The following is a 72,089-nucleotide window of genomic DNA, read 5'->3' on the forward strand; positions in this document are numbered from 1 at the left end:
TTGATGTTTGACAATAACTTTAAGTTAGGCTAATCTCATAGCCTCAACTTTCTTCATGTCAATATATGAATGATGGTTTCCTTCATTCTCCCCCTTTCCTACAGAGCAAACTCTCTCTTTAGGTAATAAAGGTCTAACTTAACCACACATTCTCCCCCTATTGGCATACATCAAAAACTCTCCCTTTGAAGAGTTACCCAACGTTGTTCACAACTTTACTCGTGGCTCACAACACGATAATGAAAGTCCCATACCATTCATTTTCCTTAATGCTCACCCTTGAGCATTACTACTTGAACAATGAAGATATCCACTCTCCATTGTATTCAAATGCTCAACCTTGAGCATTTTCACGAAAGAAGGTTAACCACCTTCCAAGGCGTATGAAAAATAAATTTTCATGTCCTTAAAGAGTAACTCCCCTAAAGACATGCACGTAACTTCTGTCATTGCACCAACAATGACTTGGAATACCTAAATATATAAAAAAATCCAAATTTAGAAGTTCTGAGGTTCAAAAATTCAATATTGAAACCAAACTTCAACCTAAACCTCTACTTAGTCTTCCTTAACCAATCCATCCTTGTTTTCATCATGAAAACTCCTCCTAAATATATATAAATATGTTTTGAGGGGTTAGAAGTGGTTTTATAGACTAAAAATGGTTTAGAATGCTGAAAACAAGCTTTCCCAGCCAAAATCAGCATCCCCAATCGATTAGAGTTGGGTCCCAATCGATTGAACCTGCTTGAATCGATCCACTGATCGATTCAGCTAGTGTGGATCGATCGGTGGATCGATCCAGCGAGCTTCTGCTCACGAGAAATGCATTCTCAATTGATCGCCCGATCGATTGAGGCACTCCAATCGATCGGGTGATCGATTGAAGCTCTGAAATTGCTGAAATTCCATTTCAGTCAACTTCAGAAACTCCCCAAAAATTCTATAAAATTCTAAAAATCGTGAAAATTTATGTAGACACTACTTAGGGGATATACTATCAAGGAAAAATAGTTTTCTATGAAAATACTTTTTATTTTCCAAGATTGACATAAACTTGAAAACTTGTAAAAACTTTAGTATTTTCTTCTAGTTTGTGTCTAACATTTCAATAATGATTACTATAAAAAAATAGTCTTCATCAAGGTTTTCTAAAAGCATTTTAAAATGATTTTCAAAACTAATATCCAACCATGTTCTTTGGGCTCAATGCACATGACTTGTACATTAGCTTTCCCAATGATTGGAAAACACATACCTATGTGTTTTGATGAACTTAAAACTCAAAAGAATGCACTAAATCAACATATTAGTTTTATTCATCATCCTAACATCTCACTGTTGGCTGCTACTCGGAAAACCTAATGGTTCCACTGTACAGAAATTTTATACAAAGGTCTGAACCTTTTCCTAACTATCATGTGTTCTTTTAAATTAAACTTGGATCGCCTGCGGAACTTAACACGTTTGATCCAAAATTTAATCTATTTGTTCTTTTAGGTTTAGACTTGGATCTCCTGCGGAACTTAACACGTTCGATCCAAATCACCTAGGTTATTAATTCCATTAAATATTAATTTCCAAAATTGACTTCCAGGATTGCATGGCGAGGCACATGACCTTCTTGGATATGGGTGTAGGACCGTTGGGCCAGCTAGAAGGGGGGGGGTTGAGTAGCCCTGCAAGAATCAAAATGCAAAACACCCTTCTCGAACTCTTAAACTAACACTTGCATAAAATAAGCGAAATAACTAAAAGCAGAAAAGTAAAAGCCACACCGAGATTTACTTAGTTACAACCGGGAAGGTTGTTAATCCAAGAAAGCGTAGCACTAGTATCTCCTTCAGGCGGAGAAGCCTTTTACAGCAATGAAGCGCACAACAGAAGCTTAAAACAGAAAAGCGTACAAGTGTAGAAAGAATGCTTGAGTTCTCAGTTGATTTGAAGCTTCTGGACTAAGGCTATATTTATAGCCTTGGTCGGGGCGCCTGGAAGGGTTCCGGGCGTCCTGGGGGGGATAAATTTTATCCCCCAACGTTCAGATCGAGTTTTGACTTGATCTGGTGAAAATACTGGGTCCGGGCGCCCGGAAGGGTTCCGGGCGCCCCGGGCTGCTCCGGGCGCCCCAGAGCCCAAAGTCAACCAACGTTGACTTTTTCATCCGGGGACCACTGCTCCGGTTTGGTTCGGCTCGGTCCGAGACTTCTACTCCGGATCCGCTTGCTTGGATGATTTCTTCTATCCGGAAAAGGGCTCACCCGAACCCAACTTCCGGTCTTCTCGAGCGTGCTTCCCTCCGGCTTCTCGTCCCTCGGAATTGCCGCGTGTTTCCTTCTCGTCCGCCAGCGTACTCATCGGTCGCCCCCGGTGCCGACCTTCTCGCTAGTTGTGTCTCTTGCTCCCCGAGCAATCTTCCGCTCCGGCTTTCGTCCCTCGGAACCACCGCGCGCTTCCTTCTCGTCCGCCGGTGTACTCTTCCGCAGTACCTCGTCCCTCGGACTGCCGTCCTTCTCGCTAGCTGCGTCTTCCGCTCGATTACCTGTGTTCCTAAGCTCCTGCACACTTAGACACAAGGTTAGATACACACAGGACCTAACTTAACTTGTTGTTCACACCAAAACAACCTTGGGGTGCCAACAATCTTGCTTAGGGTTCCTAAGCAAGATTTAGGAACCCAATAAAGGTTCTAGCTTACTGGATTGATTAAAAATTTCTTAGGGACATTTTCTAGAGATATTCTTAATTTGTCCCGGGTGATATCTATAATACCAATTTAAATTTTTAAACTTTCTAGAATTAGATGAGCATGCATGGTTTTTCAAATTATCTACTTGAATTTTCAAATCATTATTTTCAAGTTTCAATTTTTCATTTTCTAATTTTGATTTATCTAATTCTTCTAGAGGGCAAGACTTAGCTAAAATTATTTTTAAATTTTTTATTTCTTTTTCTAATTTACAGCATTCTTTAGTTAATAACTTAACAAATTGATAAAGTTTATCGGGAGGAAGAGAACGTACCTGACTTACCTTATCGAGTTCATTTTCCGTGTCTCCCCCTGAACTGCTGCTTTCTTCTGACGAAGCTCCCCCTTCATCGATGCTCTCGATGCTCATTTCGGAAGAGCTTGACTCGGAGTCGTCGTCTTGATGACTTGCCATTAGAGCAAGTCCGGAGAATGCCTCGACTTCCGACTCCGACGACGTATCGTCCCACGTCGCCTTTAGGAATTTTCGCTTTTGGATAGGTTTCTTACCCTTTTCCTTGTTCTTGTTCTTCAGCTTGGGGCAATTGTCATTGCCGTGCCCTTCTTCGTCGCAATGGTAGCAGCGGATCGTCCTTTTCTTCTTCTCCTGCGGATGGTTAGTAGATCTGGATTTACAAAGTTTCTTGAATCTTCTTACCGTCATTACTATTTCCTCGTCGTCGAGAGAAGATTCCGACTCAGGTTCGTCTCTCGAAGCTTTGAGGGCGACGTTGTTCTTGGGCTCCTTCATTCTTGCACATCTTGACTCATGCACTTCAAATGTTGAAAAAAATTCTTCTAATGAAATTTTTTCTAAGTCCTTAGAAATGTAAAAAGCATCTACTAGTGATGTCCATTTTGAATTTCTTGGAAATGAATTAAGGCGTACCTGAGCGAATCTCGGTTACTTACCTTTTCTCCGAGATTCGTGAGTCCGGTGATGATTTCTTTTATTCTGGAGTGTAGATGTGCGACTGTCTCATCTTCCCCAAGTCGCAGGCTGGTGAGCTAATTGCGAAGCAGATCTCGTCTAGCGAGTTTAGCTTCGGACGCGTGCAACCCGAGGAACTTCTCCCAAAGTTCCTTCATGGAGTTGTATTTACCGATCCTGCTGACTTCTTGAGGCGGAAAAACGCTTAGCGCTTTGCCCTTCGCCACGAAGTCACCTGCTCCTCTTTTGTCCATTTATCTATTTCCTTGTCCTCTCGAGCTTCAAAGCCAAATTTCATTGTTAAAAATAGTTCAATATCGTTGTAAGAAATAACAAGATCGCTTTTTTCCACGTGAGCGAAATCCCTTCAGATTTCGTGGTGGATGCTTGGTTCGCCATGACGCGTTGCTTCGGTTAGTCCTCCTGAAGCGCCTCGGCTCTGATACCACTTGTAGGACCGTTGGGCCGGCTAGAAGGGGGGGTTGAATAGCCCTGCAAGAATCAAAACGCAAAACACCCTTCTCGAACTCTTAAACTAACACTTGCATAAAATAAGAGAAATAACTAAAAGCAGAAAAGTAAAAGGCACACCGAGATTTACTTGGTTACAACCGGGAAGGTTGTTAATCCAAGAAAGCGTAGCACTAGTATCTCCTTCAGGCGGAGAAGCCTTTTACAGCAATGAAGCGCACAACAGAAGCTTAAAACAGAAAAGCGTACAAGTGTAGAAAGAATGCTTGAGTTCTCAGTTGATTTGAAGCTTCTGGACCAAGGCTATATTTATAGCCTTGGTAGGGGCGCCTGGAAGGGTTCCGGGCGCCCTGGGGGGAATAAATTTTATCCCCCAATGTTCAGATCTAGTTTTGACTCGATCTGGTGAAAATACTGGGTTCCGGGCGCCCTGGGCTGCTCCGGGCGCCCCGGGCTGCTCCGGGCGCCCCGGACTGTTCCGGGCGCCCCGGAGCCCAAAGTCAACCAACGTTGACTTTTTCATCCGGGGACCACTGCTCCGGTTTGGTTCGGCTCGGTCCGGGACTTCTACTCCGGATCCGCTTGCTTGGGTGATTTCTGCTATCCGGAAAAGGGCTCACCCGAACCCAACTTCCGGTCTTCTCGAGCGTGCTTCCCTCCGGCTTCTCGTCCCTCGGAATTGCCGCGTGTTTCCTTCTCGTCCGCCAGCGTACTCATCCGCAGTCTTTGTCCCTCGGTCGTCGACCTTCTCGCTAGCTGCGTCTCTTGCTCCCCGAGCAATCTTCCGCTCCAGCTTTCGTCCCTCGGAACCACCGCGCGCTTCCTACTCGTCCGCCGGTGTACTCTTCCGCAGCACCTCGTCCCTCGTACTACCGTCCTTCTCGCTAGCTGCGTCTTCCGCTCGATTACCTGTGTTCCTAAGCTCCTGCACACTTAGACACAAGGTTAGATACACACAGGACCTAACTTAACTTGTTGTTCACACCAAAACAACCTTGGGGTTCCAACAATGGGAACAACCACCACCGCCTAGACAAAGCCTTTTAAGAAAAAGCTAATATTTAATTTCCTTAAATAACTTTAGGTCAACCAAAAAGAACAATCAAATCACAAGGAAAAGAAAAACAAAAGAACACAACATCGAAAACAAATTCGAAATACTAGAATCGCATGCCTCTTGTATTTGGTATTTTTACAAAGGAATAAAACTAGTATGATGCGGAAATTAAATACTAATATATCTTTTCTTTTGCAAACAAAAACCTCTAGGTCTTCTACCGTATTCCTCTTCTAACCTCGTACGTTGTGTGGCCAACGATCTTCCGAGATGAGAAACCACCAAAGCACCTTCTTCTCCTCCTTGCAAGGTTCGACCAAAACAAGAGCACCTCCAAGGATGAAAAGAAAACACCACCAATGCTCCAAGGGATGCAAGCTTTCTCTCATTCTTCTCCAAGCTAGAATCCGGCCACCACTTGATCTCCAAGAGGGAAGAAGGTTTCGGCCACAAAGGATGGAGAGAAGAGAAAGGGAAGTGGTCGGCCACACCAAGGAAGAAAAGAGGGAGAAAATAATAGAGGTTGTTCACCTTGAAGGCCTCCAAAGCCCCCTCTTTTATAATCCTTTGCTTTGGCAAATAAGGAAATTTAATTACAATAAAATTTCCTTAACTTTCCTTGATATGAATTAATTAAGAAAAATTAAATAAAATTTCCTAATTAATTATATCATGGCCGGCCACCTCATGGAGAGCAAACAAGGTAATTTTCAATCAACAATTAAAAATTCCTTATTTGTCTTCGGAAATTCTAAAAAATAAAATTTCCTTTTAAAATCCCTTCATGGTTGATAAAAAGAAATTTCTATAATTTTAATTTTTCAACATGTGAATAATTTACAAAGGAGAAAAATAAAATATCTTTCCAATCTACAAATAAGGAAAGAGATTTAATCTCTTTCTTTAATCTTTTGTAGAACCTTATAAAAGAGATATTTTAATTTTTAATCTCTCCAATAAATTATATCTTTCACATAAGAAACATTTAAAATTAAAATTCTTTTTTAATTTAATAGGGCCAGCCACCTTAGCTTGGGTTCAAGCTAGGGCCGGCCACCCATGGACCAAGGCTTGGCCGACCCTAGCTTGATCCACAAGCTAGCTTGGTCGACTCCTACACCATGGGTATGAAGGTGGGTATAGTACTCTATAAATAAGAGGCTACGATAGGGACCGAGAGGAGAAATTGGTTTTGGTCTCCCGATAAAATTAAGCATCCCGTGTTCGCCCCGAATACACAACTTAATTTTATCAATAATAATTCATTCCACTAGAGAACTATTATTGAACTTACCGCACCAATCCCAAATTATATTTTTGGGCTCCTTCTTATTATGAGTATGTTAGTCTCCCTGTGTTTAAGATGTCGAATGTCCACTAATTAAGTGAGTTACTGACAACTTATTTAATTAATATCTTAATCCAAGAATAATACCACTCAACCTTATCGTCATGTCGGACTGAGTCCACCTGCAGGGTTTAACATGACAATCCTTATGAGCTCTTCTTGGGGACATTATCAACCTAGATCACTAGGACACAGTTTCCTTCTATAATCAACAATACACACTATAAGTGATATCATTTCCAAACTTATCGGGCTTATTGATTTATCGAACTAAATCTCACCCATTGATAAATTAAAGAAATAAATATCAAATATATGTGCTTGTTATTATATTAGGATTAAGAGCACACACTTCCATAATAACTGAGGTCTTTGTTCTTTTATAAAATTAGTATAAAAGAAACGACCTCTAATGGTCCTACTCAATATACTCTAAGTGTACTAGTGTAATTATATAGTTAAGATAAACTAATTCCTAATTACACTACGACCTTCCAATGGTTTGTTCCTTTCCATTTTGGTCGTGAGCTACTGTTTATAATTTATAAAGTACTGATAACATCATCTTCTATATGTGACACCACATACTATGTTATCTACAATATAAATTAATTGAACAACTACAAACAAATGTAGACAATTTGACCAAATGTGATTCTTTATTCAAAATAAATGTTTACAAAAGCTTAGACTTTCAGTATACACTCTAACAATCTCCCACTTATACTAATAACTAAGCTGCCATATCTTCTGTCATACATTTGATTCCCATTCTCTCCACATACCGATCGAAAGCTTTTGCCGGAAGGGCCTTAGTGAAAGGATCTACCAGGTTATCTGCTGATGCAATCTTGGCGATGACAACTTCTCCTCGCTTCACGATATCTCGTATCAGGTGGTACTTGCGCTCTATATGTTTACTTACCTTATGGGCTCGTGGTTCATTCGAGTTTGCAACTGCACCACTATTATCACAATAAATTGTGATGATTTTGGACAAACCAGGAATCACATCTAAGTCCATTAGAAAGTTCATGAGCCATACTGCTTCTTTAGCCGCCTCAGAGGCTGCTACATACTCAGCTTCCATAGTTGAGTCCGAAACGCATTTCTGCTTAACACTCCTCCATGCAATGGCTCCACCTCCTAAAGTAAACACATAGCCTGATGTAGACTTAATGTTGTCCCTATCTGATTGGAAATATGAATCCATGTAACCCACAGGGAGCAAATCGTCTGCTTGGTAAACTAGCATATAATCTCTAGTCCTTCTCAGGTACTTTAATATATGTTTTACCGCAGTCCAATGTCCTTGTCCAGGGTTACTCTGGTATCTGCTAACCATGCCCACGGTAAAACAGATATCAGGTCTCGTACATAGCATTGCATACATTAGGCTTCCTACAGCCGAAGCATAAGGAACTGCTTTCATGTCCTCTATCTCCTTTGATGTCTTCGGAGACATCTCTTTAGATAGAGCTACTCCATGCCTAAAAGGTAAGAAACCTTTCTTAAAATCTTGCATGCTAAAACGAGCAAGGATTGTATCTATATATGAAGCTTGGGACAGACATAACATTCTTTTCTTGCGATCCCTTATAACTTTGATCCCAATAATGTGTGCACAATCTCCTAAGTCCTTCATATCAAATTGTTTAGACAACCATACCCTTACGGCCGATAATACCTTGACATTGTTGCCAATTAACAAAATATCATCTACGTATAGTACAAGAAATACCACCACGTTTCCGTTACACTTCTTGTATACACAAGACTCATCCGGACACTGAATAAATCCATATGACTGGATTACTTCATTAAACCGGATGTTCCAAGACCTTGAAGCTTACTTCAGTCTATAAATGGACCGATTGAGCTTGCACACTAGATGCTCTTTGCCTTTTTCAATGAACCCTTCTGGTTGCTTCATATGGATGTTCTCTTCAAAACTTCCATTAAGGAAAGCTGTCTTGACATCCATTTGCCAAATCTCATAATCTATATGAGCAGCAATGGATAAGAGTATCCGGATAGACTTAAGCGTGGCTACCGGTGAAAAGGTCTCCTCATAATCGATTCCCTCTTTCTGAGTGTACCCTTTTGCAACAAGCCTAGCTTTGAAGGTTTCTGCCTTCCCGTCTGTCCCTCTTTTCCTTTTGTAGATCCACTTGCATCCAACGGCTTTTACACCATCGGGTGGTTCTACAAGCTCCCAGACCTTATTAGAGTACATAGACTCTATTTCAGAATTCATTACTTTTTGCCAAGATACTGCATCTATATCTTGGAGTGCTTCGTCATATGTACGGGGATCAGGTTCATGTTTACCCGGGATCAAGTCCGAAGACTCTCCTAAAAACATGAATCTCTCAGGTTCCCTCACCACTCTCCCACTACGATGAGGCACCGTCTGCGGTTGTGTATCATGTGTGACACGTGTTGCAGTCTCTTGTGGTACTTCATCTTGTACTGTTAGTACTAAAGTAGACGTGTCCTCTCTAAGTTCTTCTAGAACAACTTTGCAACTGGGCTTGTGATCCATTATATAGTCTTCTTTTAAAAACTGGGCATTGGTGCTAACAATGACCTTCTGGTCTTTAGGACTATAAAATAAACCACCTTTCGTTCCTCTGGGATAACCCACAAACACGCGAACTTCTGTACGAGATTCTAACTTATCAGCATCTGGTTTCAGCACATGTGCTGGACTACCCCAAATCTGAACATGTCTTAGACTGGGTTTTCGCTCATTCCACAATTCTGTGGGAGTAGAAGAAACTGATTTAGAAGGTACTAAGTTCAGAACGTACACTGCCGTTTCCAGAGCGTATCCCCAAAACGAATTTGGTAATTCTGAATAACTCATCATCGATCTAACCATCTCCATAAGAGTCATATTCCTTCGTTCTGCCACACCATTCTGTTGGGGTGTACCAGGTGTGGACAGTTGAGATTGAATTCCGACCTCTGATAAGTAATTCCTAAACTCTCCTAAGAGGTATTCGCCACCACGATCAGACCGTAGTGTCTTGATACTTTTACCTAGTCGTTTCTCTACATTAGCCTTGTACTCTTTGAACTTATCAAAGCACTCGGACTTGCGGCGCATTAGGTAAATGTATCCGTATCTTGAATAATCGTCTATAAAAGAGACAAAATATTCAAAATCACCTCTCGCCTGGATAGACATAGGACCACACAAATCAGAATGAACCAATTCTAACACTTCTTTGGCTCTATACCCCTTGGTCTTAAAAGGCCTCTTGGTCATTTTACCTTCCAAGCAAGATTCACAAGTTGAAAAATTTTCCAACTCTAATGAACCCAAAAGTCCATCGGCTACAAGCCTTTGAATCCTACTTAAGTTAATATGACCAAGCCTTAGATGCCAAAGATATGCTTGGTTCATTTCCGAAGGTTCTTTTCGCTTATTTGAGTTAGAAGATGTGTTATTGATTTCCATATTTTACTTTGTAGGAGAAATTGGATTTAAAGTATATAAATTACCAACCAATGCACCAGAACAGATAATCACTTTATTTCTCTTAATAACTATATCGTTACTAAAGGAAACTGAATATCCATCCAAAAATAGTTTAGAAACTGAAATTAAATTCTTTCTAAAACTGGGTACATAAAGATAATTTCTTAAAATCAAATTTCTATTCCTATTAAAATATAAGTAAACATCTCCCACTGCAACAGCCGCCACCTTAGTAGCATTGCCCATGTAGACAGTAATCTCTCCTTCAGATAGTCGTCGGGTTTCCTGGAACCCCTGCAAGGAATTGCATATATGATCAGTGGCTCCCGTATCTACACACCAGGTGCTGGTAGATAACACCGCTAAACATGTTTCAACAACTAGAGCATGAGATATACCTTTGTTGTTTTGATTCCTGCGAGGACAGCCGACCTTCCAATGCCCTTACTGTTTGCAGATGAAGCACTTGCCCTTCGGCTTCTTCATTCCAGCTTTAGGTCCTGTACTCTGAGATTTATTCATCTTCTTTGCTAAGCTAACTTGTTTCTTCTTCTTCTTTCCTTTCGATTTAGAAGTAGAACCATTTTCAGCATAGTGAATATGAGAATTATGACGGAACAAACCTTCTGCTGCCTGAAGTTCTGTCAGTAGTTCCGCCAATGAATATACCCTTTTATTCATATTGTAATTCAGGCGGAATTGCTCAAAACTTCTAGGTAGCGTTTGGAGGATCATATCGATCTGGGTTTCCCCATCAATTTCTCCTCCAAGGATTTGTATTTCATTCAGATAAGTCATCATCTTTAGAATATGATCTCATACGGGAGTACCCTCTTGCATGGTGATCGTCATTATCTTTCTCATGGCTTCTTGCCCAGAGGCCCGATCCTGGTGACCAAAGAGTTCCTTGAGATTGCTCATAATATCATAGGTTGTTGGTAAATCTTGATGCTGATGTTGCAATACATTTGACATTAAAGCCAAAATGTAACACCGCGCCATCTCATCTGTTTTTACCCATTTTCTATGATACTCAATCTCCTCTTGGGTAGATTCACCATTGGGTGTATCAGGGCAAGGTTCAGTCAGTACAAACTTATAGCTTTTAGCAGTAAGAACAATGTCCAGGTTCCTTTTCCAATCTATGTAATTAGGACCAGTAAGTCTGTTCTTTTTTAGTATGATGACCAGTGGGTTGAAAGTCATCCTAAGAATCACAAATAACTTTTGGTCAGAACTCTAAATTTAGAATAATATTGATTCCTCAAACAATACTATTTTAAATTAACTAATACCTCAAAACACCGTGAATTTTGTATGCCACGACAGTGTGGACGTATACAAATTCAACATTTGTAAAAGGAGGGTTTAACCCATTAATTTTATTATCTTGTCAACCTAACTTTTTGACAAGTAAAATTAATAGTTGGTTTCCTTTGGTCACACGAATAATAGCAGTGACTTCGATGGGGAGGATACTATTAGACGTGCCTAAGTGTGTACCATTACTTGACACTAAGTCCATTAATAAGATTGTGCCCCTTCCAATGGGGAAGATCACACGCTCTTAATTAATTTCCTATAGTCATCCAAAATGGAAGTTTGTTCTAGTGATCCACAAACAAGCTCATCCGATATGGAGGAAGGCACTCAGAGCCAACACACAAGTTTGTTTGCATCACTTACAAACCAATAATGAAGACCGTGGAATTTATTTAAAATCCCTCTCCCACTTAGTTATTTAAAGTGAGGAATTTTCACTATGCTAGTCTACTAAACATGTACACTAACATGCACACACAACACAATATAAAAGCAATAAATAGAAAATTTAATTTTCAACTATTATGACTTTTATCTATTGTTGTCCTCTGTGTGTCGTCATCCCTAGCTGCTGCCATCTTTGGCCACTGCCACCGGGTCTAGTTGTCGCATCCATCTTGCTCCTTATTCCGCTGCGCCTCTGGTCCTCAAAAGGTTCCACGCCTTGCAAGATTCGATCCGCGACATAAATAGAATTTTACATTTTGATTCTATATTCCTCGAAGGAATGTACATGTAAACTAGATCAAACATAAAATAAAATTTACATCCATCGATCCTATATTCCATAAAAGGAATGTACATGTAACTAGGTCAAAAATAAAATCCTAATAAAACTAAATACAGCTCCTGCTGTATTTTATAATACAATCATGCACACACAATAAATGCCCTTGACATGTCCAAGGGTCCAATCACACACATAATAACTATAAGTCATAATAGTTGGATCCTGCATCCACAAAGTTAGCACATCCTACTATTAATCTGCCTAAATTATGTATGACATGTGCATAATTAAACTAATACCAAATACACAGAGGCAAAACCCTAGCTCTGATACCAATTGTTGATTGTTACTCGGAAAACCTAATGGTTCCACTGTACAAAAATTTTGTACAAAGGTCTGAACCTTTTCCTAGCTACCATGTGTTCTTTTAAATTAATCTTGGATCGCCTGCGGAACTTAACACGTTTGATCCAAAGTTTAATCTATTTGTTCTTTTAGGTTTAGACTTGGATCTCCTGCGGAACTTAACTTGTTCGATCCAAATCACCTAGGTTATTAATTCCATTAAATACTAATTTCCAAAATTGGCTTCCAGGACTGCATGGCGAGGCACATGGCCTTCTTGGATATGGGAACAACCACCACCGCCTAGACAAAGCCTTTTAAGGAAAGCTAATATTTAATTTCCTTAAATAACTTTAGGTCAATCAAAAAGAACAATCAAATCACAAGGAAAAGAAAAACAAAAAAACACAACATCGAAAACAAATTCGAAATACTAGAATCGCATGCCTCTTGTATTTGGTATTTTTACAAAGGAATAAAACTAGTATGATGCGGAAATTAAATACTAGTATACCTTTTCTTTTGCAAACAAAAACCTCTAGGTCTTCTACCGTATTCCTCTTCTAATCTCGGACGTTGTGTGGCCAACGATCGTCCGAGATGAGAAACCACCAAAGCACCTTCTTCTCCTCCTTGCAAGGTTCGGCCAAAACAAGATCACCTCCAAGGATGAAGAGAAAACACCACCAATGCTCCAAGGGATGCAAGCTTTCTCTCCTTCTTCTCCAAGCTAGAATCCGGCCACCACTTGATCTCCAAGAGGGAAGAAGGTTTCGGCCACAAAGGATGGAGAGAAGAGAAAGGAAAGTGGTCGGCCACACCAAGGAAGAAAAGAGGGAGAAAATAATAGAGGTTGTTCACCTTGAAGGCTCCCAAAACCCCCTCTTTTATAATCCTTAGCTTGGGCAAATAAGGAAATTTAATTACAATAAAATTTCCTTAACTTTCCTTGACATGAATTAATTAATAAAAATTAAATAAAATTTTCTAATTAATTATATCATGGCCGGCCACATCATGGAGAGCAAACAAGGTAATTTTCAATCAACAATTAAAAATTCCTTATTTGTCTTCGGAAATTTTAAAAAATAAAATTTCCTTTTAAAATCCCTTCATGGTTGATAAAAAGAAATCTCTGTAATTTTAATTTTTCAACATGTGAATAATTTACAAAGGAGAAAAATAAAATATCTTTCCAATCTACAAATAAGGAAAGAGATTTAATCTCTTTCTTTAATCTTTTGTAGAACCTTATAAAAGAGATATTTTAATTTTTAATCTCTCCAATAAATTATATCTTTCACATAAGAAAATTTTAAAATTAAAATTCTTTTTTAATTTAATAGGGCCGGCCACCTTAGCTTGGGTTCAAGCTAGGGTCGGCCACCCATGGACCAAGGCTTGGCCGACCCTAGCTTGATCCACAAGCTAGCTTGGTCGACTCCTACACCATGGATATGAAGGTGGGTATAGTACTCTATAAATAAGAGGCTACGATAGGGACCGAGAGGAGAAATTGGTTTTGGTCTCCCGATAAAATTAAGCATCCCGTGTTCGCCCCGAATACACAACTTAATTTTATCAATAATAATTCATTCCACTAGAGAACTATTATTGAACTACCGCACCAATCCCAAATTACATTTTTAGGCTCCTTCTTATTATGAGTGTGTTAGTCTCCCTGTGTTTAAGATGTCGAATGTCCACTAATTAAGTGAGTTACTGACAACTTATTTAATTAATATCTTAATCCAAGAATAGTACCACTCAACCTTATCGTCATGTCGGACTGAGTCCACCTGCAGGGTTTAACATGACAATCCTTATGAGCTCTTCTTGGGGACATTATCAACCTAGATCACTAGGACACAGTTTCCTTCTATAATCAACAATACACACTATAAGTGATATCATTTCCAAACTTATCGGGCTTATTGATTTATCGAACTAAATCTCACCCATTGATAAATTAAAGAAATAAATATCAAATATATGTGCTTGTTATTATAATAGGATTAAGAGCACACACTTCCATAATAACTGAGGTCTTTGTTCCTTTATAAAGTCAGTATAAAAGAAACGACCTCTAATGGTCCTACTCAATACACTCTAAGTGTACTAGTGTAATTATATAGTTAAGATAAACTAATTCCTAATTACACTACGACCTTCCAATGGTTTGTTCCTTTCCATTTTGGTCGTGAGCTACTGTTTATAATTTATAAGGTACTGATAACATCATCTTCTGTATGTGACACCACATACTATGTTATCTATAAAATAAATTAATTGAACAACTACAAACAAATGTAGACAATTTGACCAAATGTGATTCTTTATTCAAAATAAATATTTACAAAAGCTTAGGCTTTCAGTATACACTCTAACACTCACTTGTATCTAATGTGCACTAAAACACATACAAGTCACCTTATAATTCTTTTGTGAGATGTAAAGTTTGGTTTTGTCCTAATTTAGGGATCATGCATATCTATCTAGGCATTTTAAGGTTAGGAACAACCACCAAGGATGTTATTTGTTAATAAATGTCATTTGTCCTTAATTGCGAGGAATTAAACATAATGTATGATATGTTATGGCATACATCAAAGATAAATAATTTTTAAAAGAAAATTTCCTATGACTACATAATATATGACATGACATGGTATTTTTGTGTTTTTCATAATATGCCATGAGTGCAAGAATAAATATGATGTCATGACATATGATGAGAAAACAAAGCATGGCAAATTTTAGCATAAATAAAATATACCTAGGTTACCTATCTAAGTATCCTAAAGTCTTAGCTAACTTAAAGTTTAAACCTAGATTGCCCAATATTTTCCAAGAAAATGTCAATACCCAATTTTGACACTTCCTTTGCTTTTCCTACATTGTGCCAATATAAATTAAGCATATTCCTCAAATTTTGGCACAGATTACTCTTTTTAAAGAGTAACAAATTAAAATAAGGCTTAGATTTTCCTTTAACTTCCCAATAAAATATCAAAATCCCAACTTGACATTTCTTTACGATTCTCTCACTTATGCCAATTTAATTTAAAATCAATTTTCTCAATTCATGGCACATTTTACTCATTTCAAGAGTAAATCAAAATCCTTTTCATTTTCAAAGGTTAACAATAACCTTGAAAATGCTCTCCGAGTGTCAACTTCATCAAAGTTGGCTTAACTACCCTTCTAATCAAAATTGACAATCTCTAACCCATCTAAGGGGTAGAGACAATGCTCCTAGGAACCCAAAACCTATTGGTGCTCCTTGGATGCTCTAGGTATTCACTAGGGATAACTTCCCTAGATACCTTCCAAGTGACCTTGTTAGGCTTCTTAGAGCCCTTGATCATCTTTTCTAGGTCAACTCTAGGGATTTCTTCCCTTGTGACATTCTTTGTGACTTTCTTAGACTTCTTAGAAATCTTAGTCATGTTTGTTTTTGCAAAAATACTTCTAGGGATAACTTCCCTTGTATTTTTGACTTGACCACTAAGCCTAGGGTTAGTTCCATAACTATATGGAACTCTATGGTAAGAAGGCACATCCTTTTTGGTTTTAGGTTTGTATCCCAAACCTCTATAGCCATTGGATGGTTTTTGTGCTCCTAGACCTAGGTTTTGACTCTTTGACCCTTGTGTATTATTTGTGATTTTTCTAAGAGTCCTCTCTAATTTATCAAGTCTTGACCTCAAGACTTGATTTTCTCTCCATAACTCCTCAATCTTAGATTTTTCATTAAATCCTTGAGCATTTTTATTTCTAGGCTTATAACTATGGTCCTTAGTGTTATTGCCTAAACTTTTACCTACCTTCCTAACCCTAGGTGTGGTAGTCTTAGCATGGAGAGCCATATGTTTTTCTTTAATGTTATCATGCTTCCTATTCTTATGGTAAATAGCATTAAAATGATATAAATTTGAATTAGCATGCTTTTTACCATTATTTAACGGGGTAGGCTCGACAAATGATACCTTGCGTTTTACCTTGGAGGCTCCCCCTTGAGTTGTGCTTCCTCCTTAAGCCTTGACCGCTTTCTTCCCCTTGGGACATTGACTACAATAGTGTCCCTTTTGATTGCAAGAGAAGCACACAATGTGCTCCTTGCTCTTCTTTATTTCGGGAGCGGTCTCTTTGGGCTTCTCCTTACCCTTTAGTGCCACTTGGCTCTTCTTTTTGACTAATTTTGGGCATTTGCTTTTGTAGTGCCCATGTTCTTTGCACTCAAAACATATAATATGATATTTATTCTTAATTGAACCATTTTTACCTTCATGTGTAGGGATGACACTTGCTCCTCCATTTGATGCTTCTTGATTTTTGGAGGATGCAACATATTCTTCTCCATTTGACCCGGATGTAGAAGCTTCTCCTTCTTCTTCATCCGATGTCAACAAAGGTCTCTCCCCCTCAATCCTAGAGGTGGAGACTTCTTCATCTTCCTCTTGTATATGGAACAAAGAGTATGCTCCATCTTTGCCATTTTCATTGTTTTCCTTTGAAGATGAAGCTTCTTGGACCTCTTCTTCGGAAGTTGAGCATCTCTCAACTTCAGAGTCCTCTTGCTCTTGGTCTTGCTCCAATGAGTTGCCCTCTTTGGATTTGTCTTGATTTGGTACAGTGGAGGGTTCTTCATGAAGCTTGGCCAACTTGCTCCACAATTCCTTTGCATTTTCAAATTCTCCAATTTTGCATAGAATTGTGTTTGGCAATAAATTAACCAGTAATTTGGTTACCTTGTCATTCGCCTCGCACCTTTGGATTTGTTCTTGGCTCCACTTACTCCTCTTGAGAATTTTGCCCTTTGAACTTGTTGGAGCTTTGAAGCCTTCCATGAGAGCAAACCATTGCTTTATCTCCATCATAAGAAAAAATTTTATTCTTGATTTCTAAGAATCGAAATCGTGGATACATATGGTGGAGGCACCCTCGTATCAAATCCGAGTCCATCTCGGAATTCCATCTTGAAGTTGGGCTTCTTGAATTCTTTGACTTTGACAAATTTTCTCCAACTTCTTCACCTTCTAACTTTGTTGCCCCTTCCGGCGATGATTCCGGTGAAGAGCGACCTCACTCTGATACCACTTGTTGGGACCAAAATGTAGCTAGAGGGGGGTGAATATCTCATCGCGATCATCGTGCTCGTCGTTGCTGGCTTCTTGAGATGATGTGCAGCGGAAATACAAGAAACACAAACAACAACGCTAACTCTAGGGATTTACTTGGTATCCACCTCAAGAAGAGGTGACTAGTCCAAGGATCCACACACTCACGCACCCTCCACTATAAAAACACTTCTTCTCGGTAACTACCGAAGGCGGAGAAGCCTTACAACCTCACAATACAACAATGAGAAAGAAAGAAGCAAAATACAAATGAATCTTACAAGATTACAATGAAAACCCTAGCTTCTTCTTCTTCTTGTTGCAACTCACCTCTTGACTTGGATGAGCCTCCAAGAACCTTCAAGAACTGGCGGCGAGGAAGAAAAGATCGCTGTGGAGGTTTGCTGTGATCGCCTGTGGAGAAGAGAGGAAGTCGTGCGCAGAAAAACACTCGCTAACGGCTTTATCCGCGCCAACGATTGAATCCCAATCGATTGGGGAGGCTTTGGATCGATCGGTTGATCGATCCAGAGCGCCTTTGTGCTCTTGGAATCGCCCTGAATCGATTACCCGATCGATTCAAGTCTTCTCGAGCGATTTCCAGTGCTCCAATCGATCGGCCGATCGATTGGAGGTTTCAATCGATCAACTGATCGATTCAGAAGCTCACTGTTCGCTCAAAAACTCTCCCAATCGATTGACCGATTGATTGGGAAAGTTTCAATCGATTACCCAATCGATTCAACCCATTTCTACACAAAATTATGTGGCCCAATCGATTGACCAATCGATTGAACCCCCAATCGATTGGCCAATCGATTGGGAAGCAAAAAATCTGTGTAGAGCTTGAAATTAGCTTCGTTTTGCATCCAAGATCACCTCATTCCGATATTCGAGTCAAAAGTTGTGGTCTTCGGAAGTTTACTACGTCCGAACTTCCTAGTTCCATGCCAACTCCCTATTGGACTTACGACCGCTAAGAGTTCAGTCAACTTTTGACTCATCTGGACTTTCTCTTTGTGTCAAGTGTCTGGTCCTCCATTACCCACTTGGACTTTCTTCCACCAGATGTCCGGTCACTCTTGACCCATCTGGATTTCCTTGTGTCTCTCTTCACTCACCAGGTCTTTCCATCTGCCTAGCTTCACTCACTAGGTCTTTCACCTGGCTTCACTCACGAGGATTTCCCCACTACCCGACTTCACTCATCAGGACTTTCCATATTCCTAGCTTTACTCACCAGGACTTTCACCTAGCTTTACTCACTAGGACTTCTCATCTGCCTAGCTTCACTCACTAAGACTTTCACCTAGCTTCACTCACTAGGATTTCCTATCTGCATGGCTTCACTCACCAGGACTTTCCCAGTCAAGTATCCAGTCAACCTTGACATACTTGACTCTCCTTCACAATCTCCCTACATGAACAATTGCACCTACAATCTTCATGTATTGTCAAATATCGAAACCCAAATATCAAGACTCAAACTTGAGCCAACTCAAGCTTAGTCAAACAGGTCAACCTTGACCTAGGGATATTGCACCAACAATATTGTCAAATATCGAAATCCTTGAGGTCAATTACACCAACAGTTTCGAGTTTTCCACTGTAACAAATCATCAACGAAACAATTGGAGCTAATCACCCCCCACCTCTCGGAGTGTCCTAACACATTTATGATGTTCGAACTACTCGTGATGTTAAGAAGACACATTAGGAGTTATTTACCCTTTTGATTTTAACCTGATAGCTGGTAGAAAATTTTCATGGGACAAAATCAATTACTTTCAGAATATTAATCAGGTTGTAAGAATCAGAAACTTGGATTATATAAAAAAATAAATTTATTTTTTTTAAAAAAATTAGAGTTGTGGGTAAACTCTTTCGTTGATGTTAGAACACCTCTAGGGAAAGCAATTTGTGAGAAAAAAAGGTGTGCATTAGGACCTCCTGTAAATACCACATGGAGGTTTTGATGTGATAAACCAAGTCAAGTTTGGTTCTGTTATCTTTTGATACTTTGTGTCTAAGTGTGCAGGGACTTAGGAGTATAGAAAGTTGAGTGAAAGACGCAGCTAGCGAGAATGACAGCATGGGAGAGAGTCGACGGGTTTGGTGTGTCTGAAGGACGAAGTGTTGCAGAAGAGTACGCTAGTGGACGAGAAGGAAGCGCGCGGCGTTTCAGAGGGACGAGAAGTAGAAGCAGAAGATTGTTCGAGAAGGTAAGAAAATAAGTTTGGGTGAGCTCTACTCTGGATGGCCGAAATCACCTAGCGAGCGGAGCCGAAACGAGAGCTCGGACCCTCGGGGCTAGCTAGGGCACCCCAGGCTCGCTCCCTGGTCGAGCTGGTTCAGCCCGATCGTGGATAAAATTTTATCCACCTCCAAGCGCCCGAAACCCTTCCAGGTGCTTGGATCAATGTTATAAATACAACCCTAATTTCAATAGTTGAAGAACAACACTTGTAAACAAATTCTCTTTTTATTCTACTACTTTTGTGAGTTGTCAATGTTTAAAACGACTACTCCGCCTAAAGGAGAGTTTAGCGAGCTCAATTTGTTTAGGATTAGCAATCCTCTGATTGTATACCACTACAAAAATGCTGGCAATTAACGACGGGATTACCGACGGAAGTTTATTCCGTCGGCACTTACCGACCGAAATAACTTCAGTCGGGCATTACCGATGAAATATTATTCCGTCGTAAACTACCGACAGAATTAGTAATTCCGTCGACAGATCCCAACTGATTCATTAAATCCGTCAGTCATTCCCGACTGAATGTAATTTAGTCGCAAAATCACGCGACCAGGGTTAGCGGATTTACCATATTACCGATGGAATCCATAATTTCGTCGGTAAATACCTCCGATTAACGGGTGCGGGCGGAAACTTTACCAACGAAAAGTAGAATCCATCAGTCTACACCGACAGAAAATTAATTCCGTCGGTAATCTTTCCGCCCACACCCGTTAGGTTAAAATCGGTTAACGTGTGTCCGTTAAGCGGAGTTACTTACCGACGGAATTATGGATTCTGTCGGTATTGTCCGACGGAATTAAGGGTTCGTCGGTAAATACCTACGGAAACTGAATTCCGCCGGTAACGAAAATTAGAATTAGGGCACGGAACCCTTTCCTCTTCGCGCAATCAGTGCACGTTTTTCCTCTCTTGGTAATTTTTTTGGCGATTCGGCGATCTCCTCTACATCCAGCAGCCTTGTGCCCTCTCCCACTCACCGCGATCCGCAACCAGTGACTCAGGTATGCTCCTCTCCTCTCTCGTTTGTTCGTTTTCACACGGACGCCGCCTGCCGCGGCTTACTCGCAGCCGGCGGGCCGCCGTTGGCGGCTTCTCGCGGCAGCCCAACTGCCACAGGTGCTTGTTTACGGCATGCCGGCCGCCGTCGCAGGCCGACCATCGCAAGCCTGCAGCGTCCATAGCCTTCGTTCATCTCTGATCAGCGAATTGGCAGCATTCAGAGCAACCTCCATTCATCTGCAGCAAGAGTTCCTTGTGTTTAGTTAATTTTTCATGTGTTTTGATGCTTGATGATTTTTGTTGGTTGTTGATTGTTATTCGTGGAGTGTTGACGTCTAATTCTTGTTCTAGAATTGCCATTCCCTTGTTAGGATTGCATTCACTTGGGCTTAGCTGATTCATAATGACATTGTGTTTGATGAAATGTTCCTTACATTGGTTCAAATTCTTGCAATTCCTTTACGTTAAAGTCTTGTTATGTCCTGTTTTGCTGAGTGTGAGTGAGTGATGATGGTTATTTGGTTGGAATGCACCTAGATTAGATTAGGTTAAAATGCTTACGTTGTGGTTTTATGAATTCATTGTTGTAGCTTAGCATGTTCACATTTCTATTAGTGCAGAGGAGATTTTCGATAATATGATACGATGATCGTGAGATAAAATTGAGCACATAATGTCTTATTTAAGCTTATTTCAAGTGATACAAGTTTAATAATGTTTCAAATTATATTCTCATTAGGTAACAATGTATATGAACAAAGCTTAGATATACAATCAATTAGACAATGGTTTTATATATCAGAGATGATTTTATTACTGAAGTTGAGCAGTTTGTGAACTTTGCTAAAAGTCATCCAGAATGTATGAATGGTGCTGAGTTACGGTGTCCGTGTAATTATAAAAAATGTCAAAATAGAGCATTTCGTGATGAGGATATTGTAAAAATGCACATATGTAGAAATGATTTTGTGCCAAATTACTACAATTGGTACTGTCACGGAGAGCCTTATTTATATGAACCAATTGGGCCTTCTAGTGGTTCATCTTCTGGGACTACTGTTATCGCTCCTGAAGCATCAAATAATATTGATATTTTAATGCAATCAATGATTCAAGATGCGATAAATGCAGTTGATTATTCGAATATAGATGAAATATCAACCCCTGAATATCAGCAACTATATGAAATATTAAAGGCTAGTGAAAGAGAAGTGTGGGAAGACATTCCTTCTGGTCATTCTCAACTATCAACTACAGCAAGGTTATTGAATATGAAAGCAGAACATCATTTCTCAGAAAGATGTTACGATGACATTTGTCAATTGATGTCAGAGTTACTCCCTGCTGATAATATAATGACTGATAGCTTCTATGAAACAAAGAAATTGATCAGAGATTTAGGTTTGCCTGTAGAGAAGATTGATTATTGCATAAGCAACTGCATAATATTTTGGAATGAAGACAGTATTTGAATGAATGTAAAATCTGTACTCACCCTCGTTTTAAACATCGTACACGCATACCAGGGAAGAAGAGGAAAAATATTGCCTGGAAAGTGATGTATTATTTTCCGTTAACTGCTAGACTTCAACGCTTGTATGCATCTGCAGCTACAACTGGCCACATGTTGTGGCATCATGAGCATGAGCATGAGCATGAAGGAGGTATAATGTGTCATCCTTGTGATTCTCCTGCATGGAAACAACTTGATACTGTGTTTCCCTCCTTTGCAATGGAACCACAAAATGTGAGATTGGGACTTTCTACAGATGGATTTCAACCATTTGGTCAGTCGGGACAACAATATTCATCTTGGTCAGTTATATTAACATCGTACAACTTACCACCATGAATGTGCATGAAAGATGAATTTATGTTCCTTACCGTGCTTATTCCTGGTCCAGCCAATCCAAAAGATAAGATAGATGTTTCTTACAACCTTTAATTGCCGAGCTGAATAAATTATGGAATGTAGGGTCGGTGACTTATGATATTGCAAGTAAAACTAATTTTACATTGCATGCTGCCTTATTATGGTCGATCAGTGATTTTCCAGCATACTCAATGTTGTCGGAATGGAGCACGGCTGGTAAATTAGCATGCCCACATTGCATGACAGAGTCCGATGCATTTTCATTGCCTTGTAGTAGGAAGGTATCTTGGTTTGATAATCATCGTAAATTTCTACCACTGGATCACCCTTTTAGGCGAAATAAGAAACATTTTCTAAAGAATGTTGTAGTCAGAAAACCTCTCCCAGCAGTCCATGCTTCAGGTGAAGAAATCATTGAACAAATAGATAGTTTTGGATTTCTCCCAGTATCTTAGCCTAATTCTGATGAGATAAATAAATATCTTGTTAGGATGTGCAAGTGTGGTTGGAAGAAAATGAGCATATTCTGGGAGCTGCCTTATTGGAAGTATCTACTCATTCGACACAATATAGATGCGATGCATGTTGAGAAAAATTTCTTTGATAATATCTTCAACACTGTGATGAATATACCTGGAAGAACTAAGGACACTGCAAAATCACGTGAGAAATTAAAAGAACTAGTCAATAGACCAGAGTTGCATCAGAATGAAACAACTAATAAGTTTCCAAAAACTTGTTATACATTGGACAAAAATGATAAACAAGCTTTATGTAGTTGGTTAAAAGAAATCAAATTTTCAGATGGATATGCTTTGGATATGGCTCGATGCGTTGACATGAACAAATTAGTCCGAAGATCGAGAAAGGGTATTCATATTTTTTTAGGATCATTCATCTTCCCCATCTAGACGGCCGCGGGGGACCAACTCCTCCATATTTTGTTGTCCTTGCTTCCTCCAATTTTTCAAGTACAAATCACATGGAGCGCCTCTTTTTTTTATAGCTGCATGATTTGGTGGATTTAATCTGCTTTGGTGGATTTAATCTTGATTTGTTAAATTGTCCAAATGACTGAGCCTGTGTAGGTTTAATTAAAATAAGTTTAATGTGATTTTAATTTAGTTAATGTGATTTTAATATGTTTAAATGTTTCATGCATAATAATTTTGATTAAATTTAATTAAAAAAATTATTAATTCGATTTACTTTAACACGGTGTAGAAAATACATTCACATTATAATTATAACAGCTACATTGTAATTTTTTTTTATAACACTCTTGATTTATATCCTAAAATGTCGAAGCTAAATTTGATAAATAAACTTAAATGGGTTCTTCCTTCATTCTTGATGAGTTCTGTCAGCAAGATAAGATTTGTATGCTTGAATTCCACTAGTTTGATTCTATCCAAAAGTTGGCTAGCTATCTATTCCAAAATTGAAATCATTATGGTCTCCTTTTTTTCTCTAGTACAAAACGTTCAAATCTTGCTCTGTAGATTTGGGGCCCAGCCATCATGTTCATGCTTGAGGCCCTCCTGTTTAAGTCTTTAAGATAGAGTGAAGGAGAGGAAAGGAGAGGAGAGTGGAAAAAACAAAACTCAACTCTCTCCTTCTTTACATTCTTCATTTACCCTAACGAGAAGAGAAAGTTTGTAGATGATCTTTACTTAACGACTCTACCTTGCTCGACCCGATGCGAGCTCGACACGCATGGTTGGCTAACGCTCACCCAATCGTCAGTTTGAACAGAAGTATAGGGTTGGTTTGAGTTTAACCAGGTTCTATAAGAGGTCAGCTCACTGAGAGCAAGGATGATGTTGCCAAAGTTTCCTCACAGCTGATTAAAATGCCTTGTGATGGATGGCCTGCCCTCCCCTCCCCTATTCATTACAATCAAATATGAATCACTCATGATGTGGGTCGTTCGCTATGACCCTTCTGTGCTTTCCAAATTTATTTTGATGAACGATGAAATATTTCTTTGGAATAGAATCGGTCTAACTTTAGAATTAATTGATCCTAAGAGTTGATTATGATGGGTGCTGTCTTTTTGGTATAATTGCCACATTGCCTCTTCAGAAGGAGCTGGTCTACGAGGCCTCTCTGCAAATTGCCAATTGCTCAGACAGCAAGAAATGGAGAGTGGAAAAGGTGTTTCAAATTTTGGAAAAAAGCCAAAAGGGTGAGCTCTCTAGGTATCTGTTAAAGGAGACAATCGCTAATCAAGTCTAATTAGTTAACACAAATTCAGTGAAAAATATCTTTTTTTTTCTAATTGAAGTGTCCGAGATATATACTCATTAAATTCTAAATTTAAATGACTTATGTATATTTATCTGGATTCAAATTCTAATATGTTACTAAAAAATATGGATCATGATACCCTTGAGCTTAGCAATTCATACCTACGTGGCTTCTATACCACATGTTCTAGACCTAAAGAAAGGCCCAACCTCCCGAGTCAATATCAAAGTTTAGTTACTCTGGGCTAAGTCACTCCAAACCGAGTCAATTTGAACTGAGTCACTCTTAACTAAGTTAGTCCAAGCTAAGGTCCATCAAGTTGCTCTAGCTCGAGTAAGTTTGAGCCGAGCCACTCTAGGGCAAGTCACTCCAAGTTGGGTGACTTAAGTAGACAATTGTTTACGTGATCTTTTTTGGGCATTACCTCACATGCTCTGGCCATATTTCGGTATGATCATCATGCCATCGTAAGTCATACTTGGGCATGACCTTTAGGATATGACCGAGTTAGTTATCATATGATAGATTTATAAAATTGAGTAAAAATTGACAAAGATTGAAGAATTATCCTCCCATGGTTAACTTCAGTTTTATGATTTACTCACTCCCAATGATACGAGACAATCGACAGACTTTATCTTTTTACGGAATATGCAAGCACAATCTCTCATCTGTTATGTTATCTTAAGTTAATACTTGAGCATGGTTTTTTTTTTTTTTAGTTACAAGTTTTATTTAAATATATGATCTCCCATCTACCTCCACTTATAAATATCAAGAATATCCATAAAAAAAAACAGGAGTTCAATTCATAGAAGGAAGAACACTATGAAACTTATGAAAGGATCCATAAATGCAGCAAGGCAAGGCGAAGATGATACTACAGTAGAGATCAAAATAAACAAACACTGGGCTGTTGGGCAGTGGGCACCATCATGGCTTGGTGGCCCTTGAGTTATTCTGTGGCTTAGTGGCAGGCAAGGGTCATTCTGCATCCATGTGGCAACTAGATTAATCTATCGATGTTTGTGTTTATCATTATCGAAGTTTTTTTAAACCAGCTAGCAGTGACAGTGCAAGTAGCAGCAGAAGTTTCAATATCAAAAGTGAGCAACCTATAAGCACTGTGGCTCTCTCTAGTCTCTGCTACTACTGCCCATTACCCATATATAATTGGATTAGACTGCAGTTTCCTGCTGATGCATCAAGTGAGCAAAGTGGATCACAACGTGAGGATCACAATTCATACTCTGACGTATTTTGATTGATTTGCAAGAGAAACAAAGTTATATGCTACTTTGTCAATGATTCCTTCCTTTGTCGAGGTGGACGATGAGTTCCTATGAAATCTAGTAATATTCTATATATCAGCAATTGCAAACATACATTTTTCAGCGAGATGTTGAGCTAAACGTAGAGAGAGAGACACAACGAGTTCAGAATTTTTTTTTGCAAAACTGCAATCGGGCCGGGCCGAGCCGAGCCGGGAGATTGCAGACCCATGCGGGGCTTCACAATTGCCTAAGGCGACGTCAAGTGTGTTGGGTGCTCGTTACTCATCTGTCCACTGCCGGATGACAAGTCTTTCTCATCCCCGTCACTTCCCATCTAAGTAAACATGAGCTTACATTCTTAATAAAAATTTAAAAGGCATTTTTTGCATTTATTATAAAAAGAGCATTTCATCTTAATTTTTTTATTTCTTTAGCATGTCATAACTACACAATCTTAAATTAAAAAAAAAACTTATTAGCTATGAATTATAACCGTATATATTAATCATAGCTACTCTACCATTATTTTATATATATTCTAACGTAATATTGATCAGTATTAACTAAGGGTTTCTGCGATGATTATTTTTAACTAGTGTTATAACTAGTTTTTGATATTAAAATTACTGTAGATCGATGTTAATGTCAACATGGCATTCAACGTGTTCAAGCAATTTTCAATTGCCTTCTTTATAAATAAAAAATAATAAAAAAAACTTCAATGTATGTTCAATTATCTTCTTTATAAAAAAAATAATAAAAAACTAAGATGTTTATAAAAAAGATATCTCACTTCTCATGCACGGAGTTTATCTTCTTTTGAACACGTGAGGCTATTTTTTTTTTTTTTATTTTAATTTTATTTATTAAAAAGTTATAAATTTTAAAATATATTAAAAATAATCATTATTATTATTTAAATATTATAATATATATATAATATTTATTTAATATAATATAATTTTAAGATGATTGAATGTACTATGAGATGAATAAATAATGAGTATTAATGTTAAATGAATATGAGTGAAAAAAATATGTTGTTATAATGAATATGTGATAGTGGACCCCATACTTTTTGATGAGATGATAGGCAGTGACAGAACTAGGAATTCAAGTATAGAGGCGTGATATTTACACGGAACAAGAGATGATATCCTCTATTTCTATTGGTGAAACCCCATAATACTAGGGGTTTCACCATCGGCAAGGAGAGACGACCGTTGATGCCCCCCCTCCCCCCTCTATCGCACCGTTGGATTCGTCCCTAATGATAGGTGTTATAATAGAAAGTGGATTGCAAATACCGATTAAAATTTTTTTATCGTAACAACTATAATTCATAATGGTTGCAATATAGTATTATTAGTGTCGATAAGTAGAAATATAAATACTTTTCATTAAAATTAAAATAAAACTTTTTGAGAGTATAATAAAAATGATGCTCTCTTAATTTTTTAAGATGTAGTTATACACTAAATGAAAGCTTAACTTAGCTCAACTTGATAGCTCGATTGCAACAAGACTTATAGGTTATTCTTAGATCAGACATAATTAGTTAACGTACTTAGATGGATTTATTATCTATTTGATTATCATTAGACGCTAAATAATAATTTTATTTCATATGCATTTGTAGATAAATTACAAGATAGATAGACATCATTCTATACTTAGATGTAATTTGGCGTTAATGGTTGGGGCATTAGTTGAAATAATAACATATTTTAAATTCTAGAGGTTTTTTGATGATTTTAATAGTTTGAGGGCGTTTTAGAAAAGAAGGTAAACATGGGGGTGGAGATGAAATTTTCTCGAAATTGAGGGCGAGTGACGTCATTATTTCTCTTCCTTTATTATTGTGGGAAAGTAGATCGCCCGCCGGGATCGCGAAGATAACCCTCAAGCTGCTTTGCTCCTTCGGCTCCTCCGCCGCTGAACTCGCTCAATGCGGTAGCCCTTCCGCCTCCCCTGCCCTCCGCCGCCGCCGCCTTCTTCTCTCACCATGGGCTCTTCCCAGTCCTCGCAACCTGGCGTCGAGGCATCCGACGATGACGATGACGAAGAGGAGGTAGGTGTGATGTCCAGAAACCACCCCATCATCCCCTCCAAGGAGAAGGTTCTCGAGCAGGAGCCAGAAATCCTCCCCTGCCGTGCTGCTGCCTCCCCTCTCTCCCCTCAGCCTTCTGCTGCTGGAACCCCTCGGTTGCTCGGCCCTTCCATTAAGGTATGGGACCCTTGTAACGTGCTTCTCCTCCCTCCGCCTCCTCCCCTGGCGCTCTTACCTCGCGGCGTCGCTGCCATGGCGGCGGATCGGATCACGGAGGTGCTTCTGATTGCCCACGGCGAATGCGCTGCCAATCTTCGGACGGATCTGGTTGGCGGTCGGTGGACGGAGGCCGCGAGGCTGACCTCGAACGGGGAACGACAGGCTAGAGCGTTGGCCGTCTTCCTCAAGTCTCAGGGCGTGAGGTTCGACGAAGTCTACACCTCGCCTTTGGATAGGGCGAGGGCTACTTCTACTCTTGTTTGCCGGGTAACTTTTCTTCTTTCTTAGCTACTTAAAGATCGCTTCTCAAATCGTAGATCTCTGTTCTTAGACACCACCTTTGTCTCCGAAAGGCGCAATTTTTTTTCAGTTGAATATTCCTCTTCTTGGTATTAATCCTCAATCAGGTTCAGATCTTCGAGCCACTACTGTTCTTCTTGAAGAAACTGATGGTAAATTTTTATGTATATTTTTTTTCAGAAAATAACTGAATGAAAATGGAGTCACTGCCTCCATATCCTAACAAACAAATTAGTTTAGGAGGAAAAAAATATCAGTGGAAGGAGTGAAAGTAGGGTGAAGAGAGGGACAAAAAAAACACATTTCTCCTTGTTTACATTCTTCATTTACCCTAACGAGAAGAGAAAGTATGTAGATGATATTGCTTAACGACTCTACCTTGCATCGACTCGATGCACACTTGACACTCAGTCACTTGCCAACGCTTACCCAATCGACCTCATTAATGGTTGCTCGCCAATCCAATGCTTGCTAATGCCGCCTTGTCTCACATGCACATTGTGGAAGGAGCAAATTTAAAATTTTGCCTTGTCTTAAAAGACTATTGTCTCGCCTGCCAAAGTAAACAGGTCACTATGAGTTCTGAGTTCTGGTTTGGGATAGGAAGCTAGTGTACCTGTTTCTTCAAATACTGAACTCTTTTGAACAACAAAATCTAAAACGAACAGAAGTATAGGGATTAGAGATTAACCAGGTTCTCTAAGTGGTCAGCTCTCTAAAATAGTAAAGGTGGTGTTGCCAAAGTTTGTTCACAGTTGATCCAAATGCCTTGGTTGTGAAGTTTTACAGTTTTAATTGTGATGGATGGGCTTTGAACGGATGGCCTGCCCTCCGCATGTTCATTGAATGGATGGGCATTGAATGGCTGTCTCAGATTAAATCATTCTGGATTGATTTACCTCTGATATATCAACATAACTTTCTCTCAAAAGAGATGATGGAATAGAAGAGTTTGACCTAAACTCCCAACACTAGGGTATAAGATCCATGCAACTCTTGAAATCCAAGTGACATCCTAGTTCAGTTCTACACCATGAATTGTGTGCTAGTTATTGTTGGATCTTTTCTTTCGTAAAAACTAAAAAGTTAAGCAGCGGAAATAAAAACAAATAAAGACAAAATACAAGTATATTTTTACTTGTTTGGAGCCTTTGATGACTCCTATGCCAAGGCTTGTGATCGTGAATCGTTTTCGTTAGACAATCCATTAAATGATCAAATGATATTATAATTATGAATACAATGTGCAAGTAATAATAAATATACCGATAACAATGAATGTAACAAGATGCGTAGGTTGTCGGAGTCCTCTCATTGTCATAGAAGTTGCAACTTACTCGAGCAGAGAATGAGCGCAGTAGAAAATTAGAAGGCAGAAGTTGTTCTTAGCTCGAGGACTTCTTTTATATGGCTCGTTCCGTCAACTGATAAGAGGCTCCGTCGACTAAATCGATCCGTCGACTGATCACTATACACGTCGACGAGTCCTCTGATCCTTGTGTGATGTGATTTGATCCGTTTGATCACTGAAATCGCGCTGTTCCGTCGACAAATCAAGATCTTTCCATCAACTGAACCTTGCTTTCCCTGTTTGCTCATATCTGATCCGCCCAATCCCTGAGATCACGTTGTTTTGTCGACTGATAAGTCTGTATCCATCAACTCAACAACTTTTTTCTTTTGTGTTCTGATTCAAATTTTAGTATTATAATATTTCATCGATCTATTGCCTGAACACATTTGTTCCGTCGACGGAACCGAAAATTCCATTTGCATTCTGGATTGAATCTTGCTGTTCTGGTTTCACGGAACGATCTTGTAAAAAACAGATTAGAAAATTTATCCTGAAAAATAGAGTTAGAGCATAAACTTGCAAAATAGGATTAGTACAAATATATTATGCATGGTTAAGACAGTTAGGACTGTCTTGATCTAAACTTAGAAACCTCTGTTGGTTTCTTCAATTGGATCAACACCTAAGGTTTGCTCTACCAGGACACGACCTCACTACACTACCTCCAGTAGCTTACCTCAACTCACCTACCAAATATCGGGTCCTTCAGACCTATTTGGACTTAACCGCTCAACATCGGATCGACTGTCAGGACTACCACTTAACTCGATATCGTGTCCTCCAGAACTATCGAATCCACTTGTCAGATGTCAAGTCCACTTGATCCATCTGGACTTCCTACCTGGTTCCACGATCTGTTGAGACTTTCCTTGCCTAGTATCGGATTCAACTGACCTACTAGGGCTTTCCGAGTTGAGCATCTGGATTAATTCATCAGATAATAACAAGTCTTAAGTTGAACGTTTGACAACATCAAAATATAGGTTCAATTATGGTGCTCTCTGCACCAACAAGCTACCCCTTTTTGATGTTTAGCAATCTAGTTCAAGGTTAAGTTAAAAACATGATATTCAAAGTTAAAAACATAACTTTCTCCCCCTTAAGTTAAACTCCCTCTGAATTTAATATTTCTCCTCCTTTGACACACATAAAAAATTGAAGTTACAGCAGAAGCATCAATTTCTTGAAGAAGTTTTCCAAAAGTTAGGACCAATTTTTTTTTAAAAAAATATTTCTAAAATAAATTTTGAAGTTTGTATTGAAATTTTTAAGAAAAATTTTGAAACAGATTTTGAAATAAGTTTGAAATTTTTAAGGAAAATAGATTTTGAATTTTCTAAGTTTTGAAATTTTTAAGGAAATAAGTTTTGAAATTTGTAAGAAAAATTTGGAAATAGATATTGAAATTTTTTATAAGTTTTAAAAATTTCTAAGGAAATAAGTTTTGAAATTTCTAAGAAAAATTTTAAAATAGATTTTGAAATTTCTAATAAGTTTTGAAATTGCTCAGAAATAGTTTTCAAAGATAAGTTTTAAAGCTTCTAGGAAAATTTTGAAATATTTTTCAAAAAGTAAGAGCTTGTGAAAAAGTTTTCAAAGATAAATTTTGAAATTAGAATTGAAATTTTTTAAGAAAAATCTTGAAATAGATTTTGAAATTTATAAGGAAAAATAGTTTTCAAAAATAAGTTTGCTAAGAAAAATTTTGAAAATGATTTTTGAATTTTTAAATAGATTTTGGAATTTCTAAAGAAAATAGTTTTCAAAAAAAATTATAAAATAAATTTTGAAATAAGGTTTGAAAATCTGAAAATAAGTTTCTTCCAAGATCGATGGTAATGCTCCCCCTAAATTAAAAATATCCTAAAATCTAAGCCTGTATTGGTGAAACATTTAGAAAAGGTCCTTATTTTGAAATGTCGACTTTAGCTTTTAGCTGTTTATTACAAGATATCAACTTATTTGACTAAAGCTAGTCAAGTTGAGTGTTTGGATTCCAGTTAGTTTTGACTAAACAAGATCACTCAACTTGATCAATGTATGTTTAGAGTCCGGATTTGTGTCGATAAATTGATAAAAACATTTGAAATCTAGGCTAAGGCTTAAACATCTCACCCTATTCTATGTTTTATAGTACACGAACAAGGAATCCTAGTGTGTTTGTGAGGCTTCCTAAAGCTATCAGATCATGCTTTCTTCCGTATGACCTTGGCTAATTCCAGCTTGATAATCTTGAAAGCCTAAGTTTTGTAAATCATGGGTGTAAAAGAAAAATAATTTTTTAAAAACTATCAGTTAAAAAATGACACAAAAATAAATACCTATTCTACAAAGCGCATACCTAATTGTCGTCTTAGACTACTAAATTTACTAAATTTTAATTTAGGTAAAAGTTTGGTAAATATGTCTGCTAAGTTTGACTTAAATTCTATGTAGTTAAGTTCAATATTTCCTTTTGTAACATGATCCCTAACAAAATGATGTTTAACTTAATTGAATTTAAGTTTAATTAATCGTAGTTTAATTTTAATCTTAAAATTAAGTTTTATTAAAGTTTAGCTAATTTAAGATCAAAATTAAGGTTAAGTTTAATTAATTTAAGTTGAGGTTTGACTTAATTTAATCAATGTTTTAGTTTAATTTAATTTCAATTTAAGTTTTATTTTAATTTATTAAGTTTAATTTTAGTTTATTAATTTAAATTTAATTTAATTTAATTTTCATTTAGTTAGTTTTATTTTTATTTTAATTTAATTAGTTTTAATTTTAATTTTAATTTAATTAGTCTTAGGTTAATTTTAATTTACGTTTAATTAGTTTAATTTAATTTTAGTTTTATTTTAATTAGTTTTAAGTTAATTTTTAAGGGATAATTTTAACTGATGTTGGCTTTAGACTTAGTTTTGGGTTCATCAAGCAAGCTTCTTAAGAATAAGTTTTTAGTCGATAGCGAGGCATATGACCTTCAGTATCATGGTTGATCACTTTCTAAATACTTTTCAAAATAGTCTTACCCAAAGAACTTAATGCTAAATTTTGGTTCAACTAATTCAGATTAGATAGGGGTAGTTTCAGTTAGTTTCTCTAAGCCTATTATACTAGGTTGAACACATATGATTCTCTTAGACATGCTTTCGACTTAGCTTCTCTGACTTACTATCATCCCAATCTTTTTTGGAACTAAGTTAAAAAATTTCCTAATATTACTGGTCCTAAATATCGAGACGGGTATTTTAAGTTATTGAGGTGACAACTAGTTGTCGCCTCCCCTGAAGCATATATCTTATGTTTTATGTTTAAGTAATGAATATTAATTTTTGGTATATAATATTGGTTTGGTCCTACTTGCTTTGTTAGAGAAGCTTTCAGAATCCAATGTTTGGACTATGTTTCTAACATTTTGATTTAATAAAGACATATAAGATTTGTTGTATGAGTTAGCTTTATATCCAAGTCCAGATTTGTTGTACACAGTTCATTGAGATCCAAACATCATATTCAACTACTTGGAGCTCAAGTTGAACTTTTCTAATGTTTTCTTGAGTCCCTCTACTTGATTTTTCAAATTGGAATTTTCTTTCTCAAGTTTTGCACCTTGAGTTGAAGTTCCTTTTTGAGCATGGTTAGTTGAGGGATTCAAGTTTACTTGCTCCTTAAGGTGGTTGACTTCCTTAAGTAGCAAATCATTCTAAGCCTCGGATTTAGTTAATTTCTTAAATAAACATTTAATAACTTTGTGCATTTGAAATTCTGAAAATAAATTTACCTCTTTTGCTCCTTCTGAAATGGATACGAATCTATGGTTCGACTTGGACTTGGCTCGGATCCTTCGTTCATTGCTATAAGTTCAAGATGACTTGATTGCTTTGGCTCTACCATATCCGACTTCTCCGATGAAGTTTCATCTCACGTGGCCTTAAGTACTTTCCTTTTTCTTGTAGACTTGGTTTTCTCCTCCTTTATGTCGGGGCACTCATGTTTGTAGTGACCTTTCTTATTGCACCCATAGCAGACTATCTCCAATTTTGATATGGTTGAAATACTTTGTTTCTTCATATTCTTTTTGTTGAACTTCTTTTTAGTAAACATCCTTCTTACCATGTTTACTATTTCTTCTTCGTTGTTTGAATCCGAATCTGACTTGCTCTCAGATTCTTATTTTGACTTTGATTTAGACTTAGCCTCCTTGATCTTATTTTGCTAGTGTTAGTTTACTCATGTAATTCCAATTCATAAAATAATTCATCTAACTTTATAATGGATAAATCCTTCGAAACTTGCATCTACCATCGATGCCCACAGTACGTTTCGAGGGAAGGAGTTTAGTGTATATCTTATCACGTCTCAGTTTTCTAGATGGTGGCCAATGAGGTGGAGTTTGTTGATTATGTCTTTTATTCTTGTGTGTAGTTGAGTTGCAGTTTCTCTATGTAACATTTTAATATTGTACAATTGATTTAAAAGAAAATCTCTTTTTGTTACCTTTGAGTCGTCGGTTCCTTCGTGCAACTTGATTAGTCAATCCCACAGTTCTTTAGTATTTTCGGAGGGGCTAACTCGATTTAGCCCTTTCTTTGTCAAACCACACTGGAGGGTGTTCATTGTTTTGTAGTTGATCTGAGCCATCTTCATCTATTGATCTCAATCTTCTGGATCTAGTGGTTCTTCGTTTTTGCTTGGTGATTTGTATCCCTTTTTGATGGTAAACCACATATCGATGTCGGACTTCAAAAAGTATTCCATCCTCTTCCTGTAGCTAAAATCTTCTCCATTGAAGAGGGGTGGACGAATAGTGTTGTAGCTTTCTTGGTGAAAGTTTGCTATTCTAGTATAGAAAAAAAATGACTAAAATTTTCAAGATTTTGTCTTGGGATTAGTAGTGCTGGATAAAGAATAACAACAAATAAAAAGTTAGTCAAACGAAAGGAAAAAATTGCTAGAAAGCCGGTTAAGTATTTTCAGAGTAGTCTTGCTCTGATACCAATTTTTGGATCGTGAAAGAATGAGAGAGGGGAGTGAATCTCGTTGCTTTAAAAGACTTTTCTTTTCTTTCGTAAAAACTAAAGAGTTAAGCAGCGGAAATAAAAACAAATAAAGACAAAAGACAAGTCTATTTTTACTTGGTTTCGAATCTTTGACGACTTTTATTCTAAGGCCTGTAATCGTCGATCACGTTCATTGGGCAATCCATTAAATGATCAAACAATATTACAATTACGAAACAATGTGCAAGTAAGAATAAATATACCGACAACAATGAATATAACAAGATGCGTAGGTTGTCGGAGTCCTCTCGATGTCGTAGTAGTTGCAGCTTGCACGAGCAGAGAATGAGCGTAGTAGAAAATTAAAAGGTAGAAGTTATTCTTGTCTCGAAGCTCGAGGGCTTCTTTTATAGGGCTCGTTCCGTCGACTGATAAGAGGTTATGTCGACTGAACCGATCCGTCGACCGGTCACTCTATCCGTCAACAAATCCTTTGATCCTTCCTTGTTTGCTGTGATCCAATCCGTTTGATCGTGGAAATCTCGTTGTTCTGCCGACTGAACTTTGCTTTTCCTATTTGCTCAGATCTGATCCGCCCAATCCCTGAGATCACGTTGTTCCATCGATTGATAAGTCTTTATTTGTCGACTGAACAACATTTTGCTTTTGTATTCTGATTCGAATTTTACTATTCTGATATTTCATCAATTCGTCGATTGAACACATTTGTTCCGTCGTCGGAATCGAAAATTGCATTTGCATTTTGGATCGAATCTTGTTGTTATGGTTTTTTACGGATCCGTCGACTGGACACTCCTTTCCGTCAACAGAACGATCCTGCAAAAAATAGATTAGAAAATTTATCCTGTAAAACAGAGTTAGAGCATAAACCTATAAAACAGGATTAATATAAATATAGTATGCATGATTACGACAGTTAGGATTTTTTTGATCTCAACTTAGAAACCTTCGTTGGTTTCTTTAGTTGGATCAACACCTAAGGTTTGTCTCTACTGGGACACGACCTCACTGCACTACCTCCAGTAGCTTACCTCAACTCACTCGTCAAACATCGGGTCCTTCAGATCTATTTGGACTTAACCGCTCAACATTGGATCGGCTGCTAGGACTTCCACTTGACTCGATATCGGGTCCTCCAGATCTATCGAGTCCACCTACTAGATGTTAAGTCCACTTGACCCATCTGGACTTCCTGGTTCTAGGATTTGCTGAAATTTTCCCTGCCTAGTATCGGTTCAGCTGATCTACTAGGGCTTTCCGAGTTGAGGATCCTGACTAGATTAATTCATCAGATAATAACAAGATTTAACTTGAACTTTTGACAACATCAAAACATATGTTCGATTATGGTACCCTGCATATGTCGATGTAATGGCCTCGTTGGTGGACCATTACACTCAATTTTACTCTTACTTGCAGAGTTGGTTGATTTCCTTGGGAATAGATAGTCTGCCAAACTAGTTTACTGCCAAGCTGATCAATTTTTGGCTTAAGTATTTTGATTCAGTGGTTTATGCCTATGAAGTTAAACCCTAGGCTTGTTGAGGGGTACTAATAGCTAGTTTGGTGGTAGAGCTACCATCTGACCATATAGGAACCTGTATGAAGGGTTTAACAAGAAAGGCTGCATCTGTCACCATTGTGAGGGATTCAATAGGGATTATCAATAAGTATGGACCATTGGACTTGCTCTTCTAGTTGGAAATGATTCTAAGTTATGAATCTAGCAATGTTGGATTTTAAAAAGGATGCCGAGCTTTAAGATGAGTAATTGTTACACCCTATTTTCAATAGAATTATTGCTAAATTATGTAAATTTATAGGATTTCATGAGTTAATTACTGTAAATTTAGATTCACACATTTTGGATTAATGAACTCTATCAAGTTAACGGGACAATGTCCATCACGCAGAGTTGTACATCTCCATGACTTTGTTATGATATCACATGAGTTTTAGAAAACCTAGTGGCAATAAATCGTCAATAATATATTGTTTTTACCACTCACAGAATTGTAAAGCGTTTAAGATAACAATTCATTATCGATCTCACTGTTCTATTGATCCAGCATATCATGTACCATAATATGGATACTGAAGTTATATATATGCAAACAAAAGGTTGGTCTACTGTTAAATGTCTCAAATAACATGTGTTTCATGTGAAAGTTGTGAGATATTTTATTGTGTCACTAGAATTAGTACAAGCATCTTACTTCATTACTCTGCCATCTTGGATTGAGTAGATGGATATTAAGCATATAATTCCAACAGAACGTATTTTCCACTCAACCTCTAATTCTATTGTAGCATATCTTGTACTAAATGTGTAGTATGATTTATTTTTCTTGTTAGTGTCGTCTAAGTTTTGCACATTCATTCCATTACTTTCCAAAATTTTATGGTTCTCAACAATTCAGTCATTTAGGACATTTGTGTTTTCTTCTTTTTGATAGTTATTAAATGCAAACCTTGGTTCACTTGGCTCGTAGATTATTGGACCTACACATACATGATGTTTCGAATTAAACTAATGGTATTCAGAAATTAAATTTCTTCACATCAATGTTATAACTCTTGTCAAGTGTACATCTATATTGGAAGGTCTCAACAAAATGCACCACATTTCATTGTTGTATAGCATATCCACATCATAATCGTCGAGTGTAGTTTGTCCTTTTTGGAGTCAATCAATCAATATATCAATCTTATTCCGCATTGAACTTTACACAAAGCTATATCTCTAGTAATATTAAATCAATCAAATCTTTTTTTGTTTTATTAACTAGAATTTTTTATCCCCTTCTATTTCTTATGACTCTTACACAACTAGATTCTACTTGTCTAAATATATGATCTGATCTCTTTTTGCCTTTTGAACATATCCCTACTATCTCAATGTATTTTCTCTCACTAAATAAGCATGCTTTCTCTCATTTTAGTATTGGACCTACCCCTAATTGCTCATGGACAAACTGATTGTTAACACCACTTGTTCAATCTTAACATTGCCATCTCTATTATATATATATAATTTCTTCGTTACATGATACTTCTTTTCCTTTTTGAACCAAAGCTCAATAGCCCATGCCAGGTTGTTAAAGGTGGTATGCTACCCTATACCAGCTGGGTACATGGTACATACCACCCAATCGGTGATACTTACTGGTTGTACTTGTACAGTAGGTTCGTAGTTAATTACCTGGAATTGGGTGATCTGTCTACTAATCTCTTGAGTAGGCTGATAGAAATTGATTGTACTGCTTGGTATTATGTGGTTTTGTACTCTTGCTTCACCTTTATAATTGTGATACTTACTGGTTGTACTTGTACAGTAGGTTCGTCGTTGATTATCTGGAATTGGGTACATTCTTGATTGTACTTCTTGGTATTATGTGGTCTTCTACTCTTGCTTCACCTTCATAATGGTTTTAATTCTTAATGTATTGGGACCTTCTAGTTTTTATTTGTACCATTCAACCTCAATGTGGTTTGTTATAGTCTTTATTTGTACCATTCAACTTCAATGTGGTTTGTTGAGTAATATACCTGTAATGTTTCAATTAACTTCTAAACTTTTAATGTTTGAAAAGCAGCCCCAGCAGCTGCATATAGACCTAGGTGGTTTTGAGTGGAGATGACATTGCATATGCAATCTGCAGTTTCTTGGAGGTAGTCCTTTCAAAAAGTGGGTTGAGCCAATTAAGAATGTCTTATGTTAGCGACGTGCCCATACATTTCAAAGATCAAACCGACTCCTTGGCCGCCTTGTGAATGGGGGAATCTCTGTTGTACCTATGCGGCGTGCCAATATTTCATTGATCTGCCAAATGGCATTAGCAGTAAAATTTTTGAACTTGGATCCAGATTGAGTATTAAATTTGAGACAAAACTTGAAAATTTTAATATTTTATATAGTATCTATAGTGTTTTACATCTGATTACTCTTGAATACTTTAATTTACACGATTCTACAATAGTCATCTCTTGATTTAAATGTATTTATCCTTTATCTTCAGGTTTTAGTTGTTCAGCTATTCACATGCCCCATCCATATATGAACAGGAGGTATGAGGCAGAAAGGTATTAGGATATAGCATGACGATGTAGAAATGCCAACACATGGTTAAGCCTAACTTTGGCTGATGCCTTGTAACTTTCTGAAGTCGCTGGAATCTTTTAAGATCATTTGGTTTTAATATTCTTGGATAGTTTTTCCAGGCTGTCACTTCTACAACAAAATATTAGAAAATTTTCAGTTTACATAGATGACACTAATAATAAATGTTTCATTCGCCATCTTGCTATCTTGAAACTATGTGGCATTCTATTATATTGCATCAAGAATGCTAATGAACTATGTTATTTAAACGTGTATAATGAAGTTTACTTGTTAGAGCATGAAGTCATTTCATTTTCGTAAAGTAACTTTGTATTTGCCATACTAAACTTTGGAATGTGCTGGGATCGACATCAATCTCTACTACACTTTATACTTGGTAACTGTGGTGCTTGATCTTTCATATTTTGAAAATTTAAAATGTAGTAAAAGCTCAATCATTCAAGCTGTTGAATTACTTGTAATTTGTCGTACATGCAGGAGCTTGGTTTCTCTGAGGAGTTGATACAATCATCTGATGCTCTGTTTGAGATGAGTCAGGGACAATGGGAAGGTTGCTTGCAGTCAGAAGTTTACACTGCAGAAATGCTTAATTTGATTGAGCGGACCCAGCCTGATTTTTGTGCTCCTTCAGGAGAATCACTTCGGCAGGTGGCATTTCGCATGACTGAATTTCTTAACAGGATGGTCCTGAGATTATCTGAGAAACTTGCAGTGGCTGATATATCAATCCATCGAAATGAGTCCAAGGAATTCTCACGGAACAGCTCAACTAATTCAATTCAAGATCGAGATGGGCTTCAATGGGATCTGCTTTACAGGCTGAACCGGCCATCCTTCCAGAAGAAGAAATCTGGTAAGAGCAGGCTTCAATTTGTGACTACTGGAGATAACGAGGCGGAGGAAGAGTTCTCCCCTAGGGAAGTCACTCATGGGAACCTCCTTTCAGATGGCAGTAAGAACACCGTTTCTTCTGTCGGAATCTTCACGCATGCAATACCAATCAAATGTCTTCTCACTGGACTTCTGGAATGCAGTCCTATGGTGTCCCAAAAGCTCTCGATCGATGATTCTTCCGTGACAGTTCTGCATCATTCTCTAAGAACGGGATGGCAGATAAAGAGGCTTAACGACACAGCACATCTCAGACTTCTTTAGACTGCCACAAAGGATGATACCATGATGGCTATTCGAATTAATTGCTGCCTTAATATTTTCTGAAAGAAGTTCCCTAACATTATAGGAAGATCTTATCGAATGGGATGATTTATAATCATGATATCCAAAGCCTGGAAGTTTTCCAATTTAGATGATGGAAAGAGGATTGTCTCGGCGTATTTATTTCTTTTTTAAAAAAAGAAAAATGCTCCATAGGAGCTACAATTGGCACATTTGTGCATGTTGCTGGAATCAGTCAAATACCAACATGTATTATTCCTTCTTTTTTTTTATTGCATTGTAATTCCTGAGTGTTTTGTTTAATCAACAATTATATGTGCAAATACTGTGTTCTTTGTACATTTCTGATAATGATAGTCTTTGTGCATGGATGGAGCACGAGGGCGAAGAAATAATTTTTAGTGTTTTTTTTTTTAAAATATCAGATGTTAGAGAAGACTCTATTTTGACAATAAAAAAAAATTTGGGAGCAATTTGATAATAATCAAATGTTAAGAAATTATATTTCTGATTCTAAAAATATTTTTATTTTAATATTATTATAGCAATTATAAATTAACTATTTTAAATAAACTGAATTAATTCATATTTTATTTTTTTTAAAATTGAGTTTGATTTTTTATTAATTCGGTTAAATCGAATAAAGATATTAATTTAATTATTTTTTATTTAAAATATAATTAATTAAATAAAATTTAAATTTGATTAATTTAATTTTAAATTTTTGATTAATTCAATCGAAAATTAAATTAATTAATATTTAATCAGTTTGATTTTCGAAGGAAAATTTAGTTAGCTCAGTTCAAAAAATTTTAATTTATTTGATTTTTAATTTGTTTGGTTTGATCAATTCGATTTTAACTGAATCCTCAACTTTACTTATAACTCTCGAGTATTAAGAGCAACTGCATTGAAATGTTATTCAAATGTTATAACGTTATGAATGTTAAAATCAATGTAAGAACGGTTATAATATAGATGAGGCCCACGCAAATATTGAACACGTTTAATATATTTTTTATCATTTTTTAATCGTTATGTGGTCCACCACAAACATTCAAGTTTGTGACTTACCACAAACTTTATATATATTCTATTAAAAAAATAAAAAATAAAAAAATCATTTAAACAAATAGTAATCAACGGATAATAAATGGATAGTTTTTCAGTATTTTTTTTTAACGGATAGTTTTAAAAAAATTCTTAGTTTTTAATTTTTCATACAACGGATATTAATCAACACAATGGATCATTTCAACGGCTATTTCAAGTTTCAGCGGATAATTTTTTTAAAAAATATAAAATTTCATCTATAAATACTCATCATCTTATTTCAATCTTTCAACACCTAAATCACTCTAAAATTCTTCTCTTATTTTCCTCCGAAATGTCTCAATATTCAAGTAGCACAAACTCTGACTCGACAAGTGAAAACGAAGTCCAAGTTAAAGTTGGTGACGAAGGTTATGATCCGGGGAACGAGCTAATGTCGTTGATACTTCAACAAAGTCGACAAATAGTTGAAGCATACTGATCCTGTCCGAAGCAGGAGTCAACAGACACTGGGCACGTGGCGCTCCCTGCTGGATCCTCGAGTGCTCCGGCGAACCTGCAGCAAAACCGAGCCGGGAGGGGTGTTCCGGCGACGGCCCTCCGACGCTCAAGTCAGGCGAGGAATAACAAAAAGGTGGCCTCAAGATGAAGACTTGCATACCTCCGGTGAAAAAATGGAGACCTTATATAAACCTCTCGAAGAAGCCTGGGCGCGCCAATCAAAGCAACCACCTGCTTTTGACCATGCCCAGGTATGGGTCTGTCAGAAGGACCATGCCCAGATATGGGTCTGTCAGAAAGACGTCCATGAGGTCATACTGCTACTGTATCAACCTTTCCATGATGTGACGGCAAGATCCTCCATCGTGCACTCTTGTGTATGGCGTAATCATCAGACATGCCGTTATTGACATCCCATATCCTGAGCCAAACGAATAGGCCGCTCGGCTAACCTTTGTACCCTCGCCCTTATCCTGGCGGAACGGACCACCCGCTCGGCCCTTCGGTCCCCGCTCGGCCATTCGGTTCTCCTGCCTTGGCATCGGAAACCCAAGCCTGGCTGGGTTATCTTTGGTTCCGCTCGGACCTACTCAGCTGCTCGGCGCGGCCATTAACCGCTTAGTCAGCCCTCCATCTGTCCTCAAGCTGAGACCCTTCAGGAAGTGGATCCCCCATTCTTACCGCCGGATCACTTGTCTTCCCTTCAAGTCTAGTCGAAGGAGGCAGTGAGTCCGACTGACTGGACTATGTGTCCGAGCGGGCGGTCGCCGCCTTTCCGTAGCTTATAATATCCCTGGGGCCGTTCGGCCCTTCTGCCAAATTCAGCCGCTCGGCTCTTCATTTTGGTTGTCTTGTCGCTCAACGTGGATGTTTGCTTGTCTAAATCTTCTCGAAAATCACGCAAATCCTCTCCATTAAGCCGAAGCATGCGCGGTATGGGCGCCTTAATTGCACCTGGTGACAGAGCGCCACGTGGCTCCTCTTGCGTGGCGGTGATGATCCGTACGATGGGACGCCGATTGCTTTGAAATGGACGGTTAGATGATGACCTTGTCTCCCGTGACCTGCATCCAACGGCGGAGGCCGACCGACCTCAGCCGTATAAAGCCTCCGTCTCCTTCCTTCGCCGCATATTCGCTTGCGCGTTGTCCTTCTGCCTCTTCCTCTGCCGTGACCTCCGACGATCCAGTTCTTGTTTTTCGGCGGCTACCATCTCACCGGTGATCCTTTCCGTCCGTTTCCTTCTCAGTGAGTCTTCTCCCTTCGTTTACAAGGTCTTCCCAACTTGTTTTGCCTCTTTTGTTCACATTCCTTCGATTTCTTGCTATCTTTTTACTTCTTCGAGATGGCAAGCTCCTCCGAACCCGCTGTTGGTGTTCATGGCCCTTGGTACCTGACCATGGAGAGTCGATTTGATGAGGAGGGTGCTCGGCGCCTTGTTCGGACGTATGGGATTCCTGATAACCATGAAATAGTTATAGCCGACCCGACTGACCGGCCCCATGACCCCCCGATCGGCACCATTTGTTTTTTTCTAGACCAATTCCAGGGCGGCCTTAGATTTCCTACCCATCCCTTTATTTTAGAGGTTTGTAATTATTTTCGCATCCCGCTCGGCCAACTTGTGCCAAATTCCTTTAGGCTGCTGAGCGGGGTGGTCGTCCTCTTTAAGCTACACAGTATCCCACTCGACCCCAAAATATTCCACTATTTCTTCTATCCCAAACAATCCGAGTTGGGCACTTTTATTTTCCAAAGTAGAATAGGCTTCAAATTTTTTGATAATATGCCGACCTCTAACAAACACTGGAAGGAGTTCTTCTTCTACATACGACTTCCCGAGCGGCCAGCGTTTAGAACCAAATGGCAGACCGCTGTGCCGACCCAGCCAGAGCTCGGCAAATTCAGAAGCAGTCCAGCCTACCTTCATGCGGCAAACTGGTTGTCCGGTCAACGGTACAAAATCGACCAGTTGCTTCTCAAGGGTGTGTTGTATATTTTTGGATTATCTCCCATTCGGGCCAACCTCCCCTACCGCATGGGTAATGACTCTTTACTTCTTTCACCTTTTTTGTCTAACTGATTTTAATTTCTTCTGCTGCAGCTGAAGTCATGTGGCGCTCCAAGGCTACCGACCACCTGAAATTGAAGGTCGTGGAAATTGAGGCGGCCACCAAAAAAGAGCTCGCCGAACGGGGTCTGCAGGAGAGGGGGGGCGCAGTCTGCCCCTGAAACAGAAGTTACCCCATCCGCTTCAACGGAGGTTGAGGCGGATCCTGTTTCCTCGGCCCCCGCCGAGCTGGGAGTCCCTCAGGTCGGGGATCCACCACTGGAAGTTCGGCGAAAACGTCGAAAAGACTCCAGCCTTCCGCCGACCCAGGAGGGCGAGCCACAGGCACCGATCGGGGTCGCTTCGCCAGATCACACGCCGTCGCGGATCGGGACCCCAGTGACCTCACATACCGCACAGCCCTCTGGCTCTCCTCCACGGACTCGTCGTCGCTTACGACGGTTGGGCGAAACTACCACCATAGGGGAGTCCTCGTGTCAGGCGACCGCGGCTGAAGAAGCGCCGGCCGGCCACCCGATCATCAAGACCACCCTCCGATTCCCATCGGATGAATATCTATTGTCCGCCGATCGGCCATCGAGCCCCGTTCACGAAGTAACCCTGACGGGTCCGCTTGCCAAGCTCTTCGAGGACGCCCAAATTCAAGTGGCCCTCATGACGCCCAAGCAGCTGGGCGATAACAACATGCAGCAGGCCACTCAGGTACGCTCATTTTTCTCCCCGTGCCATGTTATCGTTTGGCTCCTGATTTTATTATTTCCCTTATAGCGTTGGGCTGAGCAAATCGCCACTAGCCATCGGCTAGCCGAGTTGGAGGATCTCCTGGAAAAACTCCAAGTGTCGGGAGGTCGCACGGCCGAGCGGGAGAAACAAGCCCTAGAGGCCGAACAGAAGAAGGTCGTCGATCTGGCTGCAGAGGTAGCCCGACTCGAAGACTTGGTGAAGAAGCGTGACGGGGACGTGAAGCGCGCCAGTGGCCGGAAGAGGCGAGCGATTGCTGATCTGGATAAGATGAAAGTTGAAGTCCGGGCTCTAGATCAGCAATCTAAAAAGCTGGAGTCCCAACTGGCTGCCGAACGGGATGGGCGCTCTGCTGAACGCACCAAAGCGGAGGTGGACCAGAAAGTTCTTCAAGATTCACTGATTGCCTCCCGAGCGGCGCTCAGACAATATAAGGAGGGAGAGTCGAGTCGCCTAGCGGCAGCGCGCCAAGAATACCTCCGCTCGGAACGGTTCGGCGCAAAGTTCGGCGGCAACGTTTCCTCAACTTTCGCCGAGGCGGTCAAGGTCACCATGGCGTACTTGAAGAAGGGTGGCCACCTTCCCGTGGGGATGCACATTCCCGCTTCCGACCTGGCGGCCATGATGGATGATATCCCGGACGCCTTTTTAATTTTGAGGACCCGGAGTGAGGCGAGCTCTTCTAAGTACTTTCTGTATTTCATCCGCTTTTCGAATGTAAAACTTTTGTACATGCCGTTCGGCATAATTGCGTTCCTTTACTTGTATTTTTAGTTTGCCCTTCATTGCCCCTTTTTATTCTGTTTGATGCTCATTCGTAGAATCAATTAGGCTCCACGTGTTTCTCACTAGACGATCGACCAGGTTAATCAATTGGCTTGTTTTCCTCAAAATCGTTTAGCGATTGGCTGTACTGTTTGCATTCAGTGAATGCGAAGTATTGGCAAACCGATGGCCGATCGGACCTAATTAATTTAGTACTTACGAACGCTCGTTATTTGGCGTCCTTAGTTCCGTCCAAGTTCACAGTCGCGAGTTCGGCACTCGATCTTTGACGGAGCTCGTCGGCCTTCCGCTCGGACGTTTATAGATGCCGGCTCGTCTCTCGATCTTTAACGTCGGAGCTCGACGGCGCGGATATTTATAGCCGATCGGCGCGGCTCTCGATCTTTAACGACGGTACTCGTCGGCGCGGATGTTTATAGCCGATCGGCGCGGCTCTCGATCTTTAACGACGGTACTCGTCGGCGCGGATGTTTATAGCCGATCGGCGCGGCTCTCGATCTTTAACGACGGGGCTCGTCGACGCGGATATTTATAGCCGATTGGCGCGGCTCTCGATCTTTAACGACGGGGCTCGTCGACCTTCCGCCCGGACATTTATAGACGCCGGCTCGTCTCTCGATCTTTAACGTCGGAGCTCGACGGCGCGGATATTTATAGCCGATCGGCGCGGCTCTCAATCTTTAACGACGGGGCTCGTCGACGCGGATATTTATAGCCAATCGGCGCGACTCTCGATCTTTAACGACGGGGCTCGTCGACGCGGATATTTATAGCAGATCGGCGCGGCTCTCGATCTTTAACGACGGGGCTCGTCGACCTTCCGCCCGGACATTTATAGACGTCGGCTCGTCTCTCGATCTTTAACGTCGGAGCTCGACGGCGCGGATATTTATAGTCGATCGGCGCGGCTCTCGATCTTTAACGACGGGGTTTTAGGGCTCATCGACGCGGATATTTATAGCCGATCGGCGCGGCTCTCGATCTTTAACGACGGGGCTCGTCGACCTTCCGCCCGGACATTTATAGACGCCGGCTCGTCTCTCGATCTTTAATGTCGGAGCTCGACGGCGCGGATATTTATAGCCGATCGGCGCGGCTCTCGATCTTTAACGACGGTACTCGTCGGCGCGGATGTTTATAGCCGATCGGCGCGGCTCTCGATCTTTAACGACGGGGCTCGTCGACCTTCCGCCCGGACATTTATAGACGCCGGCTCGTCTCTCGATCTTTAACGTCGGAGCTCGACGGCGCGGACATTTATAGCCGATCGGCGCGGCTCTCGATCTTTAACGACGGTACTCGTCGGCGCGGATGTTTATAGCCGATCGGCGCGGCTCTCGATCTTTAACGATGGGGCTCGTCGACCTTCCGCCCGGACATTTATAGAAGTCGGCTCGTCTCTCGATCTTTAACGTCGGAGCTCGACGGCGCGGATATTTATAGCCGATCGGCGCGGCTCTCGATCTTTAACGACGGTACTCGTCGGCGCGGATGTTTATAGCCGATCGGCGCGGATCTCGATCTTTCGCGACGCGGCGCGTCGTCCACCGCTCGCCCGTTTATAGACGCCGGCTCGTCTCTCGATCTTTAACGTCGGAGCTCGACGGCGCGGATATTTATAGCCGATCGGCGCGACTCTACGGTTTAACGTCTGGGCTAGACGGCTCTGGCTAATTTTGACGCTCCCGTTCGGCGAAGCTTTTTGCCCTCCTTTTTATCACTTTTGGTTCCTTTCACCCAACTTGGATAACGTACTCTTGGCCGAATGGCTCAGGGTCTGCTTCGTCGAGCATTTTGGCTAGGATAATATACCTCCGTCCGAATGGTACGGGGCCTTCAATTTTAGAGCGCTTGGCCCGGCCCATTTACCTCCGGCCGAGCGGCTCGGGGCCTTCGTTCTTTTGTTGGCGATGCCTTATTTGTTCTCTTGATTTTTCGTTTCTGCATTTCAAGTATTCAGTCGAAAAAAGTACACAAGATGATTTACATAGGCACACCACACCTTTCACCCTGCCCGGTAAGGCTGGAGGTGGTTCGCGCTCCACGGCCTATCTAGCTGCCGACCTTCCTCATCCTCCAAATAATACGCTCTCGAGCGGAGCTTCTCGATGATTTTGAAGGGACCTGCTGTTGGTTGCTACTCGGAAAGCCTAGAGGTTCCACTGTACAAAAATTTTGTACAAAGGTCTGAACCTTTTCCTAGCTACCATGTGTTCTTTTAAATTAAATTTTGGATCGCATGCGGAACTTAACACGTTTGATCCAAAACTTAATCTATTTGTTCTTTTAGGTTTTGACTTGGATCTCCTGCGAAACTTAACACGTTCGACCCAAATCACCTTAAGTTATTAATTCCATTAAATATTAATTTCCATAATTGGTTCCCAGTACTGACGTGGCGAGGCACATGGCCTTCTTGGATATGGGAGCAACCACCACCGACTAGACAAAACCTTTTATAGAAATCTAATATTTAATTTCCTAAAATAACTTTAGGTTAACCGAAAATAACAATCAAATCACAAGGAAAAATAAAACAAAAGAACACAACTTCGAAAAACATATTCGAAATACTAGAATCGTAAGCCTCTTGTATTTGGTATTATTTCCAAAAATAACTAGTATGATGCGGAAAGGAAAAATACTAGTTATACCTTTTAGAAAGACCTCTTGATCTTCTATCGTATTCCTCTTCTAACCTCGGACGTTGTGTGGGCAACGATCTTCCGAGATGAGAATCCACCAAAGCACCTTCTTCTCCTTTCTTCAAGTTTCGGCCAAGCACAAAGCTTCCAAAAGATGAAGATCTTTTTCCACCAACCAAGCTCCAAGGGATACAAGCTTTCTCTCCTTCTTCTTCTTCTTCTCCAAGTAGTATCCGGCCACCACAAGAGCTCCAAGCAAATAGAGAAGGTTCGGCCACCACCAAGAGGAAGAGAGGTTGGCCGGCCACAACACCAAGGAAAAGAGGGAGAGAAATAATAGAGGTTGTTCACCATGAAGCCTTCTCTACCCCCTCTTTTATAATCCTTGGTCTTGGCAAATAAGGAAATTTAATTAAAAACTTCCTTAATTCTTTTGCCATGAAAAGGAAAAATTTATTTAATTAAAACAATTTTCCTTTTCTCAATTTACATGGCCGGCCACACCAAAGCTACAAACAAGGAGAGTTTTAATTAATTAAAACTTCCTAATTTGTCTCCAGAAATTTATAAAATTTCTCCAATAATTTAATCCCTTCATGATTGGTTTATAAAAAGGAAATTTAATAAATTAAAATCTTTCTTTTAAACATGTGGATAAAAAGAAAGTTATCTCTAAAAATTAAAATCTCTTTTAATCTACAAATAAGGAAAGATATCAAATCTTTTCTCAATCTTTTGTAGAAACTAATAAAAGAGAATTATTAATTTTTAAACTTTCTTTTAAATCATGAACATGGTCAAAAGGAAAGTTTTCTTAAAATTTAAAATCCTCCTTTAATCAACAAATAAGGAAAGATTTCAAATTTTAAACTCTCTTTAAACATGTAGATGATTTACAAATAAGGAAAGTTTTTACAAAATTAAAACCATCCTTTTAAACTACAAATAAGGAAAGAGATTAATCTCTTCTCTTAATCTTTGTAGAAAACTATAAAAGGAAATTTTTAATTTTTAAACTCTCTTTTAAAATCATGATATCCACATAAGAAATAATTTTAATAAAAATCCTTTTTAATATTCTAGTGGCCGACCACCTAAGCTTGGGACCCAAGCTTTGGCCGGCCACCTACATGACTCATCCACTTGATCTTGGCCGGCCCTAGCTTGGGTTCCAAGCTAGCTTGGCCGGCCCCATTGGATGGGTAAGAAGGTGGGTATGCGGTGGGTATAAATCTCTATATACTAGAGGCTACGATAGGGACCGAGAGGAGGAATTGGTTTTGGTCTCCCGATGAAATTAAGCATCCCGTGTTCGCCCCGAACACACAACTTAATTTCATCAATAATAATTCATTCCACTAAAGAACTATTATTGAACTACCGCACCAATCCTAAATTACATTTTGGGCTCCTTCTTATTATAAGCGTGTTAGTCTCCCTGTGTTTAAGATATCGAATGTCCACTAATTAAGTGAGTTACTGACAACTCATTTAATTAATATCTAAGTCCAAGAGTAGTACCACTCAACCTTATTATCATGTCGGACTAAGTCCACCTGCAGGGTTTAACATGACAATCCTTATGAGCTCCTCTTGAGGACATTATCAACCTAGTATCTCTAGGACACAGTTTCCTTCTATAATCAACAACACACACTATAAGTGATATCATTTCCCAACTTATCGGGTTTATTGATTTATCGAACTAAATCTCACCCATTGATAAATTAAAGAAATAAATATCAAATATATGTGCTTGTTATTATATTAGGATTAAGAGCACACACTTCCATAATAACTGAGGTCTTTATTCTTTTATAAAGTCAGTATAAAAGGAACGACCTCAAATGGTCCTACTCAATACACTCTAAGTGTACTAGTGTAATCATATAGTTAAGATAAACTAATACCTAATTACACTACGACCTTCCAATGGTTTGTTCCTTTCCATCTTGGTCGTGAGCTACTGTTTATAATTTATAAGGAACCGATAACATGATCTTCTGTATGTGACACCACACACCATGTTATCTACAATATAAATTAATTGAGCAACTATATTTATCATAAATGTAGACATTTGACCAATGTGATTCTTATTTCTAGATTAATGTTTATACCAAAAGCTAGGCTTTTAGTATACACTCTAACAATCTCCCACTTATACTAAAAGACTAAGCTGTCATATCTGCTGTCATACTTCTGATTCCCAACCCTTCAACATGCCCATCAAAAGCTCTTGCCTTAAGGACCTTAGTGAAAGGATCTATAGGTCATCACCTGATGCAATCTAGGCAGCAACAACTTCTCCTTGTTTATACAATTTCTCGTATTGGGTGGTACTTGCGCTCTATTGTGTTTACTTGCCTTATAGACTTATGGTTTCTTCGAGTTTGATACTGCACCAACATTATTACATTAAATTGTAACAATCTTTGGACAAACCAGAAATCATATCTAAGTCTATCTTGAGGTTATTGAGTCATTCAGCTTTTATGGCTACCTCAGAGGCTTGTCATATACTAAGCTTCTATGGTGGAGTCCAGAAAAACACCTATGCTTATCACTCTTCCATAGTTATGACTATACCTCCTAAAGTAATCACAAAACCCCGAGGTTGACTTATTATTATCCCTATCCGATTGGAAGCCAAAATCCATGCAACCCACTAGGACCAAATTAACTGCCTTGTAAGCTAGCATATAATCTCTAGCGCCTCTAAGGTACTTTAATATATGCTTTACTGCAGTCCAATGTCCTTGTCAAGGGTTACTTTGATATCTGCTAACTATGCCCTTGGCAAAACAAATTTCAGATCTCGTGCATAGCATACATTAGGTTGTCTAACTGCCGAAGCATAAAGAACTGCCTACATGTCCTCAATCTCCTTTAATGTCATCGGAGACATCTCTTTAGATAAAGACACTACATGCTTAAAAGGTAAGAAACCTTTTGAGGAGTTTTGCATGCTTAAAATGAGCAAGGATTTTTCCGATGTATCAAGCTTGGAATAAATATATTTTTTCTTGTGATCCCTTATTACTTTGATCTTAAAAATATATACATTCTCCCAAGTCCTTTATATCGAATTATTTGGACAACCATACCTCTCTGACAACATTTTGATATTGTTTCCAACTACCAAAAATGTTATCTACGTATAGTACAAGAAATACCACCACGTTTCCATCACATCTTTTGTATACACAAAACTTTATCCGTTTACTCAATAAATCCATAGGTGTGGATTACTTTGATAAACTGGATGTTCCAAGACCTTGAAGCTTTGTATCAGTCCATAGACTGATTGAGCTTGCACACAAGATGCTCTTAGCACTTTGCAATGAACCCTTCTGGTTGCTTTATATGGATGCTTTCTTCAAGACTTCCATTAAGGAATGCTGTCTTGACATCCACTTGCCAAATAGTGAAAAGAATCTGGATAGATTTAAGCATGGCTACCAGTGAAAAAGATTTCCTTTTTCATCAAGCCTTGCTTTGAAGGTTTCTACCTTCCTGTCTATCCCTCTTTTTCTATTATAGATCTTTTACACCCAAAGGCTTTTACACCACTTGGTGGTTCTACAAGCTTCCAGATTTTATTAGAATACATATATTCTAATTCTATTATTCATTACTCTTTGCCAAGATGCTTCATATTTATCTTGGAGTGCTTCGTCATATGTCCGGAGATCAGGTTCATGTCCTTCAGGGATCGAGTTCAAAAACTCTCCCAAAACATGAATCTTTTAAGGTTGCTTAACAACCCTCCCACTACGACAAGGCATTTTCTACAATTGTGTATCATTTGTGATACGTGTTGCAGTTTTCTTGTGGTATCTCATCTTGTACAGTTGGTACTAGATTAGACATGTCTTTTATTATTTTCTTAAGAACAAATTTACTTATGAGCACGTGGTTCATTATATAGTCCTTTTCTAAAAATCAGTTATTGATGTTATCAATGACCTTCTGATTTTTAAGACTATAAACCTACTTTTGTTTATCTAGGATAACTTACAAACAAGTGAACTCCTATCCAACTTATCATTATCTCTCTTTAACATATATGCTGGATTACCTGAATCCGAATATGCTTCAAAATAGGCTTACGCCTATTCAGCAATTCTATATGAGTAGAGAGTTATGACTTGGAAGGCACTATGTTCACTTTCATTTTCAGAGTTTATCCTTAAAACAAATTTGATAATTTTCTTAATAACTCATCATCTATCTAATTATTCCATAAGAGTTCTTTTCCTTCTTTCTACTACACCATTCTGTTGGGGTGTACCAGATGCAGTTAGTTAGGATTGAAATCCAACTTCTGATAAGTGACTCCTAAAATCTCTCAAGAGGTACTTGCCACTACGATCTTCCATAGTGACTTTGTACTTTATTCCTCCGCATCAACCTTGTACTCTTTGAACTAATCAAAGTACTTAGTCATGCGGTACATTAAGTAAATTTATTTGTATCTTGAATAGTTGTCTATAAATTAGACAAAATATTCAATACTACCTCTTGTCTGGATAGTCATAGGATCACACAAATCAGAATGAACCGATTTCAACATATCTTTGACTCCATACCCCTTGGACTAAAAGCTTCTTGGTTATTTTCCTTCCAAGTAAGACTCGCAGGTTGGAAAATTTTCCACTACCAATGAACCCAAAAGTTCATCAGCTACCAATGAATCCTACTCAAGTATAACCTAGCTTTAGATGCCAAAGATATAATTGGTTCATTTCCGAAGGTTGCTTTCTCTTAAAATTAGAAGATGTGTTACTAATTTCCATTTGTTGCATCGTGGGAGTTATTGGATTATAAATTGTCAACCATCATACCAGAATAGATAACTTCCTATTTTTCTTGATAACAACTTTGTTATCAAAATAGACACAATATCTATAATAGTTTAGAAACCGAAATCGAGTTCTTTCTAAACTTGATGCGTAAAGACAATTACTTAAAATCCATATTTTATTCTTATCAAAGGATAAACATCTCCCATTGCAACAACTACCTTTACAGTAGTACCCATGTGGACGGTGATTTACCTTTCATTTAGTTGTCGGGTTTCCTGGAACCCTGCAATGAATTGCAGACATGATTAATGGCATCTTGTATCTACACTCCAGGTTCTGGTAGATAACATCACTAGACATGTTTCAACTAATGAATTAAATACACCTAAATTGTTCTTAGTTCTTAGAAGACAGTCTACCTTAATGTCCAAGTCCTATTTCCAATCATTACAATTGGGACTACTAAGTCTTTTCTATAGTATGACTACTGGGGATTGACAAACATCCTAAGAATCACAAAAATATTTGGTCAAGATCAACTCCTTAAAATCTCCATGAATTTTGTGTATACAAAATCGAAGAGGAGATTTTATTCATTAATTTTATTATCTTGTCAACTTTACTTTATAACGAATAAAATTAATAGTTGATCTGTCTTTGATCAAATATTTGGTCAAAACTCTTTGAATTGAAAATAACATTGATTCCTCAAACAATATTATTTAAATTCACCAACACCTCAAACACCGTGAATTTTGCATGCCACGTTAGTGTGGACGTATACAAATTCATCATTTGTAAGAGGAGGGTTTTACCCATTGACTATCTTGTCAATATAACTTTTTGACAAATAAAATTACCTCAAACACCATGAATCTTGTATGCCACGTTAGTGTAGACGTATACAAATTCAAACATTTGTAAGAGGGGTTTATTAATTTTATTATATTGCCAATATAATTTTATGACAAATCAATAGTTGGTTTCCCATTGGTCACACAAGTGATAGTAGTGACTCCATTGGGGAGGATACTATTAAATGTGTCTAAGTGTATACCATTACTTGACACTAAGTCCATTAATAAGATTATGCCCCTTCCGTTGGGGAAGATCACACGCTCTTAATTAACTTCCTATAGTTATCCAAAAATGGAAGTCTGTTCTAGTGATCCGCAAACAAGCTCATCCGTTATGGAGGAAGGCACTCAGAGCCAACGCGCAAGCTTGTTTGCATCACTTACAAACCAGTAATGGAGACCATGGGATTTACTTAAAAATCCCTCTCCCACTTAGTTATTTATAAATGAGGAATTTTAACTATGCTAGCCTACTAAATATGTAAACCAACATGCACACACAGCACAATATAAAAGCAATAAATAGAAAATCTAATTTTCAACTATTATGGCTTTTATCTCTAGTTGTCCTCCATGTGTTGTCATCCCAAGCTGCTGCCATATTTGGCCACTGGCTGTCGCATCCATCTTGCTCCTAGTTCCGCTGCGCCTCTGGTCCTTAGAAGGTTCCACGCTTTGCAAGATTCGATCCGCGACATAAATAGAATTTTACATTTTTGATCCTATATTCCATAAAAGGAATGTACATGTATCTAGATCAAAATAAAATCCTAATAAAACTAAATACAGCTCCTGCTGTATTTTATAATACAATCATGCACACATAATAAATGCCCTTGACATGTCCAAGGGTCCAATCACACACATAATAACTATAAGCCATAATAGTTGGATCCTGCATCCACAAAGTTAGCACATCCTACTATTAACCTGCCTAAATTATGTATGACATGTGCATAATTAAACTAATACCAAATACACAGAGGCAAAACCCTAGCTCTGATACCAATTGTTGGTTGCTACTCGGAAAGCCTAGAGGTTCCTGCAAAAATTTTGTACAAAGATCTGAACCTTTTCCTAGCTACCATGTGTTCTTTTAAATTAAATTTTGGATCGCCTGCGGAACTTAACACGTTTGATCCAAAACTTAATCTATTTGTTCTTTTAGGTTTTGACTTGGATCTCCTGCGAAACTTAACACGTTCGACCCAAATCACCTTAAGTTATTAATTCCATTAAATATTAATTTCCATAATTGGTTCCCAGTACTGACGTGGCGAGGCACATGGCCTTCTTGGATATGGGAGCAACCACCACCGACTAGACAAAACCTTTTATAGAAATCTAATATTTAATTTCCTAAAATAACTTTAGGTTAACCGAAAAGAACAATCAAATCACAAGGAAAAATAAAACAAAAGAACACAACTTCGAAAAACATATTCGAAATACTAGAATCGTAAGCCTCTTGTATTTGGTATTATTTCCAAAAATAACTAGTATGATGCGGAAAGGAAAAATACTAGTTATACCTTTTAGAAAGACCTCTTGATCTTCTATCGTATTCCTCTTCTAACCTCGGACGTTGTGTGGGCAACGATCTTCCGAGATGAGAATCCACCAAAGCACCTTCTTCTCCTTTCTTCAAGTTTCGGCCAAGCACAAAGCTTCCAAAAGATGAAGATCTTTTTCCACCAACCAAGCTCCAAGGGATACAAGCTTTCTCTCCTTCTTCTTCTTCTTCTTCTCCAAGTAGTATCCGGCCACCACAAGAGCTCCAAGCAAATAGAGAAGGTTCGGCCACCACCAAGAGGAAGAGAGGAAGAGAGGTTGGCCGGCCACAACACCAAGGAAAAGAGGGAGAGAAATAATAGAGGTTGTTCACCATGAAGCCTTCTCTACCCCCTCTTTTATAATCCTTGGTCTTGGCAAATAAGGAAATTTAATTAAAAACTTCCTTAATTCTTTTGCCATGAAAAGGAAAAATTTATTTAATTAAAAACAATTTTCCTTTTCTCAATTTACATGGCCGGCCACCAAAGCTACAAACAAGGAAAGTTTTAATTAATTAAAACTTCCTAATTTGTCTCAGAAATTTATAAAATTTCTCCAATAATTTAATCCTTCATGATTGGTTTATAAAAGGAAATTTAATAAATTAAAATCTTTCTTTTTAACATGTGGATAAAAAGAAAGTTATCTCTAAAAATTAAAATCTCTTTTAATCTACAAAAAAGGAAAGATATCAAATCTTTTCTCAATCTTTTGTAGAAACTAATAAAAGCGAATTATTAATTTTTAAACTTTTCTTTTAAATCATGAACATGGTTAAAAAGGAAAGTTTTCTTAAAATTTAAAATCCTCCTTTAATCAACAAATAAGGAAAGATTTCAAATTTTAAACTCTCTTTAAACATGTAGATGATTTACAAATAAGGAAAGTTTTACCAAAATTAAAACCATCCTTTTAAACTACAAATAAGGAAAGAGATTAATCTCTTCTCTTAATCTTTTGTAGAAAACTATAAAAGGAAATTTTAATTTTTAAACTCTCTTTTAAAATCATGATATCCACATAAGAAATAATTTTAATAAAATCCTTTTAATATTCTAGTGGTCGGCCACCTAAGCTTGGGACCCAAGCTTTGGCCACCAACATGACTCATCCACTTGATCTTGGCGGCCCTAGCTTGGGTTCCAAGCTAGCTTGGCCGGCCCCATTGGATGGGTAAGAAGGTGGGTATCGGTGGGTATAAATCTCTATATACTAGAGGCTACGATAGGGACCGAGAGGAGGAATTGGTTTTGGTCTCCGATGAAATTAAGCATCCCGTGTTGCCGAACACACAACTTAATTTCATCAATAATAATTCATTCCACTAAAGAACTATTATTGAACTACCGCACCAATCCTAAATTACATTTTGGGCTCCTTCTTATTATGAGCGTGTTAGTCTCCCTGTGTTTAAGATATCGAATGTCCACTAATTAAGTGAGTTACTGACAACTCATTTAATTAATATCTAAGTCCAAGAGTAGTACCACTCAACCTTATTATCATGTCGGACTAAGTCCACCTGCAGGGTTTAACATGACAATCCTTATGAGCTCCTCTTGAGGACATTATCAACCTAGTATCTCTAGGACACAGTTTCCTTCTATAATCAACAACACACACTATAAGTGATACCATTTCCCAACTTATCGGGTTTATTGATTTATCGAACTAAATCTCACCCATTGATAAATTAAAGAAATAAATATCAAATATATGTGCTTGTTATTATATTAGGATTAAGAGCACACACTTCCATAATAATCAAGTCTAGTTCTTTTATAAAGTCAGTATAAAAGGAACGACCTCAAATGGTCCTACTCAATACACTCTAAGTGTACTAGTGTAATCATATAGTTAAGATAAACTAATACCTAATTACACTACGACCTTCCAATGGTTTGTTCCTTTCCATCTTGGTCGTGAGCTACTGTTTATAATTTATAAGGAACCGATAACATGATCTTCTGTATGTGACACCACACACCATGTTATCTACAATATAAATTAATTGAGCAACTACATTTATCATAAATGTAGACATTTGACCAATGCGATTCTTATTTCTAGATTAATGTTTATACCAAAAGCTAGGCTTTTAGTATACACTCTAACACCTGCCCACGGAGCTTCAAGCTTGCCGACTTCGCCGACCGGCTTGACTTTCTTCCAGACAAGATCGCCAACCTGGAATGACCTGGGAATGACGCGCCGGTTGTAGTTTTGCTTCATCCGCTGACAGTATGCCATCAGCCGAACGGACGCCTTTGCCCTCTCCTCTTCTACCAAATCCAGCTCCATGTTTCTCCGTTCGGCGTTGTCATCATCGTAGCTCTGGATCCGGGCGGACTCAACGCCGACTTCAACCGGAATGACGGCCTCGCCGCCATATACCAAATGGAACGGTGTGACTCCTGTCCCTTCTTTTGGCGTCGTTCGGATGGCCCACAAGACGCTCGGCACTTCATCCGGCCAACTTCCTCCCAAATGGTCGAGCCGAGCGCGCAGAATACGGAGAATTTCCCGGCCGTTGCTCGAGGATAGGCCACGGACGTGAAATGTTGCTCAATCGTAGCTTTTGCACCAATCCTCTAACATCCTCCCTGTGAACTGCCGCCTGTTTATCGGACACTAGCTGGCGGGATGCCGAACCGGTACACAATATGTTGCCATATAAATTTGATAACCATCTGCTCGATTATCTTGGCTAGCGGTTCTACTTCCACCCATTTAGAGAAGTAGTCCACGTCCATGAGAAGAAACTTCCTATGACCGGTCGCCATGGGGAAAGGTCTGACAATGTCCATTCCCTACTGGTCGAATGGACAAAATACGATGGATTCCTTCAGCTCTTCGATAGGTCGATATGGTATGTTTTGACATCTCTGACAAGACAAGCAAGTTTCTACTATCCAGGCGGCATCTGCTTGTAAAGTAAGCCAAAAATATCTAGTCAATAAGATCTTCTGAGCTAGAAAGTAATCACCTGGATGACTACCACAAGAGCCTTGATGTACTTCTTGTAAGATGTATTGAATGTCTTTTGAGTCGATGTACTTAAGCAATGGCCTCGAGAAAGCTCTTTTATGTATGTGGTCTCCGATTAATGTGAACCGTCTGGTTCTCTTCTTTAACAACCGAGCCTGCTCCCGATCGGTGTGCACAGTGTCCGAGCGGAGAAATTCTATAATAGGTGTCCTCCAGTCGCTTGGAAACGTGAGGCCTTGCATCCGATCGACGTGCGCCACCAGCAGTACTTTTTCAATTGGTTGCTGAATGGCAACTGGCGTTATTGAACTCGCGAGTTTGGCTAACTCGTCTGCTGCCTGGTTCTCCGTTCGGGAGATCTTCTATATAAGAACCTCTCAGAAAGTAGCTTTGAGTTTTTCAAAGGCCTCAACGTAGAGTTTAAGCCGAACACTGTTGATTTCAAAGGTGCCAGAAAGTTGTTGAGCGGCCAACTGTGAATCCGAATAGAGAGTTACCCGACCGGCACCCACATGCCGAGCTGCCTGCAATCCGGCTATGAGGGCCTCATACTCTGCTTCGTTGTTGGTAGCTTTATAATCCAGCCGGACGGATAGGTGCATCTTCTCTTCTTGAGGTGAGAGCAGCAATATTCCAATCCCACTTCCGAGCCGAGTGGAGGACCCATCCACATATATTCTCCACATAGCTTCCGGCTCTGGCCTTTGCACTTCGGTCACAAAATCAGCCAAGGATTGTGCTTTGATCGCCGAGCGGGGCTGGTATTGGATGTCAAATTCACTTAATTCTGTCGTCCACTTGATGAGCCGTCCGGACGCTTCTGGATTCAACAGTACTCTTCCTAGTGGACTGTTCGTCCGGACAATGATGGTGTGAGCCAAGAAATACGGTCGAAGGCGCCGAGCGGCTAGAACCAAAGCAAAGGCCAACTTCTCGAGCCCGGTGTAACGAGATTCAGCATCTTTTAAAATGTGGCTTAGAAAATACATGGCTGCTCCTTGCCCTCACAAGTGCTGAGCCTACAGCATGCTCAGTTGACGACAAATAAATATAAAGTGACTCACCCCCGATCGGCTTGGCTAGCACTGGCAGAGAATTAAGATATGTCTTCAATTCTCCGAACGCTCGGTCACATTCTTCATCCCACTGGAACTTAGTAGCCTTGCGCAGGATCTTGAAGAATGGAAGGCTCCGGTCGGCGGTTTTGGAGATGAATCTGGACAAAGCAGTTATCCGACCGGTCAACCTCTGCACTTCTCTTGTATTTCTTGGGGGCGGCATGTCTTGCAGAGCTTTCACCTTGCTGGGATTTGCTTCGATTCCCCGCTCGGTCACTATGTACCCCAAGAAACGCCCTCCTTTTGCTCCGAACAGACACTTCTGGGGATTTAGCTTGACTCCATATTTGCGCAGCGTTCGGAAGGTTTCTTCCATGTCCTTGAAAAGATCGGCCGCTCGGACGGATTTGATAAGAATGTCGTCCACATAGACTTTCAGATTATGCCCGATCTGCTCCTTGAACACTTTGTTCATCAAGTGTTGATAGGTGGCCCCGGCATTCTTCAATCCGAACGGCATCACATTATAGCAATATGTGTCGTCGGCCGTTACGAAGCTTACTTTTTCTTGATATTCCCGGGCGAGAGGCACTTGATGATATCCTTGATAGGCGTCAAGCATGCAAATTAATTCACAGTCGGCCGTAGAGTCCACCAGCTGATCTATCCGGGGCAGAGGATAGAAGTCCTTGGGGCATGCTTTGTTTAAGTCCCGAAAGTCGATGCAGACTCTCCACTTGCCGCCCGCCTTGGAGACCAATACTACATTGGCCAGCCAGCTCGGGAACTGCACCTCGCGTATGTGGCCGGCCTCCAGAAGTTTTTCTACTTCCGCCCGGATGATGGCATTATGCTCGACACTGAAATCCCTTTTTCTCTGCTTCACTGGCCGAGCGTCCGGTCGGACATGCAATTCATGCTGCGCTAGGCTCGGCGAAATTCCGGGTAACTCATGTGTCGACCAGACGAAGACATCATGATTTCGTTGGAGGCATTGGATCAGTTCCTCCTTCTGCTCCTCCTCCAGATCAGAGGCGATAAAAGTTGTAGCCTCCGATCGGGTCGGGTGAATCTGTACTTCCTCTTTTTCTTCATAAATTACAGAGGGCGACTTTTCAGTGATGGCATTTACCTCGATTCGAGGTGCCTTCCGAGCAGAGTTGGATTCTGCTCGGACCATCTCGATATAGCATCGCCGAGCTGCTAACTGATCTCCCCGTACTTCTCCCACTTTGTCTTCCACGGGGAACTGATGGAAAGTTGAGACAACCGCTCGGAATTCGCTGAGCGCCGGTCGTCCCAAAATGACGTTGTAGGACGAGGGAGAGTCGACCACCACGAAATTTATTGTCCTGGTCCTCCTGAGCGGCTCCTCTCCCAGCGAGGTAGCCAGCCGGATCTGTCCGACCGGCTGAACTTCGTTGCCCGTAAACCCGTAGAGGGGGGTCGTCATGGGCTGCAGCTCGGCTCGATCAATTTGCAGCTGATCGAACGCCTTCCTGAATATGATGTTGACCGAGCTCCCTGTGTCAACAAATACGCGGTGAATAGTGTAATTTACTATTACCGCTTTAATGAGCAGAGCGTCATCGTGGGGCACTTCAACTCCTTGTAAGTCCCCGGGCCCGAAAGTGATTTCCGGTCCACTTGCCCGCTCTTGGCTACAACCGACCGCGTGGATCTGGAGCTGCCGGACGCCCGCCTTTCTGGCTCGGTTGGAGTCTCCTCCGGTCGGCCCCCCAGCAATAACGTTGATCTCGCCTCGGGAAGTATTGCTTCTATTTTCCTCTTCCCGCGCGGACAGCCGGGATCGTTCTCTTGACGCTCGGCGATTCTCCTGCCTTGGAGATCGGTGCCGATCGGGCGTCTGTTGATGTCGCCTATCGGTACGAGTCTGGTCGGCTTCATGGGTCCTTTGTCTCCTGTCGCTGGGAGGAGACCGTCGTTCGGCATTCCTAGGAACGGGGTTAGCCACGAAGGGAAGACTTCGACAATCCCTCGTGTTGTGCGTATCTGTCCGGTGAAAGGAGCAGAACATAGGGGTCCACCTCTTCTTCGGCTTGGGCCGAGCAGCAGCTACCTCTTGTACTTGGGACCTCACCCGAGGGGAGCGGATTGCTTCGGCCCTTGGTCCTCTCGGCGGTTGATGAGTGGCGTGCTGTTTCCGTTCGGCATGAATAGGTGCCCGCTCGGTTGGAGTTTCCTTCTTCCGGGCGGCTTGTGCTTCTTCCACGTTTATGTATTCATTGGCTCGATGTAGCATGTGATCATAATCTCGGGGCGGCTTTCGGATGAGCGCCCGGAAGAAGTCCCCATCCATAAGGCCTTGTGTGAAGGCATTCATCATCGTCTCCGCTGTGGCCGTTGGAATATCCATTGCCACTTGATTGAATCGCTGGATGTAAGCTTGCAGCGACTCTCTCGGCTCTTGCTTGATGGCAAACAAGCTGACACTTGTCTTCTGATAACGTCGACTGCTGGCGAAGTGGTGGAGGAAGGCCGTTCGGAAGTCCTTGAAGTTGAAGCTAGTGATGGATCCGTCTGGCAGCCTCCGAAACCACCGTTGAGCCGATCCCGAGAGAGTTGTAAGGAAGACGCGGCACTTTACTCCATCTGTATATTGATGGAGTGTAGCTGTGTTATCAAACTTACCCAGATGATCATCCGGGTCCGTTGTTCCGTTGTACTCGCCGATCGTCGGAGGCACGTAGTGCTTGGGTAGAGGGTCTCGTAGAATAGCCTCCGAGAATTGGCGATTGATCCGCTCGGGAGATGAGTCTGCCCGGGGAGCTTTCCCTTTTCTGTCATCCCGCCTTGGCATTTCGTCTGAAGAAGATCCTCTATCTCTTCGAGCTGGTGCGGCTTCAGGGGTGCGAAATAAGGCCGATGGAATGCGACGGTGGCCTGAGGTGCTTCCGCTCGGCCACCCGACGCAGATGTTGCTTGTTGCTCCGGCCGCTCGGCCGCTGCTTTCTATTTTTGCTCCACAAGTTTGGCGGCCCTCATCTCGACCAGAGCGTCGAGTTCTTCTATTGAAAGCGCCACCGTGTGTTGTCGTCCAGCCTCGTCCATCGTTCCCGTTCGGATGCAGGAGCGTTCCCACAGACGGCGCCAATTTGATCCTGTCCGAACCAGGAGTCAACGGACACTGGGCACGTGGCGCTCCCTGCTGGATCCTCGAGTGCTCCGGCGAACCTGCAGCAAAACCGAGCCGGGAGGGGTGTCCCGGCGACGGCCCTCCGACGCTCAAGTCAGGCGAGGAATAACAAAAAGGTGGCCTCAAGATGAAGACTTGCATACCTCCGGTGAAGAAATGGAGACCTTATATAGACCTCTCGAAGAAGCCTGGGCGCGCCAATCAAAGCAACCACCTGCTTTTGACCATGCCCAGGTATGGGTCTGTCAGAAGGACCATGCCCAGATATGGGTCTGTCAGAAAGACGTCCATGAGGCCATACTGCTACTGTATCAACCTTTCCATGATGTGACGGCAAGATCCTCCATCGTGCACTCTTGTGTATGGCGTAATCATCAGACATGCCGTTATTGACATCCCATATCCTGAGCCAAACGAATAGGCCGCTCGGCTAACCTTCGTACCCTCGCCCTTATCCTGGCCGAACGGACCACCCGCTCGGCCCTTCGGTCCCAGCCGGGCAGACGCCCCGCTCGGCCATTCGGTTCTCCCGCCTTGGCGTCGGAAACCCCAGCCCATGACTGGGTTATCTTTGGTTCCGCTCGGACCTACTCAGCTGCTCGGCGCGGCCATTAACCGCTTAGTCAGCCCTCCATCTGTCCTCAAGCTGAGACCCTTCAGGAAGTGGATCCCACATTCTTACCGCCGGATCACATACTAAAGTAATAAGGAGATGCTACGAAGAAGAAGGTTCATTTAAAGAAATCGTGAAGCCGGACATGTGAGGTTCTTCAATGATTATTTCTCCACAAACTCGGTGTATCCAGATCAAATATTTCGAAGACGATTTCGCATGCGAAGAGATTTATTTTGTTGCATAGTTAATGCACTTGAAAGTCGTTCTTTGTATTTTCATCAGAGGGATGATGCTGCAAGAAGAAAAGGTTTGTCACCACTAAAAAATACGGATGTGATTCGCCAATTGTCTTATGGAGTCCCAGCCGACCATCTTGATGAGTACCTACGCATGGGTGAATCAACCGCCATCAAGTGTTTGTTCAAGTTCTGCGGTTGAACTATTTGGTGATTGATACTTGAGAAGGTTGAATGCTGATGATGTTCAACGTTTTCTTCAAATGCATAATGAGAGGCACGACTTCCCTGGAATGTTGGGCATCCTTGATTACATGCATAATGAGAGACCAATTTACAAGAGGTCATGGATCACCAACAATCGTGCTTGAAGCGGTCGCGTCTCAAGACTTGTGGATATGACATGCATTCTTTGGTGTCGCAGGTTCACGTAATGATATTAATGTGTTGTACGAATCTCCCATATTCAATACGTCTTGCAAGGAAACGCCCCAGAGATTAATTTCACGGTCAATGAGACTCAATATACAAAGGAGTATCATCTAACAGATAGAATATATGTATATGCGGAATGGGCTACTTTCGTGAAGGGTTTTCCTTGCCTGGAAGATCCCAAGAGGAGGTTGTTTAAGGAAAGACAAGACGCTGCAAGAAAAAATGTTGAACGAGCATTTGGGGTGCTCCAAGTTCGATGGGCAATTGTCAGAGGTCCAACACGTTATTGGTACAAAAAAAAGTTAAAATATATTATGTTAGCATGCATTATTTTGCACAACATGATTGTTGAAGATGAGGGGGAGCAGGTGACAAATTGGTACAGCAACGATGAAGGTGATGAACTTGTACAACATATCCAAGGTTTAAATCGAGGATTTCATGATTATCTCTGAACAAATTCCGAACTACGTGATAGTCATGTGCATCACCAACTTCGTGTAGACTTAGTTGAACATATTTAGTCATAATATAACAACAATCCTTGAAAGTATTGTATTTTAAATTTATGCAAGTGTAATTTTGTTTATATGTTGTACTCCTTCATTTCAAATTTATAATAATATTTTAATTTTAAATAAAATTATTAATATTATTAGTTATTTTAATTTTAAATAAATATATTTAAAAATAATATTATTAATTGATCCTGTCCGAATGCTGAATCAACGGACGCTGGGCAAGTGGCGCTCTCCGGGTTGCTGATGTAGGTCTATGTCTGGTCGCACGCACCTCCGGCGAACCTGCACAGAAGTCGGGCCGGGAAGGGGTTCTCGGCGACGACCCTCCGACGCTCAAGTCAGGTAAAGCTCAACAAGAAAGTGGCTCCAAGAATCGTAGAATGTCTACCTCCGTTGAAGGATGAGAGCCTTTATATAGGGCTGTGGAGAAGCGGGTGCACGCATACCGAGGTGTATACGTGTCTCTAGCCCATACCCAAGTAAAGGCCTGTCAGTGAGCTTACCTGACCTCATACTGCTACAGTCCAAGCACGTCTTCGATGGGACAGCGGAACCTCCTGCCATAATGTTTGGAGTATGGCCTAGTCCTAGAGTATGATAACTGTCAGAAGATGTCCCTTGTCCTTTTCTCCTTACTCCCTTCCGGGCGTCCGACCGGCCAGCATTCGCCTTACGTCCGGCCGGCCATATATAGAGGTCCACTTGGGAGATTCTTGATAACGTGTTTTGTGGAGACTGTTAGCAGTATGCTACCTCATGTCTTTGGCCGAGCGGGCCATCCGCTCGGCCCTGCGATCCTGTTCAGTGAGCGTCGGAACCCCGACTCTGTCGGGGTGCCTTTTGCCATTGGTCATTCATCGGTCGGCCGACTGGGAGGTCGGCCCATCCTTCTCCGGTCGGCCGATCGGTCCACCCTTCTCCGGTCGACCACCTGGCCCTTTGACTTCCACGTGGCGTTGACCCCTCAAAATGGGGGTCCCCTGTTCTAACCGCCGGATCATTAATTATTTTAAATAATAATTATTTAAATTGGGTAAATATAATTGAATTTGTAATAAAAATAAAGATTAATGAGCAACGAACCCCACAAATAATAAAAAGTAATGTTAAAATAATGTAAGAGAATGAATGTGTTAATATAATATATATATATGTGGCATGTGAATCTCATACTTTCATCAAAATGATGAGTATTATAACACTCAGGATGTCCTAAGAATGAAATTTGTCTATGAGACCTTGGATATGGTATGGTGATAAGTCACAAAGTATTTTTACTAAACAATTAGAGTTTCAGTGCATGCATGCAACATTTGAACAACTTTGAACAACTAATGGCGCTCAAGCATAACATAAATCTCATTTTCTAAATTTATTTGATGGCTGAATGTAGGATCGGATTTTCTATCTTAGAATTAGTGATTCTAAGATTTAGATAACTGTATGAAAAAAATATAACTATTTTTTCATTTTATTCTCCTGTATTTTCATTCAAGTAAACACTAGATGAATTTGAACCCGCCTAAATGTTTTAATTTTGTTTATCATCATTTTACCATTGATAAAATAACACATTCTCATAATTCTTTAAATATATTTTAAATTTAATATAAAAATATTCAAATTAATATTTGTCTTGTAAACTAAATTAGAAACAAACATTTTTCAAATAGCTAAAATAAAGATACCCAAATGTTAATAGGATGTCTTTTGATTTTTCAAAAAGGCTGATAGAGTTTCTATCTTCAAAAACTTCAAAATGACAGTGGACTATTTATCCATTCTAGTAAAATATTTTTTAAAGAATGGGATGAAAGGTAAATATTTTTAATTCTATTTTTTATTTATTCATATCATTTAAATTATACATTCAATCCATCCAACTAAACTCATCAAATTGCTCTCAAAATTTTATCAATATGTGATTGATTAAATATCTAAGATTTAAATTTTAACTATGTATTATAGGATATTTTTTCTAATGAAAAGACAAATTTAAGAATATAAATATTTTTAAATTTATTTTGATGATCAATAATTTTTTTTTCTTAGAACTTGATCACAAATGGGATGATCAAACTTGAAGGGTCAAATTAGACAATACGAGTTGGACAGGTCGCACCCCAAGGGCTAACTTAATCGAATTAGACAGATGTAACCAAATCTAATATTACGGCCATAACCCAACATTAATCAAATTGGATTCGGTGACCGGAGTGAACGAACACGAGTGAACTAGTATCGGAGCTGCCTTGACGACCACGTGTCTGTTTGACCAGAAGAAGTTGGATTCCAGTCAACGGTCTAAATTCCCGGTCTCATCAGTTGAACGTTGATCACCGTTACGAGACGAGAAATGTCAATCAAATCCTTCCACTTGCTCACTTATGCAAAAGACTCTTTAAACTTTTAAGAATACCAACTTGCTCCAGAGAACGGAAGACCTTTTGTATTTGAATTGACATTTATTTATTGACGAGATATACGATAGCTTAAGTTAAGTATTTCATTGTTATTTATTTATTTATAGTATATAATGTATTAAATTAAGCTCACTTAATTCAGTAAAATTAACCTTTATTAATCAGACCAAATTTTCCCAAAAAACAAAGAAGAAAGAAATTTGCACCCATTAAATTGTTCAACTATGAATCACAGTCAAAGATTAATTTTCGTGATTCAAAGAAAACCACCAATCCATGAAACTAAAAATTCAATCTATTGTAGTTAATTGGTTTAGCTAAATATCTTATTATTAAAAAAAATTCTAGTCAATAGTAAATAGCAGCATGAAATACTATTATTTATCCTTGAAATGGATTGATGGAGATATTAAGAACGTATTTATTTTTTACCACTATGAAATACTAATATTTATGTGAAATCGATCCATCTCATTTGGAGTGATCGTTTCTTCATGCTACACGTGGCAATGCCAACTACCAAGATCCACATTTGCCTAAATACTTTATTTTTATGATTGTTTTAGTGTGATTTTAGATTATTTTTAATTTTTTACTTTATTCACATGTATTTTAGAGCTTAAGAGACACCTTAAATATGCTTAAAGGTTAGGAAAATTATATATATCGCTTGTAGAGCTTTTCTTTCTTAGAGATTTTTACATTCGACGAGGGATATAAGTGAAGTTTTTTATAGATAAATATAAGATGATTAAAAGATTAGCTTGTGCTATTTTTTTCTCATATTTATAGATTTTCTTAGTAAATTAGATACACGTTGAATTATGTTAAATTGAGGCTCAGGCTATTTTATTTTATCATGAGAGATGAAGATTTTACCACTTAGATAGCACTTGGCATCTTAGGAGCTAGATTTTGATTTACAAGTGTTTAGTTTAAGATTGTGGGTTCAATTAGGTAGTTTTAGAGTAATATCCAATATCATACACTTATGATCCTAACAAAAATTTTAAAATTAATTTATGAAACCTCATGTGTTGTAAAAGATGATAACACTAATCAATACTGAACCGTCTCTTAAGTGAGCTAGGGAAATTTATTCTATAAGAAAATGAATCAAATTCAAACTTTGACAATTTTACCATCCGAGTATCAATTCAATTTTATCTTGGGACACTTTATGAAACCTAAGGTTGAATATAGAAATGCAAATAATTTTAAATTTTATTTATAATTAAAAATATCTCTTCCGATGATTATACATAAAAGAAGAAAAAAATATTCTCAAAAATTAAAAAGACACCTTGGGAATTTACAAAAGGATATGTATATATTTGAGAAAATTTTAAATTATGGTGGCAAAATATGAATATGCTCACCCCCAGCGCCTCCATCAATCCATCCCAGAGTCAACACGGAGGAGGTAAATCACGAGCGATTACTAGCTTTTGGAATAGTGACTAACACATAAGGGAGACATTTACCTCAACTTTACCGAGATTCGAATCTCAAATCACATAATAACAACATCTCATACACTAACTACTAGACTCGTACAAAAGGACAAAAAGATCAAAAGACATTAATTTGGATGATCTTCTTGTTCTATCCATCCTACTAAAACTAACTTTTTAGTTCCTTTCATTTCTCTCACTAAAACTAACAAATTTAGTTTCTTTCCTTTTTCTTTTGCATGTAACTTTTTACTCTATTGAATTTTTCTTTTTTACTTTTTCCTTTATATGTATGTGCAATAATTATTATACTATTAATTTTTAAAAATAAACACCATAATTTAATTATATTTTTACTGTGGTGGTACTGCTCTCTAAAAATCAGTATCGTTGTGATGAGGAGACCAGGACCAACTAGTCTTGGTCTACTCTCAGATTAGATCTAACATGATTTTAGTTTACTATGAGATTAGGTCCAACAGGATCTTGATCTCTAGGAGATTAAACTCAAGTCTTCTAATTAAAAGTTAATATATTACTAAAGTACTTCCGGGGAACCAAAATAAGTAATGGAAGGTAATTTGGACTCATTGCAACATTGGAAACTCACAATATCTGAAATTGGTGCAATTCGAGTTTTTTACTAAGTTAATCAATGAATTTTGACCGAAATCCATACATCAACCTAAGTTATTTAGATTTCTATAAGCTTGCACCAATATGATAGAGTTGACTAAGAGAAAGATCGATATAATATCGAATCTGTATTGTGATCAAGAAAAACTTTGGGCCTAGTATGGAGAGACCAGACCCAAGAAAAATTGAGTTATTATTAGTTTGTAAGGTGTTGGAACAGTCTTATAGGGACGACGAACACTACAAGGATGGACTGCCGATGCCTTATTGTTGTGCTTTCGAAGTTTACCTTTAAGGGTCGATGAAAATTTTTCATAGGAAAAGATCAATTACCTCTCAAATTAATTGAGTCGTAAGAATTAAAAACCTGATTATCAACAAAATAAAAAAATGGTTTAATATCTAATTTTTATAGTTGGCACATTGTATCCAATTCACGTTAGGATGACGAGTCCGATCTCATACAAATTTTTTACCGACCATTAAAATTACCATGAATGACCTATCAACTCATCTTTCTTGTATCAATCACTTAGTAAGAAAAATTCTAATATTCGTTGAAATTGAAAATCGATTGATTCTTAGATACATAAAAAAAAAATTAAGAAAACCTCACTGAACCTTTGCCCGGGGCATGTTTAATATATCTATAGTTGATGCCATGAGCCAAGGCGTCATGAAATAATTGAAGATTAATTTGTCGAGTCAAAAGTTGCAAATAGAATAGACAAAGATGATGGACCTGAAGGTCCTTCCTACACCACATATATATATTATTAATTCAATCTATTGATTTTTTTTCCACTTATTTGAACTCCTACATTTGACTTTCAAGCTGTTACTTTACACCTGTTTGTTTTCACCCCGTGGCAGTGTTTTGAACCATAATCGAAGTTGGAGTTAAAAATAATAATGACAAATAGTTAGGACCAAACATAAAAAACCACAATCATCTAACGGAAAAAATATTATATTTTTTGGGCATTTTTGCTAATATGGTTCATGGCAGACTTTTTTATATATAATATTTAAAAATTATTTATGATAAAAAAAAATACATCTACCTCATTTTTGTTTTGACTGCCGCCTGATGAACAAGAAAATAAATAAACAGTCGAGTCTTTGAACCCTCTTCCAATCTGCCATTCCAATTTCCACTTCCGACGCGTTGGAATAGCGAAGGAGCTTGGTTTCTTCTTTCGCCGCGATAAGGGATCTTCCTCTTGTCGTTCCAGCTGCAATCTGGGACTAGTTTCCGTTTTCGATCGAAAAGTTTTAGGATTTGCGCTTGGTTTTGAGGGGTTGGGAGGAGAGAGAGGGCGCGGAAGATGAAGTCGCCGCTGAGGATGTTTCGAGGGATGAAGGTCAACAAGGTGGAGAGCAAGGAGGTGAAGCAGCAGCGCCGGCCCTCAACGAAACCGGACGAGCTGATCCGTGCCATGCAGGTGAGTGTTCGGGCCTTTTCGTGGGGGTTTCGACCGAATATGCTTTGAAGATTCGTCTTTTTTTTTTTTGCTGTCCTTTTGCTAAGCGGGGAAAATTTGTGATTTTTCACTTCGATTCCGTGCAAAGGTTCCTTTTTCTGCAAATTTTTTCTTTATTTTTTTGGCTAGAAACATTCAGAATTTTATTTTCAGCTTTCGGTTAAAGGATTTGCTTTTGATAGTAGATGGCTTAATTCCTGATATCTACTCCAGCGTTCTTTGAATTTTCACCTACAAGTAGCGTTTGAATAACGGTGTATTAGTGCTATAAAAACATCAGGCTTTTGAGTCTCGACAACTTGGGCTGCATTACATTGTCATTAAACCATAATTTTCTGCCTTGAAATTTATTCTAGACTTTTGACGGGGCAAGTAGATGAAATTGTAGTAAAGGATATATAAAGTATGATTAGGTTGATGATTACAATGTTGCAAATTGTAATAACTAAAAAAATTACTGTAATAGAAAATAATATAAGCTGAAATAACTCCCATTCTTTACCATGTGATTGTAACAGTAAAAGTTGGCAACCTGATGTTCTCTGTTGGCAGGATATGCATGAGATGCGAAGCTGCTATGATAGTTTACTGTCTGCAGCAGCTACAACTGCAAATAATGCGCATGGTACTTCTCCATGGTCTATTTCTGGTTCAGAACAGATATTTAGTTTGTGATCTGTGGAATGATATATTTTAACTATGCTTGTTTATTTGCAATTTGGTTCTAATTAGATTCTGGGACAAGATTATAACATATCATAGTTTGAGGCGGATGTGTGTGATTATTGCCCTATTAATTACTAGTTGAGGTTTAAGTAAGACTACAGTAGCATAACGTTTGATGAAAATGGTAGTCCTAATCCAGCTAATAAGTTTTGAGAGGAGAAAACAATGAGATAGCGATTTTTACACAAAAGGGCAGGAATGGGCTGGTTGTTGTTGTAGAACTGCAGAAGTTTCTTTGAAAGATTAAAACCATACATGTGTTATACTACTGTATGTATATGGTAGCATTCATGAAGGAGAACTCTTGTATTAAGAAGATGAATATAATTTACTGTCATATTGACCTAGTCATAACACAAGTTCTGTTTTATTTCAGAATTTTCTGAGGCACTGGAGGAACTGGGCACATGTTTACTTCAGAAAACTGCACTGAATGATGATGAAGACAGTGGTGAGCAGTTCCATCTTTTCTTTTTCCCATACATCACTTCAATAGCTACTATCTTAAAAGTCAATGGTCTGACTTAAAGCAATATCAATGAAGGCGCATGATATGTTGAACTGGTATTATGATACTATGATAGTTGAGCAGAAGATGATGTGATCCTGGTTATTTCTTCTTGAATTTATTGCCTTTACTGTGGATTCTTTACTCTTATGTTTCTAAATTCAACTCTACCATTCTTACTTTGCTTAAAATGGATATGCTTAGTCTTCTATAACTGAGCTATGTGTAAAATGGATTGCATTCAACCTGAAGGTTAATAACCTGATTTAGATACCATTGTAACATTCTTTTTATTCCAGAACAAGGATTAGCTACTAGGTATACAAATATATATGAATTAAAGTATGTTTCAAGCTTTTGAACTACCAGATCCACTTTGATTACAG

The 72,089-nt window shown here is 39.3% G+C and overlaps 2 protein-coding genes across 2 annotated transcripts in view; both read left to right on the top strand.

The window, feature by feature from the left end:
• Positions 1-28,091: 28,091 nt before the first annotated feature.
• LOC122015151 lies at positions 28,092-40,786 on the top strand. Its single transcript, XM_042571891.1, has 2 exons — positions 28,092-28,753; positions 39,747-40,786. The coding sequence occupies exons 1-2, from the start codon at positions 28,223-28,225 to the stop codon at positions 40,422-40,424; spliced, it is 1,209 nt and encodes a 402-aa protein (XP_042427825.1). The 5' UTR covers positions 28,092-28,222; the 3' UTR covers positions 40,425-40,786.
• Positions 40,787-70,057: 29,271 nt separating this feature from the next.
• Positions 70,058-72,089, top strand: part of LOC122015187 (uncharacterized protein At2g33490-like) — a 6,575-nt gene continuing 4,543 nt past the window's right edge. The window contains exons 1-3 of the mRNA XM_042571945.1: positions 70,058-70,430; positions 71,022-71,094; positions 71,572-71,646. Coding sequence (XP_042427879.1) covers positions 70,314-70,430; positions 71,022-71,094; positions 71,572-71,646 — 265 coding nt within the window. The 5' untranslated portion in view covers positions 70,058-70,313. The remainder of the gene's footprint in view (positions 70,431-71,021; positions 71,095-71,571; positions 71,647-72,089) is intronic.

Source organism: Zingiber officinale, chromosome 8B (assembly GCF_018446385.1).
Source record: "Zingiber officinale cultivar Zhangliang chromosome 8B, Zo_v1.1, whole genome shotgun sequence".
Lineage (NCBI taxonomy): Eukaryota > Viridiplantae > Streptophyta > Magnoliopsida > Zingiberales > Zingiberaceae > Zingiber > Zingiber officinale.

Excerpts from the sequence above, each read along its gene's own strand:
- LOC122015151 (XM_042571891.1), top strand. The coding sequence starts at position 28,223 with ATGGGCTCTTCCCAGTCCTCGCAACCTGGCGTCGAGGCATCCGACGAT. Across the intron at positions 28,754-39,746 it reads CTTCTACTCTTGTTTGCCGG|GAGCTTGGTTTCTCTGAGGA; the intron begins GTAACTTTTCTT and ends TCGTACATGCAG.